This window comes from Diadema setosum, chromosome 6 (genome assembly GCF_964275005.1).
Source record: "Diadema setosum chromosome 6, eeDiaSeto1, whole genome shotgun sequence".
NCBI lineage: Eukaryota > Metazoa > Echinodermata > Echinoidea > Diadematoida > Diadematidae > Diadema > Diadema setosum.
Genome location: NC_092690.1, coordinates 14,955,250 through 15,027,338, shown reverse-complemented (window position 1 = coordinate 15,027,338; position 72,089 = coordinate 14,955,250). Strand labels below are relative to the sequence as shown.

The 72,089-nt window shown below is 38.0% G+C and overlaps 2 protein-coding genes across 2 annotated transcripts; both read right to left on the bottom strand.

Moving 5' to 3' along the window:
* Positions 1 to 14,003: 14,003 nt before the first annotated feature.
* Positions 14,004 to 53,889, bottom strand: LOC140229437 (PR domain zinc finger protein 10-like). Its single transcript, XM_072309688.1, has 9 exons — positions 53,784 to 53,889; positions 34,618 to 34,790; positions 32,307 to 32,448; positions 25,891 to 26,082; positions 25,300 to 25,491; positions 24,428 to 24,574; positions 23,053 to 23,156; positions 22,213 to 22,465; positions 14,004 to 18,161 (listed from the first exon to the last, which is right to left on the bottom strand). Exons 2-9 carry the CDS (start codon positions 34,753 to 34,755, stop codon positions 15,094 to 15,096), a joined length of 4,236 nt encoding a protein of 1,411 aa, XP_072165789.1. The 5' UTR covers positions 34,756 to 34,790; positions 53,784 to 53,889; the 3' UTR covers positions 14,004 to 15,093.
* A 9,037-nt stretch (positions 53,890 to 62,926) lies between these two features.
* LOC140229439 (uncharacterized) lies at positions 62,927 to 64,447 on the bottom strand. Its single transcript, XM_072309690.1, has one exon. It carries the CDS (start codon positions 64,329 to 64,331, stop codon positions 63,357 to 63,359), a length of 975 nt encoding a protein of 324 aa, XP_072165791.1. The 5' UTR covers positions 64,332 to 64,447; the 3' UTR covers positions 62,927 to 63,356.
* Between the last annotated feature and the right edge of the window lie 7,642 nt (positions 64,448 to 72,089).

Genomic DNA, 72,089 nt, shown 5'->3' with positions numbered 1-72,089 from the left:
CACCTACACAGTGTTCAAAAATTCATTCTGCCCCCCTCCCCCGCAGAAAAGTGGTGTTTTGATGTGCTCGTCACTTAATTTATGAAGAGTATTTTTGATAATTTTCTCCTTCGTAGGCGTTTGTAAAGATATTGAGAAATTTATTTAAAATGTATTTTCCATGATGTTTTGATGAAGTAATAGAACTGATGTCACAGAGGTTATTTGTAAAATATTTGGAGTGATTACTAAAGAGGATGAATTTAAAATGGAATACTAACATGTATTTTAAAGGTCCTGTTTACCGTTGAGAACAGTGATTTAAAAAGTAATGTTCAAGATATCACTTTTGATGCATGTGTAGGTCATTCCACATCCCACCATATAAAACGTTTTCAATAAAGCATGAAAAATAAGGAGAGATCACTATTTTTCTCACTAAACCATAACTGTAGACGGTTTAATCTGGAAACATTTATATTATAACTATTGTACACATTTTGTATATCTAAAAATACATAACATCGATGATAATGGTTCAAATATTTACATTGGTTGTTTCTATCCCTAACGCACATTTAAGAACTACTTTGAAGCACCAATGCTGGGTTTTTGTTTCATATGCAAAAGGTAAATGATGCCTTTACGTTAGAATATGAAATTTTGCATACATGTACTTTCTTTTCTATTCTCTTGTATAGGAAGTCGCTGGAAACGTCATAGATTGCCTGATTTTCTTGATCGATTATAATTTGTTGAAAATTAGAATGATACCTTTCTTAAGAAAGTTTTCCTCAATCTTTAACCAATAATATTTTCTTATTTGCCACTTGAGGTTTTTTTTTTTTTTTTTTTTTTTTTTAAGAAGTTATCTTTAGTTTGGACTTCCCCTTACTTTAGGTTTCAAATACAGACCTGTAAATTCATCTATTTCAACGTTTGACGTTGTATCTCAGATCAGCAAAAGTTGTCGATTTCTACAGCCTGGATGCATTAGGATGCGTGCAGAAAATGCACAGAAATTGGTTAGGAAAAACATATATCACTAATACTAAAGTAGTCATATGAACGGTTGAATTGGCAGAAAGGGATGGAACAAACTTATGAACATCCCAGCTAGCAGACGGAGGTCAAAAAGACGTCTCAATTTGGTCGCAACTACATGGTCAAAGTTGTCGCAAGTCTGAAAATGACCAGAAAATGACGTAATTTCAACGTCTCTTTGAAACTAATTTATCACGTCATGTCATGGACCTCTTGATGTGTTACGTCAGTTTTGCGACGTATTTATTACCTAATATTGGTGACATATTGATGACATAAAATTTACGTCAATTTTGCGACGTAATTTTTACGTCATAAACGTATTAATGACGCAATCTACGTTGGTTTGCAACGTATTCATAGCGTTATTTAAATGACGTCTTAATACCGTAATATATACTTTGTTTTACAACGCATTTATGACGTCATATCAGCGACGTATTATAGTGAAATTTTCTTCAGTTTTGCGACGTATTTATGACGTCAAATTAGCGACGAACTAAAGACGTAAAATTCAAGTCAATTTTGTGACGTATTATTCATGTCGTATTTACGACGCACTAAGTGAAGTAAAATTTACGTTGCTTTGCGATGCATTTATCACGTCATATTAATGACGTATTATAACTTGAAATTTAGGCTACATTGTTTTGGGACGTATTTATGACGTTATATTAGCGACATATGAACGTTATGTTCACGTCAGTTTTGCGACGTCCTTGTGACGTCATATAATTAGGCCTACGAATTATAGAGTGTTATAGTTATATCAGTTTGCTTTGCAATGTGTTTAACGTTAAATTTACGTTGTTTTGCGACGTGTCTATAACGTTGCATTAGCGACGTATTAACGTTATGTCCACGTCAATTTTGCGACGTCTTTATGACGTCATTTTATTAGGCCTACGAATAGTTTTATAGAGTTATATTGGTTTGCTTTGCAACGTATTCATCACGTCATATTAATGACGCATTATAACGTTAAATTTACGTTGTTTTGCGACGTATTATGACGTTATATTAACGACATATGAACGTTATGTTCACGTCAGTTTTGCGACGTCTTCATGACGTCATATAATTAGGCCTACGAATTATAGTTTTGTAGAGTTATGCCAGTTTGTTTTGCAACGTATTTATCACGTCATATCAATGACGTATCATGACGTTAAATTTACGTTGTTTTGCGACGTATTTATGACGTTTAGCGACATATTAACGTTATGTTTAAGGCCTACTAATTACAGAGTTATATCAGTTTGCTTTGTGACATACTGTCGTCAGAATGACGACATTATCACGTCATTACTGTCGTCAGAAAGACGTCGAAACTGTCAACAATAAGACGAATTTTTGTTCAAATGGAAGATATAAAGATGACGTCATTATTTAGACTTCAGAAAGGCGCAATAATTGTCGTTTGTTTAACGTAAATAAGGAAAGAAAGCAGACATCATTTAGGCGTCTTAAACTGACGCCAGAAAGTCGTATTTCTGCTGAAATGGATGACGTCTAAAAGACGACATATTTGTGACGTCTTTCTGACGTCTGGGTGGTTATACAAAGACGTCATAAAGACGTGTAAATTACTAATTTAAAGACGAGACTGACGTCAAAAAAATCTTTTAGACGAAAATAAACAAAGATACTGGACGTCATATTAACGTTTCAAACTGACGTCAATATGTATTTTTGCTCAAATGGAAGTTGTCCAAAAGACGTCATTGGTGGTCATATAAGAGTCTTCTTAATGACGTGTAAATAATTCTAAAGACAAGATGTACGTCAGAACGTCATGAGCACGTCGTTTACACGTCAATTCATGACTTTTTAACGTATATTGGAAAAGAAAACAAGGAATACATCTGAAAGACGCCTTTTCTTCAAGAGCAAGGGAAATGGACGTCATTTTGACGTCATTTTGAAGTCGTGGCAAGTTGGTTTATCAGTATTTCAGTTTAAGATCTAATAAAGCGCTTGTGAGCACCTCAAGGTACAAATCATGATAAAAATCTAACCTACCCTACTCCTGCAAATGTCCTAAGCCTTATATCTACGTCTACCACCTATTCATATATAGTTGCTAGCATTGTTGTATCACGTTTAAGGGGAAAAATTTGTAATGCTTTATGACATGGTTGCTAAACTAGGTCACAGCAGGCTCAATCTTGAAATATATAAATATGTGTTCATAAAACACGCTGAAGTTTGAATAACAAACATTTTTTTAACAATAGAGTGCTTCTGACACTTTTATGATTATAACCAGAATGTTTACTTTTTCAGACGTGAACAACGACCAGCTGTGACCTCGCTTTCATTTTCTTTCAGAATAACTCTTGATTACGATTTTTACGTTAGCATACACGAAACTTTGCAAGTAACGATATACTGCACACCTACCACACCCACACAAACACATAGACACACAAACACACAACACACATTGCACGCACTCGCACATACACACAAAGACACACACAGTGCATGGAAGGTTTTCAGGCGCCCGCCGTCGAGTTTTCGGTGCAAACACACACACACACACACACACATTGCAACATTGCTGATAGATTCCGTACTTTTGTCCAGGCTTGGTATGGAGCTATATAGGACACCATAATATGATGGCTAACATCGTTTAAACGTATATCAGTTTCCTATAAATGCATATTATAAAAACGCGTAAGTATCATCTGTGACTCTGCACAGATGCTTAAATTTGGCTTATATCGGGTAGATTAATTTTCTTTTGGTTATCCTTCACCATTAGAATAAATGAAATTAATTTGTGCCAAATAACAACACATTATAACACGATCGTTTCAAATCGCTTCCACAAATGTGTGTTTATACTCATAAACTCATGAACCCACCTGGGAATCTGATACCAGTTTATGCTAGGTGATTGTTTCTATATCTAATATATTATATCGATCATGAAGTTTCATAAAAAGTTACGAGTATAACAAGAACTCGAGTTTTGGAGCGCGCTCGGTAACCAGCTAACACGTGTGAATGCGGCTAGTGTTCTTATAAACAAACAAACAAACAAACAAATCAGTGTTTTAATATTCAATCATTTATCTTCATTATTTCATTGAATCGACTTACAATAAGGGTGCTAGGCCATGTGGGCATTGAAGGGAGGGATCGAGTAGGAATATATTGATAGTCGCAATGCTTATTATAGACTGATGATAATGATGAAGCTGAAAATATGCAAGAGATTTCGTGAAGTTGTTGATGGATTGGTGACATGAAAAAAAAAAAACAAGTATTGATAAGTGCAATATGGTGGAGGAAGATTGCTTGTGGTAATTTGTATACGATGGTAATACGAGTAGCAATTATGGTGATGATGATGATGATAAGATGATATCCAGTTGTGAAAAAATAAATGATAGTAATTTTTTTTTGTTTTTTTTTTCCCTCACTGGGATATTTATTATTCTCTTTTGTAATACATCATATTTCAAATAACATCATACTTTTTCGAATTCAATACAATATAATATACATCAAGAAAAAAGGTGTCTAAAGAGACATCATTTTTTCTGAAACACTTGCAACTTGTGATTATTTCTTGCAATAAATTTCTCTTTATCATAATATTCCCTTATACTATATTTACATAAATCAAAATGAGGTATTATTTTTCTTATTTTGTGTTTATGGTCGATCCCACAGAACTCTTTTCTGTGATCGATATCTCAGTTTTATAATCTAATTGAAGCAATGACGGTAGTGATGATTGCTTGATATTAAAGGAAACCAAATCCCAAAAGAGCAATATGGATTGAGTGAACGCAGCAACATTAGTGAAAGTTTGAGGAAAATCCGACAATCGATGCAAAAATTATTCATTTTTATAGTTTTTATGTTGTAATCACTGGATAAGGAGACTACTAGAGTCCATGACGTCATGTGTGGACAACAATGTAAAGAAAACACGAAGAGAATTCCACAAAGAAATCATTTTTCATGAAAATTACACATTCCATCAACTTAATTGATACTGACATAAGTTCATATCATCCCCCCTACTTTCTGAAAGCGGTTTTTATAGTATCCCCTTATCCAGTTGTACCAACATCAAAACGTTAAAAATGCATAACTTTTGCATCTTTTACAATTGTGCGATTTTCCTTTAACTGTCACTGATGTGTTTTACTAATGTTGCTGCTTTCACTCAATCCACATTTTGGGTTTGGGTTTCCTTCACTGATGGTCGTTTTGGTAGAGGTAACGAGGCACTTGATGAGGAGAACTATAGGGTTGGCAATGATAAAGTAAACATCAAAAAATATAGACCTATCATCTATATTGATAGATCAATTCAAACCGTACGTGATATTAGAATGAAAATGAGTTGCTGTTTGCTTTATAAATGCTGTTTCAAAATGCCTTTATAAAGCTGATTGAATTAATATATTAATATAGAGATTTTATCGATCGAAATCGATGATTACTCTCCCCCAGCTTCTCTTCCCTCCCCATCTTCATCTTGGATGTTAGTGCATGAGAATTTAATCATATATTACTCTTGATCTACATGAACCTGAACTAAAAAGGAGCCTACTACGCCTTTCTGAATCATTTTTTTTAAGCACAATCGTCGTGAGGTTGGAGAAGACCCAAATTAACCAAGTAGTGTATTCATGTTACCCAATTAGACCTAATGCCCACTTCGAATCTGATTCTGCGTGGCTTAATAAACATGATCAATGTTAACAACAGCAATTGCTGCAGTTGTACGCCTATATAGGCCTATATAATACTTATATCATAATTCATTCCAAGCTTAGATTTCCAATTTACTTTTGCAAGATATTGATGAAAACTTCGAGTTTGCATCTTAACAACAATTTGTACTCTATGACTGAATTTCTCTTTTCTAATGTTTTCATCGAGACGCTCAGCGCTTAGAAACATTGTAATAAGCGCTTTATAAATGATATTCATTATTATCATTAACAACGCAAGTCTTGCGAGACAAAGGAAAAGTGTCAGCAGACGGCGAACAAAACCACAGGAATACCAGTAGTGTAAGCAGACGGCAAAGCAGAACGCGATGCCGATGGCGAAGTGGAAACACACACACACACAAACACACACACACACACACGCGCACACACACACACACACACACACACAAAGCCGTTGTTATGACAGTTCACAAGGCGGCGTGCCATTCTCACATTCTAATCTGATTCTGTGGTTAGCAGACGACCATGGTACTGTATACAAAAAAGCAACACGAGTATCGCAACCAACTAGTACACTGATAGTCTTTGCTCAAGTGCCACAATTGGCAATTTCGACGCGTTAGGGTTACGGAAAAAAAAATCGCATCCGGGGGGTAGTTACCCGGTGGGTAGTTATCCGGTGGGTACTTGTCCTAGGGGAAATTGCCCTGGGGTGTGATTGCCCTAAGATGGTAGTTGTCTTGGGGGGGGGGGGGGGGGTAGTTGCCCTAGGGGGTAATTGCCCTGGAGGGTGATTGCCCTAGGAAGGTAGTTGTCCGGGGGGGGGGGGGGAGGGGGTAGTTGCCCTAGGGGGGAATAGCCCTTGGGGGTAGTTATCCTTGTGGTAGTTATCCGGAGGGTGGTTGCCCAGGGGGTAAGTGCCTGGATACGCTAGGTAGATACAGGGAAGAACTATGCAGGCCTACTGACTGGGCATGTTGATAACTTTCAGTGACCAAAGATATTAGTTTATCATGCATATTTCAGTACATTGATGAATAAAGTGCTATTTGAAAAGAAGTGAATACAGAGAACAAGAACAAAAGAAATGACCACTCAAACAACCAACTGGTATATGTAATATCTTTCCTGTCTCTTCTAACCCTATAAAGCCCAAGGGGGGGGGGGGGGCACATTGTGCTCCCTACCATATTTTCATTTGCCACTCCTACATCCTTTATCAGATTTCAACCAAATTTGGTGACTTTTCCTGAAATCTTATTGCGAACATTTTGATATATAATTTAGCTATGTCCGATATTGTTGGTTGCCATGGCAACCAAAAACTGGTAACCATGTCAGTCAGATTTTGCATGTTTTTCTGTTTCAATTTCAGTTAACAACATAATAATGGATGAAATGGGGGTTTTCTTGGCTGTAATTTGCTGAAAGGCCAAATGTGAAATATTAATGGTCATTGATTACCTTGAAATGGTATTCTTATCATCTCCTTTATTTTTATATGACATTGGCCTCAAACAATAGATATAATAGAAATAATCGAAAATACAGCATTTTCCAAAGAGCACCCTTTTATTTTGTGTCATTTTCACACAGGCTTTGCCTGTAAAATCATTTGTTTACCATATTTTCAATTTACAAACTCAAAATTCCAATATCATGGAAATATGAAATGTGACACCAGTATATGTACCTATCTCAGGCAATACATCATAGGTCTTATATATTTCTTTATATTGTAATAAATAGCGCCCCACCTGTTGACCTTGAGAAATTTCAACCGTAACATATAGTGGAAGTTGACTTGCTTCTCCTTTTTGTCAAATATGAAAATAATTGACATCAAATAAAAACATATATGCTTGGGATAAGAAATACAAAGAAAAAACATGATTTTTAGCATATTTCCTATGTATTTCTTTATATTTTGGTAAATAGCGCCCTCAATGGGTGACCTTGAGAAACTTCGAATGTTTCGTCATGTAGAGTATGAGTTGCTCTACTCATGTGCCAAATATGATGGTAATATGTCATATAATAAAGAAGTTATATAGGGGGGGGGGAGGGCGCAATTTCCCCTCCCCCCCCCCCCTTGGGCCTCGGAGGGGTCAAAATAGCTTGGGCTTATGGGAAATGTTGACTCAATGTCTTGGATAAAGCAATAATAGTGGAAGATATGCAAGAATTGGTTCATGTGACATCATGTTATGAATTTCATCTTTCATACACAGTGAGAAAGAAATGTATATATATATATATATATATATATATAAATATTGTATATATATATATATATATTGTATATATATATATATATATATATATATATATATATATAATTGATTCAATGGCATATAGTAGTCATGTTATATTGCCCAAGTGTGAAACTTGCTGCAATGGAGCATCAACACAGCATCTCTTCTGTGCACATGTGTACATGCCAATGATTTCTTTACAAGATGAATGAAGGAGGAATGGAGGTCAATACACAGTTATCCATTGGTCTGCTGCCAAATAAACAATTGTTTACAGGTCACATGGTTATTTATGTGCAACTTTCACTCAATTAGGCCTATATATTTCATAATGTACATATATCATCAACAAAAATGAGGTACATGTAGGTGTTGTATTCTAGAGCTGTATTCAAATTTACATAGTTTTTTGTTGTGAAGCGTGTTACTCCATTGATTGAGGATTGAGGTTGAGTGAGACTGTCTTCAGAGTTGATTCAATCAGGCTGTGTTAGTGTGTTTACCTGGTGATCACATTAATTACTGCATCTTTGGTGGGGTTTTGAAATGAAGTGGTTCAAATTATCAGAATTTAAATAAACTAGCATCAAAACTTTACCAGACTTATCATAAACACACATACACACACACACAAACAAACAAACAAAAGTTTGAAGTTAACATCTAACTCTTCGGACCACAAAAGAGGCTTCTGCGGGATTTGCGTATAAATGTATTTTGCCTGATTTATGTACAGTGTATTATATTTGGCCTTTAAATGATAGAGAGCACACAGTGATGGGGCTGTTGTAGTTACACTGTACTAGCCTCAAAAGGAAAACAAAAAAGGGCATTCTAAATTGATCACCTCAAAACAAAATGTGCTATAGCAGGGCTCCACACTAACTTTTATTTTTGGTGGCCAAAAAGGAAAATATCCGACCTATTTTGGTGGCCAGATCTGGGGGGCGTTTCATCAACGAGTTCGTCGGAGGTTTTCACCGACAAATTTGCTATCAGCCAATCAGACGCAAGGATTTCAGTAGCTTTTAACAGTTGTCAGTGTAAATCACTGACAAAAAGTTTCATGAAACGGTCCCCAGGCCACCAAATTCTTCATTTCTGAATTTTTGGTGGCCAAACGTGCGTTTTTGGTGGCCCTGGGCCACCGGTAGTGTCGAACCCTGGCTATAGACATGTGTTTAACACGAAAATAACATGTTGTTAAGAACATCATAAAAAATAGCCCTCAGTACAGAATGTGAAAAACATTCTAATTACATGAAGTACATGTACATTATTTTCCGAGTTTATGTTAAAAAATAATAGAAAGTCACTTGTTGCAAAGTTTAAATGACACTTTGATACATCATGTATATCATTTGTCCTATGAGTTTTGTCATGCCCATATTTAGAATCAGGTAACGTTTGTTGCTACATGTATATACAAATAAACAAGGTTTGTTAATCCGAAAATGAAACAAGGTTTGTTATAACGAAGGTTTGTCATTCGAAAAAACATACACGTAACTAGATGTCCCTCAATCCAAAAATGGAAAAGAGTTTGTTAATCCAAACATTTGTGGCATCATTCGAAAGGTTTGTAACTCTGAAAATGAAATATGGTTTGTTATTCTGAAGGTTCATTAATTCAAAAATGAAATAAAGTTTGTTATCCGGTTCATTACGTTCATTAGTACTAAAATGAAAAGAATTAGCCGCATATCACTGGAATCCACTCACTTAAGATAATACACTTCATGTATACTAACATAACAGTTTAAAAACTAATGAAAGAAAGTCCTAAACTTAAAATAAAGGGAATCTTTTGATGAAACATGAATTTCAGAATGAGCAAAGTGTATCTGTCATTCTTGTATGTTAGTTTTATTAGAACAATGTGTACACTCTGAAACAAGCACATGTATATACAATTTATTTGTACAAAATGAACAATCACAAAATAACTGTACATTAATACACTGTACATGTACCTTCATTTCCTACGGACAACAAATATCAAATTTGGTGTACAATTGTATTACCATTCTCCATAAAATATCTTTTTACATTTGCAAAACCAAACTACACTGTTTGCAAAAAAAAAAATCAAAAAATGATAATAGTACTATTATGTTGTAGAAACTGGTTGTTTGCTTTAAAAAAACAACAACAAACAAACAAAACCCATAAGTAACACATGACACATATTTTGTTGTTTTTCTATATATCCATGCCAGGTACCATTATATTGTTCATATGTATTATCATTACTATTCTAACATACACTCTAATAGTGTGGTGAAATGTTATTTCTCAACAGTCTTTACAGTGCAGACAATAGTCAAACCACTCTTTATGTATGCTTTATGTTATGTACGTACAAATACATTCTTTACGTACTCTTCCAGCACACAGTTACATATCAGTCTATATACAGCATGATAGTCACAATCAAGTATGACAGTTGGCCTTTTACTGACTAAAACATTTATAATTGCTTTAAATTACACTACTGTATATTCTGATTCTGATTTTATTCATGAATTTCTTTTTCATACATAAATGAAATAAAAAGTCAATGAACAAATTGAGCACAGTATAAATTGAATCTGACAGTTAAAACAAATAAATGATTTATTCAAATACATGTGTATTTAACTTTTTCACCTGACACAATTCAAAATGAAAATAAACTATTTTGTGCATACATATGTGCAAACATAAGCTACAGTATATCTCTTGCTCAAAGACAAATTAGGCAATTTTTGATGTACAGAAATTCAGGAGACCACCATCATAAGCAAACGCTTGATGTGGACAATGGCCTCAGAAATGATTGTCTAAACAATACAACATTGTGAGAGTATAACATCACCACTCACTGAGTGACAATAAGGAGAAAGGGAGGGAAGAATGAGGGGGAAAAGTGCAGTGGTGCATTGTGCAAGATGTGAGGTGTTTGCGTGGAAAAGAGTTGTGAATATGTGTTAATATTCATGTTTGTTGTGTATATAGTATCAGTTCGGAGCCCTTACTTTAACTATGGAAATGATAAAAATAAAACAGATAAATAGCAACATGCTCTTACATTCAGATACATATTGAGTTAACAACATATCTTTAAGCTCTCTTTTAAATAAATGAATAGATCTACATTGTTTAAGGTCAACTGGTAAAAAATTCCAAACATCAGGGCAATGATGTTTTAAGAATTTTTGTGCTATAACAATTCTTGGGTTTTCAAGATGATAATCAGATGAACGGCGAGTTGGGTAAGAATGAATATTGAAATTAGGAATTAGGAAATCATTGAACACCGAGGGAAGTTGGTTGAACGTGTATTTGTGCATAAAATTGCCGTTTGAGAAGTATGAATCTCAATAATCTTCAATGTTTTTAATTGAGAAAACAACGGATAAGAGGGAGATAAGTAGTGGGAGTTTGTAATCAACCGCATATCTCGTTTTTGTAAAAGTAATATTGAGTTTGTTTTAGTTGTACCACAATTTCCCCATATAATATTACAATACTTGTACATAATATAAGGTAATATCTAAGCATTATACAATTGTAAGCAAAGATTTCTGAGAAACCAAGTTTCTCAGGTGGTCTAAAATTCCGATGCCTCTAGAAACTGAAGTTTGAACATTGTGTAAATGATCATTCCAAGACAAATTTGAATCAATGGTAATACCTAAGAATTTACAATTGGCTGTCCGTCAATATAAATACAATCATCGGTACAATATTCAAAGAATTATGAAACTTATTCACTTATCATCTGTTTTTTTACAAAACCATTCTAAAATACATTTCAATAAGCATAAGTATCTTGATATAAATTCTAACTTCAAGGTATGAGTAATATACGAGTTATAATTTCTCTGAAGCATTACAAAATCTATTGGTTCTCAAGCAAGGATTTTGATAATCATTTGAAAGTAAGTCACAATCATATTAGGAAAACACCCTGATAATACAAACGTAGACATCACAATTCAAAAGAAAATTTAAAAAAACAATGAATTGAAGACAGAAGAATTAGAACACTGCTTTGGCTCCGTCTGGTTTGAAGTAAAACCTGCGAAACTTTCCATCACTAATAAATGATTGAGAGCGGTATATATTCTGAACACTTGGACATGAACTTCTTCAAGTGGCAGGAGTAAAGCATATAAAACAATACATTGTATTACAATACTTGTGATGCATTTGCTATGTTGTTCATCTGTTAAGGCCCCAACAACTGAAATATCTTTGGGGAAGAATTTCATCACACATGTTTAATTTCTTTACGAGAAGAGCTTAAGATTGCTTAATTTGACAAGGGTAGTTAAATTTCACTTGAATCTTTTCTTTTTTCTTCTGGACTAGATGAACATTAATGCTAGACTTAGTGATGTGTGAAGACATCCTGCCAGATGCACAATACAGGCAGCATACACTCTATGGTTGCCATGTGGACAAACTGTCCAAAGGCTGCGTTCACATAGAAGTATTCGGTATTCGGTATTCAGCATTCTCTATTCGCTATTCGAGCACCGAATACACCATCACCCGCACCGTCAACTCACCATCCCATGTAGTGAGGATTTCTTCCTCCTACATCGCAGCAAATCTTATTAACAATTTCTAAACTGCATCAGAATGTCAGTCTACATGCTTATGTTTGCTAACGGGCAAATCCAGACCAAAATTGTCATTATTTCATAAACGAGAGACGGTATACGCTGCAAGAAAATCGAACAAGCTCGATTCCCACTTTGCTATACTTTTCGCAGGTATTCGGTACTTTCGAATAGTGCCCTCTTATGTGAACCGGTGTGAAGAAATCCTATCGTTCGATTCAAGCTATTCGCGTGCCCTCGAAAAACGAGCCAGAATACCCAAATAGTATACTTCTATGTGAACGCAGCCTAATGTGTAGACAGCGAGCATCATGCTTATTTGCTTATAAATTTCTTTTGATTAACATTGACATGTATAGGCAGCCTTTGGCAATCCACCAAACAAACAAAAAATGTATGAAGTCAACCTCCCTCAAGTTGAAAAATTGCTTAAGTCACAGAAAAATCCATCCCAAATGGATGTAAACATACATTGTATGTTAATTCCATTGTGCATTTGCAAGTCAAAATTCATGTAAGTTGAAGGATTTTCTCTGGTCCCTTTGGATTCAACTTAGGTAAGGTTGACTGTACGAACAGGTATGTATTAATCTATGTTAATGAATACCATCACCATTTTCCCACACAAAAGGAATATCCTTCCTAATGATGCCCTTGCAATGTATCAAATATTGTTGTACAAATCATGTACATGTACAGTCAGAGCTGTCTATAGCGGCCAACCAAGGGAGATGAAACGAGTGGCCGTTATAGACAGGTGGCAACTATAGACAGGTTATCCAACTTTTGTGTGCATTGCCTACATGTACATGCAGTATCGTCGTTGCATTAAGTACTTACATGTACACGTACAACTGTATGTGTACACGTATACGTAAGCACACGTTTTGTGCATTGGACAATGCTAGTGTTTATCAAGTAGTTGCACAGTAGGATATGTACAGTTGTGAAGAAAGCTTTAAACTAGTGCATTGTTATGACTGAATGAGTGATAAATGCAGTGGTGGCAATCACTGACTGTTGCCCATGAATGACTGGCACAGCCACAAAGCAGAAAAACATGCTAAATTATCGGCTCTGCTACGGTTCCATGTGGGTCTGTGGCCACTATAGACAGGTTAAAATCTACAGCGGGAAACAAAATTCATGGCCGCTGGCCGAGTTAGATAGGTGGCCGCTATACACAGGGTCTTTAACAGGGCTTTTCTCTCTAGGGAATTTTTCAGTGGCTGCATACGGCAGGTGGCTGCTAAAGCACAACTGACTGTAAATAAAATCAAATGACAGCATGAAATCCTTTCATTTGACGGTTCCAGTTACAGTGTACCATGAAAATGATGAGCATTAAAATAAAATTACTTTCTCCTTTTCTCTGTATTTGCCTATATAGACAGAATACATCACTATAAGTGGACTGATCATACAACCAGAAACAGGACACACCTGCTAAATTATTTAGTAGACCTGCTGTCGCACACAAATCCAAGCTGTTTCTTACAAATGAAATAAACATGTATATCCTTCTGATGGTTTAAGAGTTTCTAATAGTGAGGCTGACAATGAAGAAGTGAGAAAATGTCACTATGTTGTCCACCCAAACCTCTTGTAATGAGCTTGCTTTCGAGGTACCGCTCTTAACGAGGAGAATTCAGTGGTCTCGATTGAGTCTTTGTTGCTAGCTATGGACTAAAAACATGACTTCTTCTTTTTTTTTCTTTTTTTTTTTTACAAAAACCAATGGGAGTGTTGTGAGGTGGTCGCAAAGTTTCTATTGCAACTTGCAAAATACAACCCTTTTGAGGTACTGCACTTCAGAGGTGAATTCAGTGGTCCCAATTGGGTCTTTCTTACTAACTACATGTATATTATTTTCTTTTTAATGCCTGTGAACAAACCAATGGGAGTGTTGTGAGGTGGCCACACCAGATTCTATTGCAATTTGCATGTGTGGTTGCCAGCAATATTTAGTATGTGGTGAAATAATATGTAAAAAATCAAAATTTTATTAATTCCTGCTATTTGATGAAATTTTGCCCATTTTATTCATCTTGTATTTTTATGTATACAAGCAAGCAAACAAGCAAAAGTCAAAATGTGAATAAAAGAGTGTGGAAATTTCACTCATGTGTGAAGGATAACCTCCTTTAAGTACTGGCAATACACGTTTGATAGAAAGTAAACACAGTGCACTCCCGTTATAACAAACATGGTTATAACAAAATTCTGGTTACAACAAAATAAAAATTCAGGCTGCAACACTATTGGCTCTATGTTTGTTATTGTTTATTTGTTTGGTTATAAGGAAATTTATATATAAAAAAAAGAAAACTGCCAGTCCCGAGGACTTCGTTAATAATGGGAGTCCACTGTATCACTCTGGCCCCCATCACATGATTCCAGGATTGTTTGTCACTCTTTGTCTTCCAATTCTCCAATCTACATGGCACTCCTGCTTATACTAGTACATATCAGGTAGAGGTCAAAACAGTTCAAACTTGACTACCGAAATGTCTGATTGTAATTGTTAAAATTTCTGGCGAAGAATAACTGTTGGGTCTGAGTCTGTCCTTGCTGATTCTGGACCTGGATCTCCACGTGACTGGGTTGGACTTGAACTGTTTGCTGGGACTGGCCTGTTGCCTGGCCTTGTACCTGTGGTTGAGCTTGGATAATTGCAGAGGAGATAGGGACAACATTCTGGGCTGTTGATTGCAACTGGAGAAGCTGAGTGGCCTGCTGGAATTGGGTAGGGGACTGCCGCAGGTGACTGACATCAATGGTTGGTGGTCCTGCTTCCACCTGTGTTCCATCAGAGGTGCTTGGTTGACTTGAAGAGACAGTTGTGGCAACCTGTCCCACTGGCTGGCTGATTCCTAGGGCTGCCTGGCTGACAGCAAGGGCTGCCTGTGTCACTGTCAGCTGTGGAATTTGAGCCTGGGACACCACCACCTGGGAATTCTGGATCTGAGACACTGGGACAGAGATGGTTTGGGGCTGGCCAGCAATTTGAAAGGTCTGTTGGCCTAGAAGCCCAGGATGGGACTGTGCTGTGTGAATGATCCTCTGAGCCAAGTTCTGATAGTCAGTGTTTGGAGTTTGACGAAACTCATTGATGGTTTGGGAGAGTTCAGACATAGCCTGGGTCAAAAGGTCTGCTGCTTGGACAGCTTCAGTTTGAACAACTGGCACCTGGCTAGTTTCAATGTACCTTATGGTTGGTTGATTGTCATTGCGCTCAGTGTTAACGTTAGTAACATCTTGCTGGCCAGGTTGAGCAACAACAACTTGCAAGCTGGGCTGACCTGAGAGTCCTGTGAGGTGCTGGATGATGGGTTGCAAGGTGGTGGTTCCGTCAGGATTAACAGTAGCTATCTGGATGTTCTGCAGATCACTGGCCTGAATCTGAGTTGGGTTCTGAGCCATAGCATCCTGGACTGCTTGCTGGATGTTTTCAGGTACCTGGGCCACCACAGTAATTGAACCAGGAAGATGTCCTTCTGCCTGTATTTGTTGTGGCTCTTGGACAACAGTCAACTGCTGGGAATTGGTCATCATGGCTGCCTGTTGTACTGGCTCCATGTGCTTTTTGCGCACATGATCCATCATTTTGGCCTTAGTGCTGTACTGCCTTGGGCAATGTGCACATGCAAAATAGTGTGTTGTTGTTGTACCAGCAGGTGCAGTGTGTGGATTACCAAAAGGACTGTTAGGATCCCCCTTAGTCTTTCGCAAACTAGGAGGAACAGCGCCCCCTGGGTGATTCTTCAAGATATGAATTTTCCTTTTACTGCTACTTTTGTACACTTTTTCACAATAGGCACAAAAGTAGTTCCTATTGGGTTTGACAATTGGAAGATTGAGTTCAGGAACAGTGTCTGGGGCTATTTCTGGGTGACGTTTTGCAAGATGATTTACCAGCATCCCACGACGCTTAAATCCCAGAGAACAAATCCGACACTTGAATGTAAAAGCATTAACATCTGATGGGGAAATCTTGGGTTTGAATGGAGCCTTTTTCGGTTTCCCAGCTAAGAGCTTGTTCTTTGCTTCTCTCTCTGGGTTGTGCATCCTGGCCATGTGTTCCTTCAATTTGTCTTTTCTCTTGAACTGTTTACCACAGTTAGCACAAAGGAAATCCTTCTTGTCTGAATGACGCAACATGTGCAATTTCAGCTTGTCAGGCCGTGGGAATACCTTGTCACAATGTGGACAAGGAAATTCTTTGGTGGAATGGAAACTGCGAATATGTTTGCGTACATGCGTGTACTCAGTGAAAGTCTTCATACAATGAGGACATGAGAAGTAACCATTGAAGGCATGAGTCTGTACATGCTGCTTGAGGTGCTCATTGCGATCAAAGTCTTCTTCGCAGAATGGACATGTGTAATACTTCTGTCCACTGTGTGTCTTCATGTGAACTGACAAAGCTGAGTTATTCAGGAAGCATTTGTTGCAAAACTCACACTGTATCGTTTTCTTGTTTTCACGCCTGTGAAGTTCCATGTGTCGTTCATATCGCACCTTAATTCGAAATACTTTGAAGCATTCCCTGCACCGATATGAAGGTCTGGTACGAGAGCGAAGCACAAAATCTGCATTTGATCCTTGCCTTCTGCCATGGTCAGTGGCATGAAGAGCAAGCTCCTTCTTTGATGGAAACACCTCTGTGCATGTAGGGCATGTAAAGACACCTTTCACATCATCTTCACCTCTATCCCCACCTTCCTCATCACCACCAGCTGTTGGCTGATCAGTCCCATCCATGGCAGCATCACCTTGCCCACTCACTTGAGCACTGCCTGACCCAGAAGCAGCTTCTGTAAGTGGGGTGACCAGACTTATTTCAACCCCGCCTTCTGGCTCAACTCCTTGACTTGTAGTGCCTGATTCTACCTCCATGTCTACTTTAGCATTGTCTTGCTTGTCCATCTCCTCTTCATCCTCTTCTTCATCTTCCTCCTCATCCTCCTCGACCTCTCCATCCTCCATCTCACCTTCATCATCTCCCATTTCCTCAGGATTCTCATCATAGTGGAGACTGACATGGAGTTTTAACATACGCTCACTTTCAAACTCCAGGTCACAGTGGTCACAAGCATATGTGGAAGTGCCATCTGCGGGCTGTGCCTGGCCAGTTCTGCGCCGCCTGAGAGGTGGCAGTGGACCAGAAAACTCACCCCTCTCTTTGTGCCGTCTCATGTGCCTTGTACGATTGTATATGTGCGCAAAAGACTTATTGCATACATCACAGGTAAAATTCTTTTCTCCAGAGTGCATCACCAAGTGGCGCTGCAAGCTGTAGAAGCGAGGGAAACGCTTATTGCAGTAATCACAGTTGTATTCCTCCTTTTGGCCTGATCGCATGTGTTCTAACTTGGCCTGTGCCAGTTTGCGTTGTCGCTGACGGTAACCTTCAGGGTATTTCCGTGGTCTGCCCCGTTTATTTCTTGTGCGGCTTTTGACAGTGGGACCATCATGAGATGAAAGGTGCTTCTGCAACAGTTCTGATGTCCTAAACTTTCGAGTGCACTCAAAGCAGGGCCATGTATTCTCTTTCTCTTGCATTTCTAGAAAACAATATGAGAACAAGATCCAGCTAATCAATTACAACAATTGCAAAGGATAACACAAGTTATAATGTGCCACAGCAAGAAAATAGAATGTGTACTCAAATGAATTACATGTACAGTAGATAGGTGATCAATCTTAATTACTTTGCCTGGAAATGGGAGAACCATTCAAAGCCTCGAGTTACCAACTACACAGAGTAATGGAAAAGCCACTGCTTTTAGTTCTTTCTAATTCAAGAAAATGTCATACAGTAAACCTCGCTTAAGTCGACACAATAGAAAAGTCCAGATTTTTGCCTTTGTTATTCCTTGAAAATTTCCTCGTATTAGTCAACATTTATAAGTCGACAACTCACGTAAGTCAACATGATTTTCAGTGCCAACTGAGCTGAAATACGTGTCAATTTCCTCGTCTAAGTCGACATAATTTTTCACTCAAATTCTTATCGCAGTTCTCTGAAAAAGAATTGTTTTCCCGCTCCGATTCACAGCATTTCTTCTCGCTAATGCGCTAGTGTACGGCACGGTAGCGTTCACGCCATGCATCCATAACTGTCTTGTATGCCTGAATAGAAAGGGTATACACTCATTTACACTGGAGTACTACACGAAGTACACGTAGTAACGTAGTTTGTGTCTGTATGTATCATGTGGTGCAGGTCAGCGTGATGCAACCTATGGTGCAAACGTCAAATCAAATGCAGGTGTATCAAATCACACTCAACTTTGCATTTAAATGCAATTGCGTTGCTGAAGACTTGCATTTGATAATCATATGAAACTAGAAAATAATTGTACAAACCTGAAACTCAATTGCATTAAAACACAACTCTAAAAATCAAATGCAAGTCCATCAAATCACACGGAACGCTGAAAAGACTTGCATTTGATAATCGTATGAAACTAGAAAATTGTAGGAAACTAAAATTCAACTGCGTTAAATCACAACTCTAAAAAACCAATGTAAGTCCATCAAATCACACGCAATGCTGTATTTAAATGCAAAAGCGTTGCAGAACAGACTTGCGGTTTCCGTACGGTTTTCTATGCAATTGCAAAACAATTGCGTTGCTGAAGACTTGCGTTTGATAATCATATGAAACTAGAAAATAATTGCATAAACCTGAAACTCAATTGCGTTAAAACGCAACACTTAAAATCAAATGCAAGTCCATCAAATCACATCACGCAACCCTTTCTTTAGATGCAAGAGCATTGCAGAAAAGACTTGCGGATTTCGCACAAAACTAGAAACTGCATTTAAACGCATAGATCTCTAAAAATTTTTTATAGTGTTGAAAAGACTTGCATTATTTTTTATTTCGTACGCAAAATTAAAAATTAAACGCAACTCTGAAAATCAAATGCAAGTCCATCAAGTCACACGGAACGCTGAAAAGACTTGCATTTGATAATCATACGAAACGAGAAAATTTTAGGAAACTAAAATTCAACTACGTTTAAACGCAACTGTAAAAAACCAAATGTAAGTTCATCAAATCACACGCAACGCTGTATTGAAACGCAAGAGCATTGCAGAAAAGACTTGCGGTTTTCGTACGAAACTAGAAACTGCTTTTAAACGCATCACTAAAAATCTACGGAAGTGCGTTATTTTTTATTTCGTGCGCAAAATTAAAAATTAAACGCAACTCTGAAAATCAAATGCAAGTCCATCAAATCACATCACGCAACCCTTTATTTAAATGCAAGAGCATTGCAGATAAGACTTGTGGATTCCATACAAAACTAGAAACTGCGTTTAAACGCATCTCTAAAAATCTACATAAGTGCGTTTATAGTGTTGAAAAGACTTGCATTATTTTTTATTTCTACGCAAATTTAACATATCAAACTGAACTTTCGCCATGACCGAACTTAGTCTGCATTAGCAGGGGAAAGACATCGCAACATTTACACGTTTGAAACTACCGAAACGCATGCTGCTTCACGAAATGTCAATAAAAAAATGGTAACAAATACAGTTCACGATGCCGAAGATTTAAATCTCAGTCCAAAGTTAAATTAGTCCGACAATGGAAAATTTTAATTTTTTTTTTTTTTTTAACGAAGGTTAGCAAATCTGAAAAATAATTAAGATGTTGCTTTCGGATTAACAAACTTTTCTTCTTTCTTTCTTTTATTTTCAGACGGACCCGCGCCGTACAGAGCAGTTATGTTGCAAATCGGAGGGCGAGAACAATTCATTTTCAGAGTAAGGCATTAGAAATTTAAGTAAAACAAATATGGCAACTTAGGGAAGGAAAATCATACATATTTCAACTCAGCACTGAAAAATCACGTCGACAGAATCATACGAATTCACACACATATCTCTGCAGCAACGCACTTGAATTTAAATTGCAAAGTTGCGTGCGATTTTGGGAATTTGCGTTTTATTTTTCAAATCAAGTTAGAAACGTAACAGTGTCTTGAAACCTACTGCTCAATTGAGCACTGCAAGTTCACCTTACACCAAATCTTGCAATCTAATACCTAAGAAGAACACAGCAAACTTGGGGCTTTGGGATCTTGGGTTGGGGGGGGGAGGGGGAGGGCATGGTGTCCAGTTGTATTTTCTATCACACTAGTGAACATACCTGCCAAGTTTGTAGACAATTTAACAGTGCATTTTCAAAAGAGGATCAAATTGTGAAAATCAGTTCAAAATTTGGTAGTGGCCTCACAGGGCAAACCCTGGATTTGCTATGAACAAACTTGAAATTACCATTCACTATTGTATTTACTCAAAGCAAAAGGCCCCCATGTGTATAAATAGATATTCTTTTACCCTAGTGATAATACCTGTCAAGGATCTGAGATGAATGAAGTTATGACTGCACTCACAAGTATAAAAACTTATAACATTTTAGCTCAACCATTTCTGATAATATAGAAGAATTTTAAAGATTCTCTGATTTGTAGGTTCTAAGCTCCCTTAGGGCCCGCAATGTAGGGCATGGTGCCCATTTGCACAATTCTATCATCGTAGCTATAATATCTGCCAGGGTAAGTGAAAATGTGACTATGCACTTTCAAGAAGGAAGATGAAAATATGAAAATTGGCCCCCAATGTGATCCCCCATTCATATGGACTTTCTAATATGGATTGTACAACTCAACTGCAAAGTTATATTATATTTTTGATTTTCTTTGCTAATGGGTACTAACTTTTGTAGTTTGGACAAATCAAGCTCCTGGTCACACCCCTGTTTACACAACAGGTAAGTCTTTACCAAAAGGACTGTTAGGATCCCCCTTAGTCTTTCGCAAACTAGGAGGAACAGCGCCCCCTGGGTGATTCTTCAAGATATGAATTTTCCTTTTGCTGCTACTTTTGTACACCTTTTCACAATAGGCACAAAAGTAGTTCCTACTGGGTTTGACAATTGGAAGATTGAGTTCAGGAACAGTGTCTGGGGCTATTTCTGGGTGACGTTTTGCAAGATGATTTACCAGCATCACAGGGCAAACCCTGGATTTGCTATGAACAAACTTGAAATTACCATTCACTATTGTATTTACTCAAAGCAAAAGGCCCCCATGTGTATAAATAGATATTCTTTTACCCTAGTGATAATACCTGTCAAGGATCTGAGATGAATGAAGTTATGACTGCACTCACAAGTATAAAAACTTATAACATTTTAGCTCAACCATTTCTGATAATATAGAAGAATTTTAAAGATTCTCTGATTTGTAGGTTCTAAGCTCCCTTAGGGCCCGCAATGTAGGGCATGGTGCCCATTTGCACAATTCTATCATCGTAGCTATAATATCTGCCAGGGTAAGTGAAAATGTGACTATGCACTTTCAAGAAGGAAGATGAAAATATGAAAATTGGCCCCCAATGTGATCCCCCATTCATATGGACTTTCTAATATGGATTGTACAACTCAACTGCAAAGTTATATTATATTTTTGATTTTCTTTGCTAATGGGTACTAACTTTTGTAGTTTGGACAAATCAAGCTCCTGGTCACACCCCTGTTTACACAACAGGTAAGTCTTTACGTAACATGCAAGTGAACAGGACATTGAACCTTACCTGCTGCCTCTTCAGGTGTGATTTCCAGAATGTGTTCTCCAATGGTCTCTGCATAGGCTTTAGCATACCACACTCGCAGCTCAGTGCGAGGAGGAATGTTCTTGATGGTAGCAAAGTAGATCTCATTGTTGTTCATCTGAAATGCTATCAGGTTCTGCTCCGTATAGCAAGTTGCAGGCCGTATGAAACTCATCCAGTTTGATTCGTACTCATCAGAGCAGTCAATGTACATGAGGTCTGAGCCTTGTTTAATCTGAAGAAAATCATATTTGTTCACAGGAAGTAAGAATTCACATAGTTTGTCTCTGTTTAAAATACAGTTTTCTTTGTTTTCCTTTGTTTAACAAGATGCAATTACAGATATAAAGAGAATGTTCCCAAATCTATAATTCCTTGAAATTTGAATATCACAGGCAATGAACCTATCTATCATATCTGATGCTGTGTCTTTGAGCTTGCCAGGAATTAACTTTGAGCAACCTAAGAGAATATGTGTACACATCAAAAAATAATATTTTACACATATTTGGCTTGTGCGCACAAACACTCACATACACATGTATATATTTTTATATATCTAAATATATTTATAGTCACATATTTGTGACCTTTATCGTAACTCATGTCAAGTATAGTTGTGCAACCACGCGAGATGAAACTCATTTGGTAGGTCAAATAAAATCTTATATAGGATTTTATTATCAATGAATTATACAAGAGAATGTGAAAGTTGTTTTCTGGTCAAATATCATGGAATTTAAAAACCTGTCTGGCCCTAATATATCACTCATCAGCCCACAAACATTACTATTTGTGTAGTGCATAGAAAGTTGGTCTTACCTGCCACTTCAGATGTCCAGATGGTAAGTTTTGCCTTGACACAGTCCTCCCCTCAAGTGGTCCAAACTGAGTTCTCTTTGCAATTGTTCGTTTTGCAAACACACCTACAGAAAGTATACAAAAAGTTAGATGATAATAATAATAATAATGAAAATAATAATAATAATAATACATACATAATAAGGGCATAATAAGCAAAGTGCATAATAAGCACATGCTTCTCTCTGCGCTGTACAATTCAAATATAAAATACAAATAAATAACTAAAAAGTATAACAATCAAAAAAATAGATACAATAATCAACAAAAGGGGTAATGAATATTCATCTTAATCAAGGAAGATGGAAAAGGTGGGTTTTAAGAATGGATTTGAAATTTGCAAAATTCGGTGCACGCTGAATGTTTTGTGGGAGATAAATGAAATCTATTGGTCACTAAGACAGAGGGATTAGAGGGATTACTTATATCAAAGAGAATAACTAGAAAAACACAGACCTCTGACAAGCAGCTCATTTCCACCCACAAAAGAATATATGCTAAAAATGGTCCTATTTCCCAATGACAAAGAATCCTTTCTAGTACAGTGTCTTTATTTCTGCCTTAGCTCCTTGCTGCACCTCAAGCATATGCTCAGTACATGCATGCGCACCTCAAATATGCGCAGCTCGAATTCCCTCACTGTTGGCCCTTAGAATCCTTTAAAAAATTATTTTAAAAAATTCCTTGAACCAGATGGTGATTCAGATCAATGCCAAAATTTTATCATCTGTTCCTGTGTCACTATCAACTTTTCATGAAAACTTTGTGCAAATCCATTCATAACTTTTTGAGTTACTCTGCAAACAGACAGACAGAGAACAAATGAACAAATGCTTACAAATACATAACCTCCTTGGGGGAGGTAATATTAGCTCTAACAATAGTGATCAGTAAAGATATTGATAATTGGATGAAGGCAGCAACAATTTTGGTAATGAAAACAATTCTGAAGGGGCTCAGCATTAGTGATATCCTTTCTAATGCCAAATTTCTTTGAGAAGGAAGCCACGTACAAAATTACACACAATACAAGTGGTTAAAAATGAGAACATGGGTGTAACTTCTTGCTTATCTTAAGACAAAAGGATGTATTCAAGCACAATATTTACAAGATCTGCATTTTTAATGTTGTAACAAATTATGTATCATAATTATGCGACAATGGAAAATATCAATCTCTAAGATATGTCAATGATGTTTTGCAATCAAATGCTATTGCAATTAGTGACTTAACTGCATCAGTTTTCAATTGCAATAAATTATCAAACCCAAGGATAGCTTGATTAATCTGACACAGAACTAGTTAATCTCTAAATAAGTTGGGCTGCCTACATACCTATTTGATCATTTTCCACTTTGAATATCTGGAGAACAAGAGGTAGACTGGCCCTGGCCCTAGAGATGATGGGTTTGTCTGCAATACGCTGGATGGCTCCCTGGCGTAGGAACTCCTCCTCATCCACTGGGTCTCTGTCATCAGTGGCTGGCATGTCATGTTTAGAGAGAAAATGTTAGCAGTGGACTGCTTTCAGACATCCCAAAAAGATTGATGCCTGTGCACACACAGATAGTAGATTTTTCTTTTGCTTGGTCTAGTGTTAGAATAGATTTTCAGGACCTGAAACTTGTTGAAAGTTTATTTGGTTGCTTTCTTGGCTTGCTTGTCTTTTTGTTTGTCATTACTTTTACATTAATCTTTGTTTTTCGAACACAGGGTTTTATTCTTGCTCATAAGATCAGTTTGGACACGCTGTCATTCACATGTCTCTTTAATTGATTTGAACATCACATTCCCCTTTTCGCAAAGGATAAAAACACACATACTACATCTCACACCTCAGGTTAAACTGTGCATTGCAGTGCACTGTATTTCATGACTGAATGTGCTGTTAAAAATGGTGAAATGTACACTGGTACCATAAGATCAGGTGAAGAAGACATGTTTTGTTATTTCCAAATGTTGTCATCAATGGTGAGCTTTACATGACTACAATGCTAGTATACACCAGGTATATATTTGATATAAACTTTCACATGATGGTATGAACTGAAACTCTAGGTGATTTTGACACTGCTTGAGCAGCCTTACAGCACATAACAATCTTACATTTTTAATGTGATGATTTTAACTGGCATGAAAATAAAAGTAGTAACGTTAACAAATGCATGGCATGGGTCTCTGTTTGGTTAAGAGTGATTGAATCTCACCTATGATGGCATCCTCCTCTTCTTCATCTTGTGAGTCTGCCAAAAGCTGGTGTAGACCTCTAGAGGCACGTCGCTCTGGACGGACATTCCTTGACACTTCTCTGGAGTGGTTAAGCCCTGAAGGCCCCGCTACATCCTCTGGTCTCATGGTTTCCATAGGTGGCATGTTAACCATAGATGGATTCACATCAGCTGTATATGTTTAGTAAGAAGCAAACAACTAAAATTACATTTTCTTTTGTTAATAACAAACACAGAAAAAGGCATGGACATGTACGACGTACAGTAGATATATAAAGAGCCAAATTTTCATGCACACACCTACACAGAACATGCTTGTCAGATAGCCATCTGTAATGCATTAGGATGTTCTTGACACTGGTCAGGCAATTCTAAGTGTTATATCAATACTACAATTACATTCTTGTTCCCTTGGCATTACAGCCTAATCTTCCACACACACAACCACAATCACTTCTACAAAATCCTTTATATCAGATAATGACATATACGAGTGATAGTAAGTTGAAAGTGATGGTGATAGAATAGAGAGATTTGACATGAAATTGATAGTGCCAGACAGATACTCACTTGTAATAATCTGAGTGGGTGGATGAAGGTTAACAGTCAGCTGGTTGGATGGTACCCCCAACAGCTCCTGCTGGTCTCCCAGTTCAGATTGGTCTTCTGAAGGCTCTGTTGCTATGGCAATGATATGACTTCCAGGATTGGAAAGGCTGGAGTCTGGCAAAATGGTGACAGCCACAGGGACTGCCTCATTGTCTAGGAAAGAGAAACAAATATGTTTGTCATAGAGTCTGGTGACAAGAAGTTATGCCAGGAATACCACAAATAAATACATATAATAAAGAGTACAGTAAACCTCGCCTAAGTCGACATTGCATAAGTCGGCAACTCGCTTAAGTTGTCATGATAAAAAAGTCCCAATTTTTGCCTTTGTTATTCCTTGAAAATTTCCTTGTCTTAGTCGACATTTATAAGTCGACATCTCACGTAAGTCAAAATGACTTTCAGTGCCAATTGAGCTGAAATATATGTTAATTTCCTCGTCTAAGTCAACATGATTTTTCGCTCAAATTGTTATCGCCATTCTCTGAAAAAAAAAATTTTCCCGCTCTGATTCGCAGCATTGCTACTCCCTAATTCGCTAGTGTGCGACGCGATACCATTTGTGGCGTGCATCCATTGTTTTGTACGCCTGAATCTAAAGGGCACACCCTCATTTACAATCAAGTACTACACGTAGTACCCAAGGTAGATCACTTTCTTCCTTTTCTCCCTCTCTCTATCCGAGTGTTGTATCTGTGTGTATCATTTGGTGCAGGCATTTCAGTGTGATGCAATCTACGGAGCAAAACATAGAGCTAAAGCTCCATGGTCCAATGAGGGTGCGGTGGGAAATTGTTCTTGAACAATTTTTTTTTTCTCGCTTTTTGTCTCACTTAAAATCACATGCATTGTACTGTAGGATGAACACTTGCCTTCTAAGCTAAATCAAAAAGATATTTTATGTGATGACAGTCAGAAATGTATACAATTTTGTCAAATGTACTTATATCACAACTTTGGGCACGCTCATCATTTGTTCACGCATCTTACAGATATGTTTGTTACGGGTGATTTTGTTTATCTGAAAATGTAATAAGGTTCGATCATTATTCTTAAAACACACAAATTTGTATATCTAGGTCCTAGTAGATATTCATTATCTGAACATGAGATGTGCCTTTTCATTAATCCTAATATTCTAACATTAATTATTCCAAAGTGGGATTAGAAACCTGTGCCTGTTTCTGGAAACTTCGCGTTTTAAATGCAATAAAAAAAAAAATCAGGTGCAGATGCATCACATTACACGCAACTTTGCATTTAAATGCATGTGCGTTGCTGAAAAGACTTGCGTTGATAATCAGAAACTAGAACATTGCATGGAACTGAAACTCAATTGCATTTAAGCGCAACTGGTGACAAGCACAATCAGGGTATGCAATTATGACTTTCTCACTTTAAAAAATTGTAACTTTCAAAAGAATGCATCAACTGACTTCAAAATTCACATGCAGCATGCTGAGACGTCAATAATCACATGTGGTAATACAATAGCTAATTTCTTCTCATTTTCTGTTAATTATTAAAGATTAATTACCAAAAAGTCACCAAAAACCCATGTAATGCATCAAAAAAAGCGTTTTACAACTTATGTAAAATCAAGATTTGAGGTCCGAATTTTACGTCTACCCCTATGTGTTTGGTATCAAATTAATGGATGTTTTCCTGGTATTGCTTGCATGCAATAAAAAACAGTGGTCCTTTCTGCTGGAGAAAGTTATGAGGTCTAAAGTCCCATCATGGTAGGAGTGTAATGCTGGCATATTTTTGTGACATTGTGACCTTCTAACCCATGCTGTACAGCTATACATACAAACGGAGAAACAGCTTATTTTTCTGCTTTTTTTTTACTGAAGATACACTACAATATGGTGTGCTGTTTGCCAATAAATGTTCATCCAGTTTTGAGTTTTGAGCCATTTTCAAATACTGAGGAAAATGCTGTAAGTGCAGCCGTTTTTTTTTTTTTTTTATTATTATTTTCAGTGAGGTATATCCTAATTTGACTACTTAAAGGGTGTGTACAGTTCTGGTCGAGGTGAGGATTTAGCTTTTAACGTTTTGCGAGATATTCAGAAACCACTCTATGAGATGTCAAAGAGCATGCAGTTCTAAGGGGTATCAAAAGTTTATTTGATGAAATTCGGTTTTGAAATGGCTGAGATACCCAAAAACAACGTGAAACAAAGAGATACTATTAATAAAGTTGTGGCATGTCGCCTTTTATTATTAGCACTTTTTTGGATATCTCAGCCATTTGAAAACAAATTTTCATCAAATAAACGTTGAATCCATCTTAAAATTACATGCTCTTTCATATTTCATAAGAGGCTTTTCATTATCTCACTTAGGAATGTTCAAAACATGAATCCCCACCTCAACCAGTACTGTACAGTGCCTTTGAAAGAATCTTTTTCCCTTAATGAATATCCTTGGTTTTTCAGCCATGAATTGTACACATGTTAATGTAGTTATCTATTGTGTGAAAATTTTAGCAAATTTGAGCAATAAGAACTTATTTTTTTAAATTTTTTTTTTTACAAATTGCTGAAGAAAGATAAGACTGATCCACGCCCATGTTCTACTGCATGAAGGTCATATGATAAGTGTTCAGTGTTCTTATTTCAATGCTTTTTTTAATTCTTAAAATTATCACAAGCAAAAACATAGTATTTAGGCTTAATATGTCATTGTTTGAGTGTCACAGCTTGGCTATCAACTCAAGTCATCATGAATCTCATATTCATTCTTCTATCTGTATTTACAAATATGAGAATGGATCCAAACATTATGCGTACATTCAAGGTCAAACTGGACAGATAACTTTTTGATGAAAAATATCATATCTTCTAAAATAGCAGCCCTAATTTCATAAAACTTTGTAATAACGGCCAGTACATGTCTGTTACCTATTCCTGAAAGTTTCACCTTTTCACTCTTTGGCAAAAGTGAAATATTCTAAAATATATAAAAGTGGTTTTATATAAATTCAAAGTAATGTCTACAAAATTGATCATCCATTCTGAATAGTGAAAAATATGACATTAATTCATATTTTGATATGTCATGGCTTTGTGCTAGTGGTGAATGGAAGGGGTATTTATCAGGAATATCTAAAAGCAATTTCAGATGAAAACAACATTCTCCTTTTTTTAATGAATTTTTCCAATATATTAGTCATTTCAATGTAATTTGACACCCCTAATTAAAATGCTAATTTATGCATAGTTCAATGCAAAATTTTGACTCTTTCTTTACATGAAATGAAAATTTGAACACTCAGCTACAACAAACAGCAAAAAAAGCATTTTCACCAAGTTTTCGCATTTTCCCCCTGTTAGGCATTTGCATACCCTGATTGTGCTATTGACCAACTCTAAAAATCAAATGCAAGTTCATTAAATCACACGCAATGCTGAAAGACTTGCGTTTGATAATCACACAAAACTAAAACTCAACTGTGTTTACACGCAACTCTAAAAATCAAACGCAAGTTCATCAACTCACATGCAACTTTGCAGTTAAACGCAAGTGCGGTACTGAAAAGACTTGCGTTTGATACTTGGTAATCACACTAAACTATAGAAAATTGTTCAAAACTAAAACTCAACTGCGTTTAAACACAACTCTAAATATTAAACGCAAGTTCATCAAATCTCACGCAACTTTGCATTTAAACGTAAGTGCGGTACTGAAAAGACTTGCGTTTGATAATCATATGAAACTAGAAAATTGTACGAAACTGGAACTCAACTGCATTTAAACACAACTCTAAAAATCAAATGCAAGTTCATCAAAACACAGGCAATGCCGTATTTAAACGCAAGAGCGAAACTAGAAACTGCGTCTTGACGTCAAACGCACCTCTACAAATCAACGCAAGTGTGTTGTTGAAAAGACTTTTTTTTGGTATGCAAACTTAAAATATCAAAAGGAACTATTGCCATGACCGAACTTACTAGCAGGGGAGAGACATCTACACGTTTCAAACTAACGAAACGCTTGCAGCTTCATGAAATATCAATAAAAAATAGTAACAAATAATTGTTACAATTCGCTATGCCAAAGGTTTGAATCTCAGTCCACAGTTTAATTAGTCTGACAATGGAAAGAGCTTTGTTTTTTATGAAGGTTTATTAGTTAATCCGAAAATAAAATGTTGTTTTCGGATTAACAAACTTTCCTTTTTTTCCAGACGGGACCGCGCCGTACAGAGTGGTACTGTGCAAATCAGAGCCCGAGAACAATTCTTTTTCAGAGTATGGCAATAGAAATTTAAGCAAGACAAAACAAATTGCGACTTAGGAAAGGAAAATCATACATATCTCAACTCAGTCGGCACTGAAAAATCATGGCGACAGAATATATACGAAATCACATGCAAATATTTGCAGCAACGCACTTGAATTTAAACTGCAAAGTTGCATGCAATTTGGGAAATTTGCATTTGATTTTTCAAATAAAGTTTAAACGTAAAGTTTCTAGAAACGGGCCAAGGTTTCCGATCCCGCTCTCTCAAAATCCCTCTAGAGATTGGGCAATTGAGATGTCGTTACCTCAGTATCCGGGCGAGATTTATGCATGAACTAAAATAGGATCATTGCTAAGATACAGTAGGCATATTTCGACGGCAAAAGGAGTGATATTTGGATTGTGATCGGCATCACGACCCAAATCTTACTCTGTACAGGGGAAATTAATTTTCATTTATAAGTCGACAAAATGTTGACTTATGCGTAAGTCGACGCGTTTTGCTCAGTCCCGATTATGTTGACTTAGGCGAGGTTGACTGTACTTTTAATCTTAAAATTGAAGCATACATGTGACTGTCATGTGTTAAGTATGTGTAACTAAATAGCAGCCTGCTGGTTTGGTAAATGATGGAAAATATAACATTTCCAACCATTCTCATTCATGCACATAAGTGGTTTTAAGATGGCGTCAACTTGCTACCAAATTTTGCAATTACCTGATAAAGGAACTATGCAGTGCAAATGCATGTTGCTTTCAATTGATTCATAATTCGAATGCCCTGACATAACTAATATGGCCAGAAGAACAATATGTGCCATCTATCTTATGATTATTTTTTTTTCCCCTTCCAATTATTTGGTACAGCTAAAAGCCTTCCAAACAAAGATTGTCAGTGACATCATCTGTCAATCACTGGTTAAGTACCGATGTATGCCGAAACAGTCAAACCTGCCTTAGCGGCCATCTGTCTATAGCGACCACCTGCCATATGTGGCCAATGAAAATTCTCCCCGAGAGAAAAACCCTGTTAAAGACTGTGTATAGCGGCCACTTGTCTAACACTGTCAGCAACCACAAATTTTGTTTCCCATGGTAGATTTTAACCTGTCTATAGCAGCCACAGACCCACATGGAGCTGTAGCTGAGCCGATAATTCAGCTTTACCAGTCTGAGTACTCAAAGGCATGAAAAATCTCACACACTTTCAAGAAAATAGTATTTCTTGGTTGACAAATCTTTTCATTTTCATTGTTTTGTTATCTAGAATAATCTGTAATAGCCAAAAGGGATGTTTTTAATGTAAGGAAAAACCGACCAAAAAAACAAAAAACAAAACAATTATTTGGACAACACTCCTTTTAAAACCCATACAATGTACACACAAATATCACTGGAATCTGACACTTTTCTGTGCCATTGGTCACGGATAGACAAAGTACTATAATATCTATGCAACTAAATACCCCTAGATTTTTTTTTTGTGTGTGTGTGTTAATATAGGCCCTATGATGTGAAAGAAAAGTCATGATGAAACTTTAGCGTGCGATCTCTTTGGGTGTGTTCGAGCACTCTCCTGAGGTGAACTGTACAATACCGTACCTGCGCCAGAGGAGCGCTCAAAAGCTCCTAAAGTGTAGGCCTACTGTACTGCACTGTACCGAGCAAAAAATGGATCACTTCCCGATGTGTTCCAAAAGGGTACCAAAAGGGTACCAAAAGAAAACCAGAAGTTCACATGTGAGAATGCGCCTAACATGAACATATGTCATAATGCAAAGAGTTCATTCTCTTTGTTCAGGACATCTGTAAGTAGTTCAAGCACGACAGGTGAATGACCCTCTTGCTACAAAATACATAACCTCCTCTAAAAATAACTCACGAGGTACGCTTTCTCAACAGAGCACTCGAACGCTCCAGATTTGGCACAGTTCAGTATGGTACGCTTTAGTTCAGTTCGCTTGGTTCGCTTTAGAGAGCTAGCATGCATCCTTTGTGTTAAAAAAAAAAAAAAATCATGAAAAATATTAAGGTTGCCTATTTCAGCACCTCAACCCCCCCCCCCCCAACGTTGGCAAAGTAAGGATAATCCATACAAGGTACATGCTAGAGAATGTTGCACTTACCTGCGTGGATGGTTTGACCAGATCTGCTGCTAGAAGCTGCTTCATTAGTTACTTCACAGCTCAGCCCTTGGACAGTTGATTCTGCCTCATTGTCTGCTCCATGCACGGAGTTGTCACTGTCTGAACCATGATCTGTTGAAGCCTGAGAAACAGATGGCATATTTTTAGGACCCTGTGCTTTGCATCAATGGTGCATAATTAATTACTAGTACATAAAGGGATGCTTATGGCTTCATTTCTCTAGTTCTGTGCCCCTAATTACAAGTCTGACAAATAAAAGTACCTGACGAGAGTTTTAAGTTTAGGCAGCTCTGCAGAAATTGCATGTGTATTTTTTGCAAAGATATATACAGTAAAAATATTATACTGATATGCACTTGGGCTCCACCCACTTTGGCTAATATCCACATAGGCAATATCACATTTAGTCTAATTACTATTTTGGCAAAGTTTCATTATTCTTATAACCAGTTGGGCTACTTATTAATTGGTCTACTGATCGGTTAGTCCAGTGATCATGTAGTCTAATGCACGAATGGTCTAATTGGTCTATAGCACACTTTGTCTTAATTGTGTTCACTCTGTATAATTTAGTCATTTGTTGTCTACCATTTACATCCAAGTCCTGGTGTTGGTACAGTGTTGTCAGGTTCAACAAAATGAAATTATTCAGACTGTCAAATTGTTGTTTCTGAAGAAAATTTTCATAGACCCGGGGATTAATTTCATTGGAACATGTTTCACAACCACATAAAAAACCCCACAAAAGACAAAAAACAAAAAAACAAAAAAAAAACATGGAAAGTAATTAATTCTGAAACAATGACGCATTGCACAAAATGCTTACCCTGGTATATGTTTCATTTCTAAGTATTTATAACATTAGTAGTTGGCAACAATTACACATACTGCAATAGTACTAATAGCGCTGCAAGCTCTTTGGGCTTATATCAGAAAACCTTTGTATTCTGGGGATGGTGCGTCGCTCAATACCCTTGCTTATTTAAAGTCGTCTGTTGAGAATGATAAGGGCGTTAAGTTGCCACAAAACCTATAGTGTTCAAGACCACTTAACGCCCTTCTCATTCTCAACAGACGAAGTATTCCCTCTGCTTTAGTGTACCTTCAATTTATAGACACTATTACTTCATGTCTTTTTTTTTTCTCAAGCTCTCTTTACTTAGTATACAATATTTCTCCTGATTGTAGGCCTACTAAATAATGTGTGTTACATATAAATAATTTATGCAATTATGCTGACACTTCGTTAAATTTTGTTCTACTGCATTGACAATGAAATGACATAAAACTGAACTGAAATGAACCCGTTCTGTAGATGAAACAAGAGTAGCCCTATTAGTAATTAGATCAAAGTAGAATTAGACTAAATGAAATTTGAATGAACTGGTAATTATAGACCAAATGATATTAGATAAAATGTGGGAAAAAAAAGAAGACAAAATGGCAATTAGACCAACTGGTCATTAAAAGAAATGACAATTTGTCAGTCTGGGCATTAGACCAAGTGCAGACTGGACCAATGGGCATTAGACAAAATAGATAGTGGACCATATAAGTTTAGCCATAGTGGTGTTAGACAAACTGGGAAGTAGACCACCTGTTATTAGACCAAGCGGCAATAAACCATCAATTGGGTTTGCACCCTACTCTTCAGGTAATATGCAATCTTTTATGTGTTCAGGTTGTGACTCTCTCTCACTTTGACTATCCCGCTCGTTTTTTCTTCTCTTTTCTTTTCTTCTTGAGGAAAAGGAGTCTTTTGTGTCTTACTATACAACAGACAGCATCGAAACACACAAAATTGCTCAGCTAGACTCACTGGAACTCACACCCAAGCCACTTGATTGCAAGGCAGACATACTTCTGACTGCCCCTACAATACATCATGCATTGACATGACACAGTATTCACGTACACACAAAAACAAACAAACAAACAAACATGTATTCTACTTTCATCATCTCCTCTTTGAAGGGAAACTTCCAAGTGAAAGCTTGTTTGAAAACAATGATTTTTAAGACAATTTTGGTTTTAGCCGGAATGTTGGTACTTAAATTTCTGAAATGTACTTAGTTGATCGTCTGGTAAAATATGATTCAACATCAATCTCACAGTAATTCTGACTGAAAGTAACTTTCATAAACACTGCATAATAGTAAAAGATTAAAATCTAGATCATAAAAGGGAAACAGCATTAAGGGGATTGTGTGTATGTTAGTGTGTAGATAACTTGTACATGTATCACAGGTACTGGTTTATTCAAAAGGTTGAAAGTAAGCATTGCTCTTACCCCAAGGATATTGTTGGAGCTGGATACACCATCATGCTGCATGGGGCTAAGGACTGGCTGTTGGACATGGTTCTGGTCTTGCTGTTGGTTTTCTCCAGCATGTGGCGGCCATACAAGCTCTCTCCCATCAGCCTCCATCTTCTGAAGACCACTGCAGAATTCTCAGGCTTTACCTAAAAACACATTATTTCAGTCATTTTCACTTAATAAAACATGAATACATAAAAATGTGACTATGATATGAACAACTATGACATGACAATGTGGCAGAAAAAAAAATAAGTGAAGGGATTAATGAGGGAGTAATGGGCCTTATTTTAAAAGTAACCCTGGGAAAGTAAATGTAGTGTTTTGTTTTTTCTTTCTTTATAGACCCTAAACTATTTAATCAACATAAAATACTGACACAAAATGTTGAAAAGGTGTCAGTAGGCATGGCGCAGTGTTGCTGCAAAGTTAGGCAAGAATCATTGCTTTATATAACCTACAATGATATGGTTATTCCCTCATGTTATTTTAATGCAGGGTAGTCATTTTCAGGACTACCACATGGTGAACCACAAACCCAATATCTGTTTAATGCAGTCTTTTGCATATTATGTGAAAATTCTATCTGATTTGAGGATTTAAAATGCAGTGACTATCAACACCAATGTTAGCAGGTAGATGCATTATTGCTCTTGTACATCACACCTAAAATTCATCAATTCGAAAAAATTCTCATGAGGATTACAACCATTAAACTGAATGTTTAAATATTACTACATTGAGTATGGCATTCAGTTGCATCCTGAAAATGACAAATCATTCCCTCATGAACTATTTCAGCACATTATTTATAACAGTGAGTGATGATCTCATCAATAGGAGCCTATACCACTCTCCCATTCATCTGTAGGACCTACCCTTGTAAAAAAGTACCATTAAGTACCATGGTATTACTATGGTATTACCATGGTATTACCATAATAACCATGGTAAATTCATTTGTACCATAGTACTACCATAGTACTACCACAGAAGTACCGTACGGAATAGGAAAGTACTATTTGAAAATATAGAAGTACCATAATGTACCATAGTACTACCATGAATGTACCATAGATGTTACGGTATTACAATGAAATTACAATATTTATTATATGGTTGATGTTATACTGAACAGAGTGCCATCCTCACACGTGATACTTTCATGGTTCTCCATAGTACTTTCATGGTTCTCTGTGATACTTTCATAGTACTCCATGGTACTCTTGGACATTTTCATTGCACTTTGTGGTACTTTCACAGTTCTCTATGGTACTTTCATGGTACCTTATGGTACTTGTTTGATTGGCATAAACTATGGTACTGCTACCATAATCTTGCAAAGTTGACTTGCCCCAAGAAAGTCAAAAACATTGAAAATGATAATTTCCTCTTTAATAATCTAATCACTTAAGCTTGGCCTTTCATAGCATTGGAATATTGTTACAAGTGATTCTGTAGTTTGCAAAAACTATGAATTAGGCATTAAACAGCCTAAAGATTTCCACATTTTTCCTCATTTTTTTTATTACATTTTACTTGCCTATGGGTAAGTGAATTTCTTCATTTTAATTTGTTCACTTGCCCGACATAAGATTTTACTAGCCCCGGGAAAGTGTGCAAGTGATTGTGTCAGGCCCTGTTTTACTTCAAATAGTTGAAATGCGCGCAACTCGAAGGATTTCTTCAAGTCCCTTTCGATTCAAATGACTTAGGCAAGGTTTACTGTACTTTATCAACTGGGTTGGATGCGTGAAATCAAGTTTTCCCCTTTGAGTGAAATGAATGAGTACAAGACCCACTAGAGTCTTGTTATTTGTTGCTTAGATACAGTTGCATAATTGAAATGCACTTTTCTTAATATGTATGTGTGTGTGTAATTTTAAGGCCAGGATTACGGGAATTACCATGAGTATTGTAACTTTGTGTGCTAAATGAAACACCAGTATTATGTGCCAACTGCAGTGCCACCAAAGTATTCACTGTGTTCTATTTGTCATGAAATCATTCAAAATATCAAATCTTGTTTTTCTGCAGTTGTATTACAACGTTAAAGTAAGTCTTTATTAAAAACAGAAAATTACTTCTTTTTTTTTGGTTTGTGGATTATTTTGCAGATTCCTAAGGACTGTTGCTGTCTGTGTTGATTTTGAAACGGCTCATGGTGTGATGTTGGTGAAACCATCATATCTTATCGTACAGTGCTTTCATCCACCTCATTCGCCAATCCCGCAATTTACATTAAGAAAAGAATTATTAAGTTCGAAATGCCAGTTTTCCTCAAAGAATCCTAATGAGTGGACCTGCATGAGGTTGATGAATGCATGATTTAAGGTTGTAGTAGCTCAACATTTGTCTACTAGTATCTAAATGATAATGCATGAAGAGGATATGCATACAGTGCATATTTTTTGTTGTAGTTGTAATATACAGTGTGATATGCAGTGTGCATATATACACTGCTGTAGGTTTTTTCTAACACACACATACACAGTTACAAGTGTACATATAGTCCAAGAGTATTAGTTTTAACCTGGACATTTTTGGTAACAAGCTGATTTTTTCAGGATAAGTCCAGAAAAATGTCTAGAATAACATACTAAAAGTCCTCATAAATCCTCCTTGAGCGTTTTCCGCAATCCAAGATGGCGTCCAAAATGGCCGACATTTCCAGAAATTCTTGTAACTTTTCAACCAGAGAACCCAAATACAAAATTTAAATGTCTAAATATATGTTTTAAATCATGAAGAACTCAATAAAATACAGATCAAGAGATTTTGATGCACGCAAGTACCGAAATCCAAGATGGCGTCCAAAATGGCCGCCATTTTCTGAAATTCTTATAGCTTTTCAGTCAGGTAACCCAAATACGAAATTTAAATGTCTAAATATATGTTTTGAAGCATGAAGAACTCATTGAAACACATATCAAGAGATTTTGATGCACGCAAGTACCGTAATCCAAGATGGCGTCCAAAATGGCTGCCATTTTCTGAAATTCTTATAACTTTTCAGCCAGGTAGCCTAAATACAAAATTTAAATGTCTAGATATATGTTCTGAAGGATGAAGAACTCAATAAAGAACGAATTAAGAGTTGTTGAAGCTCACAAGTACCGTAATCCAAGATGGCGTCCAAAATGGCCGCCATTTTCTGATTTTTTTTTTTCATAATTTTGCAAGTAGATGTCAACTATACACACTTGGAATGTCGAAATATACGTTTTGAGTCTCAAGGAACCAAATTCAGAGATTTTGAAACACAAATAAAGCACTTGAGCATTTCCAGAAATCCAAAGTGGTGTCCAAAATGGCTGCCATTTCCTGTTTTTCTCATAACCCTGCAACTACGTAATTGCGATACGCACTTAAATGTATAAATATATATTTTAAGACATAAGGAACCCAACGAAATACTTATTTAGAGATCATGAAGCACATAAGTACAAATGAAACCACGTGAGTTCTTCCCGAAAACCAAATGTTGCCCAAAATGGCCGCCGTTTGTTCATCAAAATTTGCTGTTTTTAGCCTGTTTCAAGAGACAAAGAAATTCAACATAATGTTCGAGATTCAACAACTCAGAAGGTCCAATGGAATCTTTCCCTTAAATGTGCACAAAACGGGTATAGGTTGGGTTGGATGCATCCCCCCCCCCCCTTCTCCGTGGGGAAGGTGGTGGCCTGTACAATCATTATTTTCCAAATATTCAACCTGAAGTATTTGCACTTTGTCATTCAGTTGCAATCATAAAGATGCTAAACGTCCCTCGCTCGGCCCCTTTTTATAGACTTTGTACACTTTTGAGATTAACAAATTTCCGAATCTGTCATTAAAAAGTGTGCACTAGATCTTCCACTTACAAAATGCAAAAGTTAGTTCCCTCATATTGAAGGGTAATTTGCCCTAACTCTTCAACTGCTCACTTCCCCCAATATATATTAAATTCCCCTTTTGATTAACAATTCCCAAATATTCCATCAAATGTGTGTAAATGATATAATTAATTCATTTCTATTCAAGTGTAAAAGCTCCCTCTTTTCGATGGGGGATGGGGATAATGAGACTATCATTATCTACTCTTCGAGAATGGATAATTTTCTCCATATAACACCAAGGGTGCATTAGGCCGTTTAATGACGATCATCGAAACGCAAAACTCCCTCCAGTCGAAAGTGACCCCCCCCCCATCATCTACTAGTTCATTGCCTTGAATATACTAGTCTTTATTCTACTTACACTTTTTAATAGAAACAAAAATCTAGTATTTCATCAACAGAGCGCACCATAAAACTCGTAACCTGAAAAAAACAACAAATCTCCATTTTGTGGGAAGGTGCATCACCTCATACGCCTCCCCCGCATATTTCCATAAGTATTATTTTCTTACTTTTAGGACAAAAACAAATCTCAGATATTTCACCAAAGAGTGCGCTAAATCTCTGAATTTCAAATTGGAAAATACAAAAATTTCTGAGGTATGGGAAGGAGTATTCTCCTTTCACACTTCTCCCTCCCCGACACTTTCCTGAATATATATTTTTCCTCACGTTTTCAAATAGAAAACAAATATCGGGTATTTCATCAAATGGATGCAACAGCTCTGTGAAAATACGAAAATTTCCCTCGTGTGGGAGCAGGCAACCCTATAACCGCGCACTTCCATGATTGTATATCTTTTTGTTCCTTTTTTGATGGAAACAAAAATCTAATATTTCACCAATAGGGTGCATCAGGATGTCTGAATATCAGGTCTGAAAATGCAAAATCTCCCTCATTTTTTTTTTTTTGGGGGGGGGGAGGGGGAGGGGACCCCCCCCCCCACACCCTTCCCTAATCATATTGCCCATTTCCCTGAATACTACTTTATATCCAATTTCCTACTCTTTGATGGAAATAATTCAATATCTTACCAAACGCTTGCACTATGTATTTCACTTTCGAGTAAAAAAAAAAAAAAAGAAAGAAAAAAAGTCCCTCGTGTGGTGGAGAAGTATCCCCCCTCCATGCTCAAATAACTTTACTTTTCAAAGAATTGTTTTTACTTCTCAAGTGATAACTGACAGTTTCAACTGGAACTCACCTCATGATAGACATCAAATGCATTGGTAATAAAAAGGGGCTAGCACTAAATTTTCATCTCATGTGCTTAAGGTGACGAAAATAGACCATGTGGTAAACGGATATTGCCTTCTAGTAGGCTTTCTGTTTAGCAACAAATCTGTTGGTGAAACATTTCTCTCGTAACAAGGACACACTCCTTGACGTTAACATGCAAATGCTTTTATTTGTATACTTTACACATAAGAACTATATTTTAAATAAAATTTTTCTTATAAAATATATTGACATTTATTTACATAATTGTGAGATAAAATTGGGACATTTTGCACCCCATTTTCCATATAAGGAAGAGCTCGAGCGTTAAAATCAGCACATTCGTGTGTCTAAATCTCTTAATATGTATTTTATTGAGTTATTCATGTTTCGAAACGTGTAAAGACATTTATATTTTGTATTGGGTTCTCTAGTTGAAAGGTTATGAAAATTTCAGGAAATGGCGGCCATTTTGGTTGCCATATTGGATTACGGTACTTGTGTGCGTCAACATCTCTTAATATGTATTTTATTGAGTTCTTCATCCTTCAAAACATATATCTAGACACTTAAATTTTGTATTTAGGCTACCTGGCTGAAAAGCTATAACAATTTCAGAAAATGGCAGCCATTTTGGACGCCATCTTGGATTTCGGTACTTGCGTGCAACAGAGTCTCTTGATATGTGTTTCAATGAGTTCTTCATGCTTCAAAACATATATTTAGACATATAAATTTCGTATTTGGGTTACCTGACTGAAAAGCTATAAGAATTTCAGAAAATGGCGGCCATTTTGGACGCCATCTTGGATTTCGGTACTTGCGTGCATCAACATCTCTTGATATGTGTTTTGTTGAGTTCTTCATGCTTCAAAACATATATTTAGACATTTAAATTTTGTATTTGGGTTCTCTGGTTGAAAAGTTACAAGAATTTCTGGAAATGGCGGCCATTTTGGACGCCATCTTGGATTGCGGAAAACGCTCAAGGAGGATTCATGAGGACTTTTAGTATGTTATTCTAGACATTTTCGTGGACCTATCCTGAAAAAATCAGCTTGTTACCAAAAATGTCCAGGTTTAGGCCTTTTTTGACGTAATGCTCTTGGACTAATAGCTTTTCAACATCTACTGTAGATGGTTGCTTATTTGTGTGTATACATTGTACAGGCATTGCAGGCTAGACGTACCCTGGATGCCCAGGTCACTTCCTGTCTGCAATGTCATGTGATGTCTGGTTTTTATGCAAATGAGGTAATAATGAATAATTATCTTTATGACAGCCAATCATTTTAAGTTACGTAATATATTCAGTATTCTTTAGCCAATCAAAATAGTTTTGCCTTTGTGGCCATTGAGAGCTGCGCTTGCAGGGTAAGTTTGCAGGCGCTATGCGCTAGGCCCCAAAATTTAGTCAGTCCTGCTGCAACTTTCATAGAGTGATCACCAGTGTGTCTCTATTCTGCTTAGATCTGACACGTGCTTGTGACTCGGGCACACGATACTGTCAGTGATGAGTTTTTATTGACTTTGAGATTACTAGTAGCTACTTCACTGTAGGTCACCTACTCGATCGGTCTACGTAGACCTCAGTATGCTTTGTGTTCTGCACAGTTGCCTATATACTGATTCTGATGGTGGATTCATATTTTGGACTGAGCATTATTTTTGGATAATTCCAACCCCGGAATAGCAGGCACTCTGTGACGCTAGATTACTGCTAGAATCTACCAAGGTTTTTTATCAGTCGTACATCGCCCTAGCCTACGCACTGCGTAGACTTCTGATTGGACATTGACAGTAGTATGCAGTATCACATCAGGCTAGGCTATCTCCGTGGCGTAGGGAGCTAACCTCGCATTGGTCCCTACACTGACGTCTGAACCTGCCATCATTGCAGTACTCGTGCACAGCAGGGTCCCTTCTTGGTTTCAAGCTGTTTCTTTCGACGACGCGGGCGCCCAGCACGGCAGTGAACATCAGTGAACAGTGAATACCACCCTCCTAGTTTCATCGTCAGCGGCCAGAGTTTTCTTCCAAGATTCTACGGATGATTTCTAGCGCCTGTGGCTATCTAACTGTCGACGGGACTGCTACCGACATATCGACTACCGCGCTAGTGCTGGACTATCCTAGCAGGTAGCTTTTATTATTAGGTCTTAGATTTATACTTGGTACAACCATGTACTACAATCCATGTTTGTAAACAGCGGCGGCCTCCCGCTATATAAACAGTGCCTGTAGTTAAGCTGTAGGTTACCCAAAAAGTAACAGTCCCTGCTGGTTAACGTGCGTACTGTAGTGTAGGGCCTACAGTCTGTATACTGGTATAGGATAGGTTATCTAACGTTAGTCTATACTGTTTTAGTCTCAGTTTTGTCGGCCATTGTGATTAGAACATATGTACGTTAATGTTACAGTTTAAGCGGCGGCCTTCCGCTATATAAACAGTGCCACAGCTGTATACTTGTCAACCAGTTTTAAGGTTAAGCGGCGGCCTTCCGCTATATAAACAGAGCCACAGCTTACTTGTCAACCACAATTTAAAAACTCTGTAGACACGCTGTGTTTTCTCTGGATTTATTTTTGATGGCTGATGCCTCATAAATAAAAATGGTTTAAGCCAAATATCTTGAACAGTATACCGACCAGTACCAAAGCCTTCGTTTGCGTGGTGTAACATTTAGTGTAAAGCCTAGAAATCTACCTGTGAATCCCGTGATCAAAAGTGTGGGGTGAATGGGCATGTGGAGTCCTTGGATTTTAGTTGTTGTTTGTTTGTTTTTTTTTACTTTGAGCTGCACTGAGAAAACATTCATGTGAATGGTGTGTGTGTGTGTGAATTTATTGAAGTCAGTGATCAATACTTTTGGTTACGTTTCATCTGACATCACACACTCATTTAATACTTGCTAGGTATCTCATAGTACATCGAAATACAACAGCACCAAACCCCCTAAATCATATTACTTCATATTGATCTCCACAAGGTCATGCAGACGTGCAATGGCATAGATTATTGCTTATAATGAGCATTTCATTCAAGCTACCACAATTAGCCATGCAAAGCATATATGATAAGATATGAGGTGAGTGGGTTGAACTTAAAGTATTATTTTGTGCTAGTACAGTTATATACTAGTGTAGTTCTGTGGATGATGTGATACTATGTGATACTTGAAGTACTGTGGTACTAGCATGGAAGGACCGTGGTACCACCATGGAAGGACCGTGGTACCACCATGGAAGAACCGTGGTACTACCGTCTGGATGTACCGTGGTAGTACCGTGGATATACCGTGGTACTACCGTGGTAGTACCGTGGGATGTACCGTGGAAGTACCGTGGAAGTACCGTGGTAGTACCGTGGATGTACCGTGGATGTACCGTGGTACTACCGTGGTAGTACCGTGGAAGTACCGCGGTACTACCGTGGTACTACCATGGATGTACCGTGGTAGTACCGTGGTACTACCGTGGTACTACCGTGGTACTACCGTGGTACTACCGTGGAAGTGCTACCATGAAAGAATGGTACTCATGGCATGGAAGTACCATGGTAATGAATGGTACTACCGTGGTACAACCATGGTAATACTATGGTATTACCATGGTATTTTTACCATGGTAAATCCATGGTAAATGTACTGCCTTCATCTGTCAATTTACCATCCTATGGTAATACTATGGTATTACCATTGTAAAAGTACTATGGTAAAACCATGGTACTTTTTTATAAGGGTACTGGTACATTAAAAAAAAAAGGTAATGTTGTTGGCTGATAAGTTACCAGCCCTTTGACATATGAAATGCTTGCTGCATGTTTGAAAAACAAAAACAAAAACAGGTCCTACATATATGTAGACCTGTGTGAGGAGGCTTATCGCACAAGGAGGCCTACCAGTACTTCTTTCTCATTTCTCATATCACAGAGATCAAAAGGACCACACACTGATAACACTTGCATGTAGATCAATGGGAGACTCTTTCAAGAATATCATCATTTCATTTAACTATATAAAATGAGGCTTAATATCTCGAAAGGGTGTGGTGTGGAGTGCTCAACGCACCCGTTCGAGACAAGCCCCAACCCCTCCCCCCACCCCCCTTTGTCTCGAAAGGGTGCATTGGGCCAGAGAATGTTCGATGAACGCACCCATTCGAGACAACGGGGGGAGGGGGGGGGGGGGGTCTAGTCTCGAACGGGTGCGTTGAGCTAGTCTTAGAGGCCAGACTTTGTCCCCGTCATATTTCGTGAGGGGACTATGAAACAGGCTCTTTGCTCTGTACGCAGACAAATGTGTGGCAATTTCTTACACACACACACACAAATGCTACTTCTAATCGATTTTGATTGTTTTATCTGATAGGGCTTGCTGGGAGCTTCTAAACTTGACACATAATTCTGAAATTCATTAGGCCTTAAAATTTCTCCAAAAACATGAAAATGCTACTTTTAAAGACACGTACAGTGGATTTTCATTCTATTTGTTTTATCTGATAAGGGATTGTAGGAGCTATCAAATATCTACACAGAATTCTGAATTAATTATGTTACGGGTAATTTATGCTCGTCTCGAAAGGGTGCATTGAGCGCTCCCCTCCGCTCCACTCCGTGCCACACCCTTTCGAGATAAAGCCATAAAATGATGATACATGTGTGATGTACATCATGTATGTGTGGTTACTATACTCACACCAATGCTCAAATGAAAATGTGAATTCGATCCGTCTCTATTAGATTCTGTTCTTGATGAAACTTGTGAAACATCTTTACAATCTTCGACTGATATTGCTATTTGAAAGTCCTAAATTTCATTACTACCAGGTAGATTCCATCCTTGTTTCATCTCAATCACTTGCTTGTTGGCTAGGTTATACTGTATGTCTATATCACTTAATCCCCTGGAGCGCACATCAGTACTCTCTAGGTCCAGTTTACCTTTGGGAGCAGTGATTTTAAAAATGTTCAAGATATCACATTTGATGCATTATACGTGTAGGTCTGTGGTATCATAAAACATCCTACCATATTAATTTTTTTTTTTTCGCAATAAAGCCCAAAATACAAGGAGATATCAGTATTTTTCTCAATAAACCACAACTGTAGACGGTTTAGTCTTGAAGCATTCTTATTATAACTATTGTTCACATTTTGTGTATTTAACAATACTGAACATCGATTAATTGGATTCAGATTTTTACTGTGGCTGTTTCTATCCCCAACTCACATCTTAGAACTACAAGAAGTGTATTCACTAATGCTGGGTTTTTGTTTCATCTGCAAATGGTAAATTATGCCTTTAAACTGTTTCATTGTTGTTTTTGTTTGTTTCATTTTTTTATTTTTTTTTTTTTTTTACATGGGGGGGGGGGGGAGGGGGAGGGTGGTAATAGAATTATTTTCTGTTCCTGCAGGTTGGGACCAATAGAACTGTTTCACTCCTAACTAGGGCCTACAGACATTATACCATGTCTCATGCCTACAGTACAAGTCTCACACCCTAGTGATCCATCTCACACTCTGCCCAGCAATTATTTTCTCAAGCCTCACAGAAAAGGGGAGAAAAAAAACAAACAATGATAAACATTGAATGGAAAGCCCGCTATGATAACGTAAATGCTTTTGTTTTCTTTTTGCTGGCCACACGATACCATGGCTCTATCTTTCAATTTAGAGCTATTTACAATTCTAAATATAGGCTCTACTATAATCTAAGAGTCTCCAAAAATTGTGGAAACTATAGGCCTGGTAGCCACATTTGTCATATTCTTGACTTTAAAGGGGATGGCTAGTACCACGTAACTGATCAGTGGGAATCAGTGGGAATGCTGGGGGATGATTGTTCCAATTCTTGTGGGATTAATTTAAGAGTATCTATTGTTGTGTGAAAATTATTTGCTTCAGAATGGTCTCATATTCAAGTAATGTGCAGTTTAATGGTTCCAGGCTAGCATATCCATGCCTGTACGGAAATACATAATGTACTCTTAAATGAATCCCACAAAAATTGGAACATGATCGATCATCCCCATCATTCCCACTGATCAGTTACTAGCCATCCCCTTTTAATATCCCCCCTTTGTAGTGATGTAGGTCTGAATTTGTAAGACTACAGCAACCTTGTACATTGTGATCAATGCAGTATGTGCTTATTAATGTATTGCCATCACTTATGTAGTAATGCATGCAGTGTGTAGACACACACACCATGACCACTCAGTTGCAAGCAGACTGCAGACATGAGCAGATGTGTAGCACAATGCTACAGAATAAACAGCTATGCCACAGCATGAGTAACTCAACATTACTTCTGTATTGGTCAGCGATCTGTATGTCCAAGAGTTGGAGATTAGAACAAGATCTCTACATGGTGGCAACAAGTGGGATCTCAACTAACAAACATGGCTGATCAAATGCCCAGGATGGATTGGGAAGGCCCAAATGTAGCAGAGAACTTTAGACTGTTCAAACAAAGGCTGCAACTGTACTTTCAAGTGAAACACACTCCTGAAAGGGACAGAGTGCCCACATTGCTGTTATCAGTCGGCGAGCAAGGTTTGAAACGCTTCAATTGCTGGAATTTATCCGAACAGCAGCAAGCTGACATCAACACCATACTTGGTAAGTTTGAGGAGCAACTTGAGCCACAAGAGAACTTTCGTGTGTGTAGACTGAAATTATCGAAATTGAAGCAAAATCTGAACGAAAAGCTGGATGACTTTGTGAATAGATGCAGAGTTGTTGCGTCGAAGTGTGACTTTGCTGAGCCTGAAATGAATGAGCGCTTGATTGAACTGATTATTAACAGCACGCCAATCCCAGAATATCAAAAAGAGCTATTGACTAAGAGCAAGCAGTTCACATTGCACCAGGCATTACAGCTTGGGCGCACGTATGAGGCATCACAAGCGCATATTCAAGCATTGCAGTCACTGGAAGCTGAAGCCTCTTCAACGCTGACAGCAGCAAACATTGCGTCGATGGGCCTGAAACACAAGCAGGTTCAGAGGGAAACAGTCCCAGCTACCACATGCAAGAACTGTGGAGGTAGCCACATTAAAGACAAACAACACTGTCCAGCGGCACACATCACCTGTTATAGCTGTGGAAAAGTGGGGCATTACGCCAAAATGTGCCTGTCGTCAAAGAAACCTACCGCAAACAAAGTGAAATTCAGAGGCAATTACAAGCGTAGTTCATCACGTGGTGGAGCTAACAACGTGCGTCGTGATGATCGTCGAGATGATCGCCGTGGACAAGCAGTACATAACATGAGTGAATATGATGAATTTGCTTCTGCTCAGGATACTCGACAGCTTGATGACAAGACGTTTGACGTGATCAACAAACCAAAGACGAATTCAAATGCATCTAAGCGAGATGAAGTCGTCACAAGCTTGAACATTAGACTCCACAACCGCCCTGGAGTTTGCTGCACACTAAACGGTAAAGTTGACACTGGCGCACAAGTCAACACCTTGCCACTACGAACCTTCAGCAGGATGTTTCCTGAGAAAATGACAGCTGCAGGAACACCAGATTTAGGATGCCTCACCACATGCACATCAAATTTGACGGCCTACAATGGCACCCCAATCAAACAGTATGGAACAACAACAATTCCATGCCAACATGCGAATGGACCGTGGGTGGAGACAACATTTTATGTCGTAGAATCAGACGGACCTGTGATTTTCGGCCTGCACACCTCACTGCACTTTGGCCTTATCACGCTCCACTGCCCAGTGAGCATTGATATGCCTGTAGCAGATGTCAACTCATTGAAAACAGCCTACCCAGAGCAATTTGACCGTATAGGAGAATTCGAAGGAGAGCAACATTTAGTCGTCGACCCTAACATCCCAAGCCATAAAGATGCTCCGAGAAAGATGCCTATCGCACTAGCAGACAAGGTCAAGCATGAACTCGACAGAATGGTGGCACAAAGTGTAATCAGAAAGATCACCGAGCCAACAGAGTGGGTCAACTCCTTGACGTATGTGACGAAGAAAGATGGGTCAATCCGGATATGCCTTGATCCACGACACCTAAACAAGGCGCTGATCAGACCGAACTATCCTCACGCAACATTAGAGGAGCTGAACCACAAATTCCACGGAGCACAGACATTCTCAAAACTTGATGCGAAGTCAGGGTACTGGTCGGTGAAGTTGGACGTTGAAAGTCAAAAACTGACGACCTTTCAAACACCATTCGGACGATATGCATTCATGAGACTACCATTTGGACTCAACGTAAGCCAAGACATCTTCCAGCTTGAGATGGACCGTGTCCTAGAAGGATGTCCTGGTACTGTGTGTATTGCAGACGACATTGTGGTATACGGAGCCACTGAAGCAGAACATGATCGCAACCTGCTACACCTCATGAACGCAGCCAAGAAGCATGGCCTGACATTCAACTCGTCGAAGTGCAACATCAAGCAAAATAGGGTCACCTTCTTTGGTAATGTGTACACCAAGGATGGCATCAAACCAGACCCGGAAAAGGTCTCTGATCTTCAGTCCGTGCCAGCACCGACGTGCAAGACTGAACTCCAGCACTTCTTAGGCATGATGACGTATCTGTCGCCGTTCATCAAGGACTTCAGCACCAAGTCAGCCGAGCTAAGAGACCTGCTGAAGAAGAACGCAGACTTTCTGTGGGAAGTTCACCACCAACGAGCCTTCGAGAGCCTGAAGGATGAAGTATCAACGACTTCAGTTCTGCAGTATTATGATACCCAAGCCCCAGTATATCTGCAGTGTGATGCTAGTATGCGTGGTCTAGGGGCAGCACTCCTACAACGCGATGATCAACAGCACCTACGACCAATTGCCTTTGCAAGCAAGACACTCTCACCAACTGAGCAAAGGTACTCCTGTATTGAGAGAGAGCTGCTAGCCATAGTGTTCGGTGTGGAAAGGTTTCATACTTACCTGTATGGACGAGGATTCCACATCATAACAGATCACAAGCCCTTGATCCAAGTGACACAGAAACCACTAACAGTGGCACCAGCACGTCTCCAACGAATGCTTATTCGTCTTCAGGGCTACAACTTTGATGTAACATACCAACGAGGACAGGACAACACCCTCGCAGATGGGCTCTCACGTATGCCAAACGAACAGAACGCAGAAACCATCAACCTAGATGTGCGGGTGGACCTGGTTCAATTCTCCACAGAGAGAGCAGACGAGCTGAAACAAGCAACACGACAGGATCCAATCCTAAGCAGCCTGATGGAAGTGATCATCACTGGATGGCCGAACACCATCCAGGACCTGCCAACGGACCTGAGACCGTACTGGAACATCCGTAATGATCTCACCGTGGGAGACGGCCTTATCTTCAAGGACAACCGCGTGCTTATTCCCAAGCACATGCAGCCATACATCTTAGCGAAACTGCACATCAGTCACCTAGGTCAGCAGAAGACTAAATTACTCGCGAGAAACAGTGTGTATTGGGTCAACATCAACAGGGACATTGATAAACTGGTCCAGTCATGTGAAAAGTGTCAGTATCATCAAGCATCGCAGACATCTGAGCCTCTGATGCAGCATGAAATCCCCTCCAAGCCATGGGAAATCGTGGCGACTGATTTGTTTGAGTTCAACAACACCCAGTACCTTATCGTAGCAGACTACTACAGCAAATTTCCTATCATCAGGACACTACCTGAACCAGCCCCAAGCAGTGCGGTTGTAACAAAGATGAAAGGAATATTCTCAGAACATGGCGTTCCACGTGTGGTAGTGAGCGATAATGGACCACACTATGCCAGCCACCAGTTCCAGGAGTTTGCCAGGACGTGGAATTTCAACCACAACACATCTTCTCCACGACGCCCCCAAGGAAATGGCTTCATCGAAAGGCAGATACGAACAGTGAAAAACATGATGAAAAAAACAACCAATCTGCCTCTAGCCCTCCTACACTGGAGAATGACGCCGATCAACGAAAACCTGCCTAGCCCAGCAGAGCTGCTAATGGGTCGCAAGCTCCAATGTGACCTTCCTACCAGAGCTGTGAACAGTAACCCCAATGCTGACAACATACGGCAGCATCTCCAGCAACGCCAGAAAGAGCAGAAACAGCAGTTCGATCAGCATGCCAGGCCAGTGGGACTCCCACCGCTGTACAATGGTCAACCAGTGAGGGTACAGCATCCAGTAAACAAATGCTGGGAGCCAGCAACAGTGCATTCCAGAGCAGAAGAACCACGCTCATACGTCCTCCAGAGTCCCAACGGAAGATTATTCAGACGTAACAGGCAGCATATCAGGCCAGACTACACTAACCAGACTGATAGCAGGCCTGTGACCATAAGCAGATCCAGCGCAGAAGCAAGTACCCCGTTGCCTGGCAACCAGATCCCTGCGAGTGCAGCTCGCAGTCCGAGGAGACAACGTCAACCAGAAGTTGGCCATGCAGCATCATCTCATCGCCATGGTGCAACCAGCCCAGCAGCTGTGACCCCAGGAGCTGACAAACCATCGTCATGGCAACAGCAAACCCGCCCACAGCGTGAAACCCGTCTACCAGCCAGGTTCAAGGATTACAAAATGTAAAATTCACGCGAGGATCTAAGCTAGGTGATCCATATTATGATGTAACCATGTCATGATTGGAAATGGTGATCTATGCAGGATTCAGAAATCAAAGCATTATGTGTAACATGGTGTTTCCACATGTGTTAAGTCACACATGGATTCCTGAGTAGTTTTTTCTTTTTTTATGAAGATGTGCAGAAGTGAGTCGATATGCATCACCCAAATTGTTAACACAGGAATTTTATTTTCAGACATGTTCCAAATGAATAAGAAAGTTTTTTCGTGAAAGAAACAATAATTGTGAGGAGTCTGGGAAATGTTTTCGCATAATATGGTCGCATGATTAGAGTTGAGGGATCATTATTTGGATAGAAAGCCAATTGCGTTTGATATGTGCATATGTACACAAATGAGTCTTTATAGATCAATCTAACATTTGACATGATGTGTATGTTACATGATTATGTGACATGTACGTGACATACATGTATTGAGCGTATTTGACATGGTACCATAATATGTGAATGACGAAGGAGCATGAAATATGCTTCATCTGTATTGAGCACGTCACATCATTCATCCGCCAGCAATCCTGGAGCGGACTTCGCGACAACACATTCAATACAGCACTATTCCACGAAGGCCAGCCAGTTGAGGGTGGATGACACCAGCTATAGAATAGGGAACCTAGGTGGTAAAGACCTAGGATGAGGGTGTATGTTCTGGAACCTCTCCCCTCTTATTTGAGCTGTTATGATGATGAACTGCAAAGACTCACAGTTATGAATCTTATGAGACTCAATGAACAATGAAAAGAGTTTCAGAGATTTTGTTGATTTTTTTGTTTTTTTGTGTGTGTTGAAAAAAAAAAAGACAAAGATGTGTTCATGGTCTTTTGCAAAATAGTGATGAATGTTCTTTTTTATCTGGTCAACATGCAGATATGTACTCTGTGTATACGGCAGATGCATGCATGTTTGCTTGGTTTTGAAACGTTTATTGTTATACTTACCAGTTTTGTATGAATGGTAAGCATTACGCCCCTTTATAAAGACACTATGATGGCAACAGTTTGATTAAAAAAAAAAAATGGGTATGATATAAAGTAACAGTAAATCAGAGAGATAGCTCATGATTAATTTGTATTGTGTTATTCCTTTTGGTACACGGATACTTCTGTCGTAGATTATCTTGAATTATTAGGAAAGGCAGAGGCCTACAAAGTGTAACAACACAGCCTTTTACATTGGTTTGCAAATTTTTGGAGTTTTATGCAAGTATTGTGTATATGGTGAATGGGGGACAAGAATTGGATAGCATTACTGATATGGTACAAACTGAAACACATCAAGTAGCGGTTTCACAGACATAATGTGTATATTGTACCGGTATATCAATATAGACAAGTGCACATTTCGTTCAATCAGTTATGATTTTGTAGTTTTGTGGAGTTGAGCGACAGTGTGTAAGAAGTTTTGAAGGTTAATGTGAGTACAGTTTTAATAGGGCATGTTTGTATTGATTGAACTGACAGTGTAACAAGACAAGTTGAATTTAAACATGGCTCATAATAAGCCAAGCCAAGTTGCATGCGTTGGCTACTGTTATGTTAGTTGAGGTTGGAAAGTTTCCATAGAATTTTGAATTATACAAAGGGTTATCGACAATATGAGGCATGGCAACAACAAAACTCATTACCCACGTGCGACAGTATGAACATGGTGAAGCAGTTGTACTGTAATAACGGATACAAAGAAAAGTTTTTTAGATCAGTAGACAATGATCAATCAATGCTACTTCTTTGGTGGAAAGGGAGATGTAGTGATGTAGGTCTGAATTTGTAAGACTACAGCAACCTTGTACATTGTGATCAATGCAGTATGTGCTTATTAATGTATTGCCATCACTTATGTAGTAATGCATGCAGTGTGTAGACACACACACCATGACCACTCAGTTGCAAGCAGACTGCAGACATGAGCAGATGTGTAGCACAATGCTACAGAATAAACAGCTATGCCACAGCATGAGTAACTCAACATTACTTCTGTATTGGTCAGCGATCTGTATGTCCAAGAGTTGGAGATTAGAACAAGATCTCTACACCCTTGTTTGAAATCTGTTGGGTAAAAATGCTTACAATGAATGATCTTTCAGGACCATCTTCCCATAACAAATTGAATGGGGATTACACAGTGTACCATAGTCTTGATGCAATTAAAGTTGCGTGATTAAACACTATATGCATCCCAAATTGCACAATTTTTAATCCCAAAATGCAAAAAGGTCTAGAACCATGGCAGGGCTGCCAACACTGGAAACTAGTTGAGGAGTGAGACTTCCATAGGCCAATGCTATAATTTAGGAGTCAAAATGAGTGAGATCAATAGAAATGCATGCAAAAAATGAAATAAATTGTTAGAGTGAGAAAGGACCAAAATGCGTGAGTCTCACGCTCAATGCGTGAGAGTTAATTGGCAGCCCTGCCATGGGAGCCCCCCCCCCCCCCCCACGCTTCGCTCACTGCAGATACTCACTCCTGTTGTTGACAGAAATAATGCGCATGCTCCTATATAGTTAAGTGCATGCATTAGCACTGCAGTTTATTTGTGGTAAAATCTGGATACTTGCAGCTAGCCCAGAAACAAAGGCCTACCAGTGGTGCTTATGAATAATTTGCCCCTCTCCACCCCCCACCATACATCAGTCAACACCTTCATACAGTTTTAATGACTATAGTGATTTATTTTTTTTTTACTTCTATTTTTTTTTTAAGCAACACAACATCTTCAATTCATTCTTGTTGGGGTCTGTCTGTGTAGCAGCATGGTCAGTATAAAAAAAAAAAAAATGGGATTGTAACTCATAATAATTAATACCTTGAGTGGCTATTTGTATAGTGCACAAGCCCCGGCCCACCTTTTGGTGCTCATCAGCTAGTGGCACTTCAGAAAAAAGGAAAGAAAATATAGGGCTTACATGTAGGCCTCTAAACATGATATCTAGGGAAGAATAAACATTGTACTTTGAGGCAGCCCCAAATTATGCTAAATTGCCATTAAAAGAAAGAGGAAAAAACAAGAATTTTTCCAGCAATTGGGCTGGCAAAATAAATAAATAAATAAATTGAATAAAAATAATAATAATAACAATAATAATAATAAAAGCTCACAGTCTTTTGGGCTCCCATAAACATCTCGACAAATCGGCCGACTAGGAAAATTTTTTTTTTAATGTAAAAAAAAAAAAAAAAAAAACTTCACATTTTCTTGGCTCCCAATTATCTCGCCAAATCGGCTGAAAAGCAAGCAAACAAACAAAGCGTATCACCCTAATACACACACCTTACATAGATCCAGTTTCTGTGCAATTATGCTAGAAATATGCTAAAAAGAGCCAAATTATACTAGATGCTGAAGCGGCATGATTATGCCAAATCTGGCAACGTTGCTGCTGCTGTGGGATGCCCCTGCACGTACCTGCACCTGCAGACAAGAAACGACGGGTCTGCTGCTCCTTGTGCGTGGAGCGGAGCTGGCAGAGTGCTAGTGCTAGTACTGTAGTAGATTAGGGGGGATGAAGTTTGACAACCTTGCGCTGTTGGTGGAAAAACTTTGGAGAGGTTTCCACACTATCTTGACTTGCTTGCTAAAACTTTGACCCGCACCCCTGCCATTCGAATGGATATTATCCGGGGCGGTCCATTTTAGCACCCCTATGATCTAGTCGCAGCCCTTCAACAGCCTAATCAAGCGCTACACGATTATGGAAACCAACAACTGCTACCACTGTGCGGAATAGGGGGCTTTCTCTCGTGATGATGCGCTGACCCGCCATGGCCCTTGTAAAACGCTATCGCTTTGGACACTACATGGTCGAAGTAAACCAAACATTGAGGGGCAAGACGAAAACATCTTAGCTCTTTAAAGAAATTGCAATATTCAAATAATTGTCATCACAATTACATCGAGACTGTTTCTGCAAAAAAATGAGAATCTACATCAACAACGGCCCATGACATGAACCAATAACATAACAACATTGAGCGATTTTCGCGCACGTTCAAGCTCGCCATTTTGAAATAAACAAAACTCCCCCACAGCGAAAAATGATATGTCTAAAAAGGCACAAACTGGCAGGTATTTACGAAGTACTGAAGCTTTGTGCTTAAAGAGATTGATCATATAATACTTTAATAACAATCTTTATAGTAATATATCCTAAACGAGGCTGATATTTGCTAAAATTAACGTGCAGACAAAGCTGCGACACGGGTCGAAAAATATATTTTGGGAGGGTCAGTACATTTTACCTGAGCGTTATATTACGTGCCCGATACGACTTTTTCTCTTCAGTCACAGCACAAATGGTTATAAAAAGACAGTGATACAATGGTATTAAATCACTCCTATCCAGTGACAGGCCACACAAACCGAGTCATTACACAAGATATCATGAATTTCGTAATATTCTGCTTACCCGTCACCTCTCTCTTGGGCAGTTGCGCCAGATATGCAGTTGTTCGGCTCTCTGTGATACCGCTTAGATTATTGGTTGTATCATGCCACAATAGCTCGCGTTTATCTTGCAAATTTATTCATAAAAGAAGGAATTAATGTGGAGTAACTTTACTACTGCTAGCTTTGACAACAATATTCGTCTCAAAAATACTAATATCAGACGCTATTCTACATGCGAATTCGTATAATTTCATTGTATTCATCAAAATCGGCATGGAATCACGCTGATATCAGGTCCCATTATTCAGCCAATCACAATGCAGGTTTCTCAGAGATGACATCGGTTGGGTTGCTCCAAACTGCTCATGAATATTAATAGGGAATATTCTTCACAGCGCGGAAGACACCTTGTCAAGTGTGAAGTGGGTGCTTCGTAAAAAAAGTGTAGTAGACTTGTCGTTTTTTAATGAGTTATCTTTAGAGAATAAAAGTTGTGATTTAACGATTTCACAGCCATGGAGGGCTTTTCTCTTTTTCCTTTTTTTTAAACGTTTCTGACGACTTCGATTGCATTCTGATAAGGAATAAGAATAACCAATGTATAATAGGCCCTATTGTAAATTCTTGGACTCTCTTTCACCTGCACACAAATCATTTCATTTAGTTTTCAATGTATTACACCTGTCGTATACTAGCTTCACTCCCATTGCCTTGTTCAATGTCATTTCTGCAAATGGTCATTACAGTAATACACGTATATACAAGTTTATGAAATTCTAGAAAGTTTCCCATATTTTCTTTGTTCTTGCATTTTGGTCAATCCCAGACATGTACAATTTCTACACATTGTTATATGTGGGTCTCTGGACCTTGTGTGTGATCTATGTACCTTACACAGACGCTTCAAGCACATTAGATGGACAAAATTATTAGTAGATACTATACACTGTACAGTGTATACCACATTACTTCAGACCATCAATGGCGACAGTTATACAGTGTACATGTGAATGACAGCTCTCCAGGGCTTTATGTACCAATATGCTATCACTCAGATTGTGCAATATATGTATATACATGTAGTCGAGATCGAGACTTTCACAAATAGTAGGTACTTCAGTGTCCAGCTCTAGGTTATTTGCTCACACCAATGGTTGAAAATTGAAATAATGAGGTGGGGTATGACAATCTTTGTCAGGTATGTAAAAACAAACAAAACATTCCCTGTCTCTTCGTGCTCTCTCTCAAAGTTGCGGATAGAGTCAACTTATTCAGCTTTTTTATGTACATGTACATGTATTGTATTTGAAATTTGGCACATGTGACTGATGTGATGTGCAAGTGATGTGTACATTTTACCTTTTGTGAAATTTGAATTATTAGTTGTATGGTAACAGTTTTTTTTTTCTGTCTCAGTGTCAAGAAGTCTGTTGCCATGTTGACAGCATACTTCTCATTTTTCTTTACATTTTTAATAAAGCAACCTTATTATGGCTTGGGCTGGTACCCTCACTGATTTGTTTTGAGATTTGTCACATGTGCATGACTGCCGTAACGTTTTTAATAGGACTAAAAGGCATCATTGTGCCTGTATTTTTTGTTTTGTTTCACTTTTTAGCTTTGCCAAGAAAGTTAGATTTGTTTGTTATCATGTCTATATATAATTGCTCATTCAGAGTACTGAAATAATCTGTCTTTATGATTGTTTACACATAAATGTGCAATTCAGCCTTTGGCTGCCACCTACACTTTTTTAATAAAATCTGTTCAATCAAAAAAGTCAACCTTGCTTTAGAGTGACTCCCGTTATACCGAAGTCCTTGGGACTGGCAGCTTTCTTCCGTTATATCACAATTTTGTTATAACCGAACAAAAAAAAAAAAAAAAACAAAACAAAACAAATAAAAACAAAGAGTGGATGATGTTGCAGCCCAATTTTTACTTTGTTGTAACCAGAATTTTCTTGTAACCGTGTTTGCTATAACTGGAGTGCACTGTAATCGCCTAAGTCGTAAATCTTTTCAAGTCCTCTTCTCTTCACATTCTATCGATTTTAATCCCCCATAAGTCAAATTTTCTCTAAGTAGAAGCTCTTTCTTCAGTCCAAATACTGTAGATTCAACTTAGGCAAGGTTAACGGTACTAACTTTATGCATACTCCATATCTTGTACTACACTCACACAAACACACATGCACACACACATGCTGCATACAAAACAGTCGCATCAAAATGCTGCCCTGAGAGCAATCAGGGAGCCATGGAGTAAGGGGACACATGTGTACAAGTACCTGTATTACATGTATTTCAATATTGGAAGTACAGTACAAGTACCGGTACATGTAATTCCCAGAGAGCTTCAAACCTCTTGCCCGGAATTGAAGAAATATAAAGTTCCTAATAAATGCAGCCTCCTGTGGAAAATTACAGGCTACAGAAGTCGTTCTTCCACCTCCCTGATCACAAGGAGACTTGGCAGCTCTGTACACCACAAAGAAATACAATACACAAAGTACTCATCAGTCAGTGGGATATTATTTAAAAAGCATAATTTATTATGAAAGTACAAAGTCTGTTGTATGGTATAGTTTGCATCATGTAGAAAACATGCAGGGTCAAATACAATAACTAGATGTACAATTACAAACTGTACATTTATACCTGAATAATCTAGTAGTTACACAGTACATGTATTGTTCAATTTCAGAAAAACAGCTATGTCACACACACTATAAAAATACTTACATCGTATTTGAAGTAGAAAGGCTGCCTTAACTTCAGGCTGGAAGATTGTAATTGATAGTTTGCAGTGTTGGTGTATTCCTTTTTTTTTTTTACACACATTCCTAAAAATATTCATTCATATAAATGGCTAAACATACAAATTCACTGTTGTGCATACATTAGAATGGCAATAAATACTTGGGTCTAAGACCCTTTATATGATACATCTACGTAACAACAAAAAATAACTTTCTCAAATCTCAATATTCATCAGTAAATTCTATCATTGTGTAACAGTGCACAATGTAATGACACATATATTATTTGAGGTAAACAGATATGACAATCAGCAAGAAACATCTACATTGGGATAAGCACATTTCTAGATGGCCCATATAGGGGGGTAAATTATCTTTTGTAAGCTACCATTACTGTCTATGTCTCCAGCGGCAATCACATACAATTAGGACTCATTTCTAGCTAGAAACAGCAGCAATTCCCACATAGTATCTCACATAGAAAGGCAATTCATATTCAGAGAAAATGAGGGTACACAACAGATTTTGAAGAAGGCCAATTCAATTGACTGAAAATACAGTCTTGTGCCTACATACATTAGCAGTCTCTCAGACTCTACATGAGACTGCCGCTGCCAAAATGTGTGGCAACTTAACAGACCAAGAAACCTGTAAAACCACGCAGGAGAACTCTCACTAAGGTAAAAATTGACTGAACAATCACATCATTCTAAAGATTGTAACAAGACCAGCCTCCTGCATAATGACAATGTACTCTAATATTTTGCATTGGCCCTAACACAATGTATAAGAAAATACAGGCATACGAAATAGCAGTTGTCTAACATTCAGTATATATATCTATAAACAAATATTGACTGGCAACTCATGCACTTAACAGGCACTGTTTCTTCACAGTTCTGTGGAAAAAACAAAACAAAAACAGACCCACTATTATATCTAGGAATCTACTAAGTCAGTCAAAAGAAATTGATACAAAATTTCACATTGGCACACACATAAACGCACTATTTTTCATATTCCAAAATACTGGGCTTCAAAACGGATACTGACACTAATTATGAGGAATGAAGACTTAATACTTTGAATGCATTCATGTAGATCATTTCAAAATATCATATAGTCTATACATGAATGATAAGCAGAGTTCAACTGAAGGTAAAACAATATGCCATCTAATCCTCTGATCATCACATCATGAGTTTTACTATCTTGCTTTCAGGCACTTTCCAGATGCTTTAAGTCATGAAAACTACAAGGTTTGTAACTTTATTAATCTTGTAAATATTTTGATTCTGTATGATTGATTTGTTGATTTGATCAATAAAGACTTTAAAGGAAAAAAAAAATCAAAACACAAACATAAGGCAAATATTTACAAAACAGCCTGGTATATTTTGAAAACTGTAAATTTGTCATTACATGTATCACTAAAGTCGCACCACTTATACAAATGAATTTACATTTGTGTGCCCAACTTCTGTATCAACAAGGCACTCAACTTATTCTTTTCAGTAGAAACAATGATAACATTTTCCCCATGAGGAAGACTGCATACACTGTATTTGATAAGACTTTCATTAAAGCAAAACAGCTACAGACTATGTGAAAAGTATTTAATTGTTAGAAAAAAAAATACATGTACTCACACTTTCAGCACTTGCAGTTTCAGCGCTGACATTCTGCAATGCATTTTTGTGCTTTCTGATTTTAACATGCTCAGCTGATAGAAGAGGCAACAAGGTAAAGTCTTGACTCATGCAAAATATCATTCAAATTTTTACCATACATTTATAACAAATAAAATTCACGAATAAATAAAAAATGTTCCATTCTACAAGATCTCATATTTGTATAGAAAAAAAAAATGGATGCAACGGTCAGTTCCATGCAGGCCTAGGATAGTTAGAGTGAGCCTGTATTGTCACAGCAGAAGGCCTATGGTTTAATGAGCATAATTTTAAATCAATTTTGTAAAAACTTTGAAAACTTATAAAAATAAATGTACATCAATGGTTTCTTTATAAAATTTCATGCAAAATCTCAACAAGTTCTAATATCTTTGGATTCTGAATATAAAACAGCAGAGGAATTGTTTGGATCTTGCATTTAACCTCTTGCTACACATTATGTAATGAGAAAGGTACGGTAAATGAGCAGACAGCAAACACTTTTTATAATACTGCTCTAGGTATACACATCTAAGTCACAATTAAATCTTTTGTAGGCATTAATACTTTATATCATATCAAAACCTCATAGATTTTCAATGATCTCCTGTGAAAATTGAAATGACTAAAAAATAAAAAACAAAAGAATACATCCCTGCGATGCAGCTTCCCACTGGTGGACAGGGAGTCTTTTATCCCCCTTTTTTTTAACAGCCTTTATCACAAAATGAAAAAAAAAAAAACAACAACACTTGGCTCTAGGTCATGCCTAGATGGAAGGCAGTCCTTACAAAAAAAAAAAAACCAAAAAACCCCCCCCCCCCCAAAAAAAAAAAAAAAAAAAAAAACTCCTTGGGTCCACAGTGCCTCAATTATATCACACAAATTTAGAAGTTGCTTAGAATTTGATATTTTTCGAAATAATCTCTATCAGCATACAGTGACAGAACTAAAACGGTATCACAAAGGAACAGTTCAAGTATTGCAGTGGTACAGTGTAGGACTGAAACACCAATATCACTTACAAGAACAATATTCAGAGAACCATGGCATGAATCAGGTGTTTGGCACGTAAGAAGCTGAGACACTTTGCAATACTTCTTAATAAATATAGTTTTCATTTGTACAATACTGCTTTTTAAATGTGCCTCATCAGTAGACAAGTGCAGGAAAATTGTATTGTTGGCTCGAAGCTGAATAATTACATGGCATGGAAGCAAACTGTGAGGTTAACACATCATATTGAAATTCATGGACCTAAAACAGATGAGCACCAAATGAGGTAGAGAAGGAAAATACATAATGAAACACTCCATCTGCAGCTGCCTTAATAGATATGGCTGAATTGTATCATTGTTGCAGTGTAGCAAGAGCCAAATCTCATGAGTCTCTCAAATTAACTCGCTATATCATATGAGCAGTGCCATTGACATGCCGGTTAGAAAAAAACTGTTTCACACATCTTCTCGCAATAACAAAATCTCATTAAATCAGTATTCGCTACAATAGTTTTGCCTGTAGTACAATGGGAATCAACAGAACCTTTCAGTTCTATATCTAACAAGGCAAGTGCCAAAATGTGTCTCGCCCATTCACGTAAAAGAAATTAATGTTTTTCTAACTCCTGGAAGTTCATTGACCCCGCCTATGACATTTGATCTTGTGGTGACCTTCAACTCCCCAAGGGACACTTACGTGTACCATCCAAGTTTAGTCACAAACGGATATATGGATCGGAAGTTATGAGCCATAATTGAAACAAATCGTAAAAACGTAACATTGGTCCCTAAAAGTTTGTTGACCACTCCCTGTGACCTTTGACCCTGTGAGGAACTTCAACTCCCTAAGGAGCATTTACCATTCAAGTTTGGTCACAAACGGACATAGGGATCAAAAGTTATGAGCCATAATCGAAACGTGCCGTAAAAACTTAACATTGGGCCCTAAAAGTTTGTTTACCCTTGTCTATGACCTTTGACCTTGTGACGACCTTTAACTCCCCAAGGGACATCTACCATCCAAGTTTGGTCACAAACGGACATAAAGATCAAAAGTTCTGAGCCATAATCAGACGCTGCAGGCAATCCCTTAGTCTCCTGTAGAAAACTTAACATTGGGCCCTAAAAGTTTGTCGACTCCTGTCTGTGAACTTTGACCTTGTGATGGCCTTCAACTCCCCAAGGGATATCTACCATCCAAGTTTAATCGCACATAGATATGTGGATCAAAAGTTTTAAGCTATAATCAAAAAACAAGTTTTGAGCCATTATCAAAATGTGCCGTAAAAAATTTGTTGACCACTGTGACCTTTAACCTTGTGGTGACCTTCAACTCCCCAAGGGACATCTACCATCCTAGTCACAAACGGACATACATGTATACATCTAAAGTTATGAGCCATAATCGAAATGTGCCGTAAAAGCTTAACATTGGGCCCTAAAGTTTGACCCCTGCCTGTGACCTTTGACCTTGAGGTGACCTTCATGTTTGGTAAAATGTGTAACTTTGTATAACTACTCTTCCCTCCAAGTTTGATTGAACATGAAGTCCTCAGTAGAGAGTTATTCAGGTTTTTGTAGCGTTACGGACAGACGACGGACGGACAACAGACGGACAGACGCTGCAGGCAATCCCTTAGTCTCCCCTCACCTCCGGTGGGCTCGACAAAAATTCAACTGTATGTGGTCCCACACTCGAGGGAAAATAGGCTTGATTAACTGCCCCCCCCCCCCCCCCCACTGTTTAGTGACTGCAGGCTCCTTCTAGACCTAACTGAGGCTATACTAATAGCTTTAGATTTGTATAGATCTCTTCATGCATGGCTTACTTTGTATTTCTTAACCTGGTTCAAATTAGAAATGGATTTCCTGCACTAAAATACTTTACCACTAGAGTTTATTGCAATCCTCAAACACTTGGTAAATCTGCAGAAAACAAACACAAAAACTTATGCATGACTTTAACCCATTGAGGATGGGCTGATTTTGCTACAACACGCAGGTGTCTACACCAGCCCAAGTATACTCGGGACTCGTCTTCAACGGGTTAATGCAAAGGTACCAGTACAGAAAGAAAGCCTGGAGTGTAGGGTGAAGACACTACATATTTCATTCAATGTTATTTCTTACCGAGTCCCACATCCTCCAGCTTCACATATCTTCACACAAATAGTCATAAATATATCAAACTATATACTGAACACTTTTTTCTTCTTTTATAAAACAAACAAACATGAGCACACATAACAACAAACCTGATCTCCTGGTCTGTCAATAGATTTGGCCAGGGCTGGAATCATCATGACATACACTATTCAGACATTCGATGAGACACAGTAGGGCCTACACCGTATACCGGTACTGTAAAACCAGAAATGTTCGCACGTACAATGTATTCTAATTTTGTGATTTTCGCGACAGCCAAAATTCCTGTGATTAAAATGCATGTGATTAATATGCATTGAATGCCAGTGGCAATTCGCAAAAAAGACTGCGCTCTTATTCCTGGAAATTTCATGTTGCGAAAGAATCTTGCTTTACAGTACCTATAACAAATATAATGGGAAAAATATGTCACACATGTATAGAATGCAAATGAACATCATCAGCACAGTACTTTGAAATATCAAAGAAAAATATTCAAAGAAAAATACTGATATGCTCAACATTAACATTAATGAAATACCCAACTGGAGTCGACTTTGATAAGTGTACGAGTTATTTGTGGTTTTTAAATGTTCCCTGGTGGGCACAAACTGAAAAGACATTCCTTTCACATGACATTCACCTTGATAAACAAGGGGTCAAATAATGAATGAAAAATAACAAACTTCTGGCATTATTTCAATTCATGAGTATAAAAACTGACAAAAGTATAAAGTATACCAAGAGTCAAACAGAACTGTGATCACAGCTGGGACCCGCAGCATATCACATCAGAATTATTAAGAAGTACTCATTCTCAGATTTTGAAGTAATTTCCAGTTATTGGCTGTGCATGCAGTTCAGACAGATAACAATTCCTATTGGCCATACACAGTTGGTTTTGTTATCTGTACTGGAGTTAAACTATTTTTCAAGACCTGTTAGTACCTGTACAACAAACCCAGTGCTTCAGGATAAAGAGTCCATCACGTTTTATAGGTGGATTTTCAGGGAAAAGTTAAGTGATTGGATCCCAGCGGTTAACTACAGCCTGTATGCACCCTTTGCCTCCCTTGTGTCGCTTCATGTGGTGGCTCTGCTTGAAAGCCTTGCCACAGACATCACACCTGTAAGGGCGGAGGCCAAGGTGCCATCGTTCATGCTTACGCCGTCCATTCTTAGAGGCAAGGAGCTTGGGACAGTGCTGACACTTGTAGCGCGGACCCTCAGGTGTCATAACAACTTCTTCGGCACGGGATGACTTGGTCATGTTAGTCAAGAAAATGTTGTGTTTTGATTTCATGTGGACCTCCAGAGGGTGGGGGTGGATGAAACTCTTGGGACAATGGGTACAGGAGAAGGGTTGCATCCCAGTATGCAGGCGCATGTGAATAGCCAAGTTCTGCTTGCTTTTGTAGAACTGGCCACACACTTCACACTGTACAGGACTTGCCTGGTTATAGCCATCTTTAGACTGCAAATTGCTTTGAGTTACACTACTAGTACAAGAAAAGTCAAGTGGTCTTAGATTTTCATCTGATACAGAACTCTCTATGATGTCACCCTCATTTGAATCAGAACGATAATGTGCCATGAGCTCTGTCATATCAAAGACTTCACCATCCTCAACATCTGATATCTCCTGTATGGGGCTCACACACTGCGCACTGCCATTAACCCCCATTTGCTTTTCGGGCTCAAGTTCACTTTCTGCCAAAGTGCTGCTTGCTAGACATTCTCTCTTTTCTTGACATCCTTCATTGGTGTGATCTGTTCTATTTGCATACTTCTCGACTACTTGAGTGCCTTTAGGTTCATCTGGAAATACACTCTCAGTTTTGTTGCCAGCTGTGGCTATTCTGCTACATGTATATTCTACACTCTGTGTATGTCCTGGTATGGCACGGGATGTTGAGTTTTCTCCATCACTTGATTGTTCCTTGGATATTGCTTTCAGCTTCTCTGTGCTTATGAGTCCTAGAGCACTTGGCATGTCCAACAGTTGAGGTGTGTTAGTCACTGGCAATGTAGCCAAGTTGTCATTTGCATCCAAAAGTTCTTGTTGGTAAGTCGTTGCTTTCTTTGCAGGGTTCACCAAATGCAATGGGGTTAAGGGTGCAACGGCTGCATGTGATCCTTGATTTTCCTTGCATGGCACACTCACTAGCTGAGATCTTAACAAACCTTGCGACGGCTTACATTTTGTCGACCGTTGGTGCTTCTTCAAATGCTGACGCTGTTTGAATGTACTTCCACAGTTGTTGCATCGGTGTGGTCTCAGTCCGAGATGCCACCTCTCATGTTTTCTTCGCCCTGATCTTGACATCAACAATTTTTTACAGTAATGACACTGATATCTGATTCCTTCCTTTGTAACAATCACAATTTCCTCTTTGGTCGCTGGTTTGGGACTTGGTGTGAACAAACCATGCTTTGACAGCATATGAGCTTTGCGATGATGTGACTGACGGAAAGTAAAGCCACATATGGTGCAGGAATATGGACGCTCACCAGTGTGAATGCGAGTGTGAATCACTAAGTTACGATTTGTCTTGCAAGCTTTCCCACAAATCTGACAAACAAACATTGTGCTGTTCTTCTTTATAGTTTTTTTCTTCATAAGCAGGCCTGTGAGTTTGGACAGGTCCAATGGATTCTCTTCAGGAAGAGCATTGACAATCTGAAATTTTTCACCATGGCGAAGGGTAAGATCTACAATTTTGGAGGTGTCGGTTGAAAAACTTCCAGATGATGTGCCACGCTTGTCAACAGCAGCAGAGGCAGGTCTTGCATTTGATGACGGGGAAACACTTGTCTGTTTATCTTCTTCCCGAGGATTTTCTGATGTGCTACATTCAAATTGTTCTGACTTTATCTTTCTCGGCATCAAGGGTGCTGGTGTTTGTGATTTAAGGCATTCAGAACCAGGATTACATGTCTCTTCATAAGAGGGAGGCTTGGCTTTGGGTTCATCTACACCTGTAATCCTATTCTTCTCACACTTTTTTGACTTCCAATGAGTGATCAAATTCCACCTCTGTCTGAAAGCAACACCGCACACTTCACAAGAGTACGGTCTGATGCCAAAGTGCCAGCGCTCATGTCTTTTTCTGTTACTCCTACAGGTGAAAGTCTTTGGACACATGGAACACCTGAACCTCAACCCAACTGCTGTCTTAATGACGTCACCATAAGGTCTTTTGCAATTTGCTTCGGTCAGGTGATTATGCACTGTCTTAAGATGGTGCTTAAGACTTGCTCCTGAGTGAAATACAAGACGACAAAAATAGCAGTCAAACTGTTTGAGTTCATCATGTGTTAGAAGGTGATTGTTGAGGTACAAGTCATTTTTGAATACCTTTTGGCAGTGTGGGCATATTGCTTGTTTATGATGATCTTCAGAGGTAAATTCTTCGACTTTAACAGTGTGGTTGGCTACTGTGTTTGAGACATCTGTCATTGGTAAGCCTGCTTCATTCACAGCAGTGGGTCCAGTGTTTGATTGAACTGGTTGCTTCTCCACGTTTCGAACTCCATCATCGATAAGCTCCTGACATGAAAGGCCTTTCAGTAACTTTTCATTCATAAACATTGTGATGAAACGGTATTGACAAGAGCACTCTGGACCATAACATCCACAAAAGCTACAAAGCAACTTAGATTGAGAGAGCACATCTGAGCATTCATGTCCGAACAACTGTTCCATCCTTTCAATGATACAATAGCAATCACAGCAACGGAAATATCCATCATTCTTGTTTTGCAAAATGCGAAGTCTCTTGCAACGCACTGGTGTTCCTACAGCTTTATGCAACTTTGTACAATGTCCTCTGGCATCTCCCACCTGGCTTCCATGGACAGACTTTGTTGCTCTGATTCCCACTGGCACTGGCCTTGGGCCACAGTTCTCTGCTGGCTTTGACATCTGGACTAAATCATTATCACAATTAGCATCTTTCACTGAAGGTGCTTTCTTCAGGTGTTGCTGACACTTGATTTTAATGCTGCTTGTCATCCCCTTCTCCTCATCCTGGTCCTTTCTTTTAGATTTCTTTGGTTTATCCTTTCTACTAGATGACATCCTCTGCTGGCAGCTTGCCCTTATGATGGCTGCATCAGCAGGATGGGCAAGTCTTTCATGGTTCTCCTTGGCAGCCAACCGCATGAAAGATTTACCACATGTGCTGCAGGCATAGGTGGTTTGCATATTTGGCAGCATCTTTGCAAGGCTTCAAATGTTACCAGTAAATGGCAAAAGTCACGTAGGAATGGTGTGGGTGAAAGGTCAAGGTGAGAGATCAGCGTGAACTTTGCTCACAGAGAGGATCGGAACTGAGACTACAGCAGGTGCCTGTAGAATAGAATCAAACAAGTGGAAGTATGAAGAAAAGCATTATTGGATTACATTATATTTCATATCTATGAAAACATACAAGTAAATGTATATGTTTGCATTCACAATGTACAATTGGATGTGTCTGTGTGTGTGGGTATGACAACATTAAGTATATACACTAGTCTCTCTACACAGTTGAATGTGCTGTTTGAACCTTTTCTCTGCTAAATAAACTCATTGGTTGAGGATAACGTATTGGAATTTCTGTCCTAACATACTAGCAGATAACACGCACATCTAATACAGTAGAGGTTGTATTTAGTTGGCATTGTTCAAGTTGACAATTAAAGTGGATTGACACAATAAAAAAGTCATTACTCTTTTTGCTGATATCATTAATGAAATCTTTGTGCAAGTTGACATTAACACAGCAACAAATGGCATACATGTGTATATCATATGTTAACATAATTTCTTGGTCCCAACAGAAGAAATCCTGTGTTTAATAGTAGCCTCACAAAAGGCCACAATTTTTTGCTTTTGAAACCATGGCTATGAATGACACAATGAAAATACTCGATCATCCGCAATGTAGTTTATTTAATTCTCTGCGATGTTGACTTACAATTATGTATGTCCACAAATCAGCATGATGATTGATGCAGATACTGTATACTGCAAAACAAGGAATGTTTGCGAGCATTTTAATTTCGCAAATTTTGCAAGAGCCAAGATTTAAAAAAAATTAAAATGCATGCATAAGTTCTTACCTACACTATATGCATTGACTGCCAGCGGCAATTCCCAAAAATTTTATGCCGCAAAAAAAGGTTGTTGGCTCAAATTCATGAAAATTTCATGCTGTGAATATGTCGTGTTTTACAGTATGCCAAATATTTTGTGAGGTTTTTATTTTTGCAAATTTTGAGACTCAAGTGCTATTTGGGAATTGAAAGACACGCAGAAATAAACTATTGAATTGAATTGAAATAATTCAATAATTAAATAAATAATTCAATAATTCAATAAATAATTCAATAATTAAATAAACTATTGAATTGAATTTAATTGAAATAATGACTCTGATCCCGATATGATTGTGATGCACACTTTACATTTCTCTGTTCAGTACAGTACTCCAAAAGTGCCAATTTAACCACTCGCTAAATTGTCTGGAAGTCCAGATTCGCAGAAATTTAGACTCACTACCCATGTGTATGATCACTTCAAATGCATGTGTCTCATGCCCCTTGACATGCACTACGTCAGTTGTGGTCAGCTGTTTCTATTTTGACTGTTCAAAACCTACAGTCATCCGTAATTACGGGGAAATACAATTTTATATTTTCATTCTTTGTCTTCTTTGACACCAGAAACAGAAACGAGGACTATCTACCAATTGTTGTAATTATTGACCAGGACAGACAGTTTTTGAAGTCATTCAATTACACTGTAAGTAGTCAGATGGAGATTTTTTCCCTATGTCTCACCAAAACTTCCTCATGTGAATGTCCTTTTGTTTTTGCCACTTGCAATGCATGCATTTGCCATGCACTTCTGCTATACAAAAATATTCTGTATGCAGTATTACTTTTTAAATTTGTGTCTCTCAAAGAAATAATGCACTTTATGTAATATCAATGCCATCTTGGCAGATCTGTTTTTGAAATTGAGCACTTTATGAAAATCATAGCACTTTATTGATATCACTTAAATCAAGTTTGAAACCCACTGAGAAAATAAGGATCCAGTTTATGCATTGTCACATGTTTGAACAGCTTTCATGGTGACCCTTGACCTGGTACAAGATGGCTCAATGAGGGCAGCACCATTTAAACCTCTTGGTATTTTCTTCTGATACCTACAAAAGAACTCTGCACAAAATTTAGAGAAAAGCTTCAATAATTCAATTCAATTCAACTTAGGTCGAAGAGTGCACACACACCCATAATTCACCGCTTGTCAAGTTGAAACACTAATCCATGAGAGCACTGTCATTACAACTGTCAACAACAAAAAAAGTATGCATCTACTTTGTCCCATGACACATCTCACAGACACTCCAACCCACTCTCCTGCCTGAACCCTTTGGGAAATGGAAGACTCCTATTGTGCACAAAGCCCAACGTTCCTCATGGCCAGGGTCCTGGTTGTACGCTGTAGATGCTCTCTGGTGATATTTATATAAACATATATGACATAAGTATTGTTGGGATGGAGAATATAAAATCTGAAGTGGGGGGGGGGGGAGGAATATCTGAAGTGGGAGACATACAGCTGGGGCGGGAAGAAATTCAAACTCAAGCAAGAGAGTGGGAGATTTTTAGAAAATAGTCTCAAAGCTGGAGATCTGCAGTGAAAGACGGAAGTGTTGGAGTTTCTGACCTTTAAGCAGCAAATTTGAGAGAAGTTTGTCAAGAAATGTGGCCAATACAGTGCACAAAAGGAGTCTGATGAAGAGGCAACATAACATTTCTTTATCCACCAAGTATCCACTAAAGATTTCCATCTATCTGATGTTTGGATCCCCATGTTAATCAGGTACTTACACTGTAAACGTTGTATAAGGTGTGCATGATGAGGCCTTATGCTGTTACCACCTTTTAGACATGGGCTGAAGTCCTACAAAATAAAATGAATTATAGTGTACAAATATTATTTCATACCTATTTGTAAACAAGGCTCAACATTCATGGTGGCCCCTCTGGATCCGAGTACTGTACATTGTATACACCAAATATTTCGTGAGGTTTTTATTTTTGCAAATTTCATGCCTCAGGTGCTATTCGCAAAATTAAAGACACGCGAAAATATTGACTCTGATCAAGCTATGAATGTGATCAGGGCTCCACACTAACTTTTATTTTTGGTGGCCCAAAGGCAAACATCCGACCTTTTTTTGGTGGTCCGATCAGGCCACCAAATTCTTCATTTCTGAAATATTGGTGGCCCGACGTGCGTTTTTGGTGGCCCTGGGCCACCGTTAGTGTCGAGCCCTGGTGATGTATGCGTATACATGTACATTTCTTCATTCAGTACAGGAATCCACGATCGCGAATTTAACCACTCGCAAAATCGTCGGGAAGTTCAGATTTGAGAAAATTTAGACTCGCTAAATATATGGCGTATACAATGTATTTTCACTTGAGCCAAACAGCAATACATACATGTATTAGAAAACCTTGGAGGAGCTAAAATAATTCAGAAGGCATTCTTATCGACCCTCTCTCTGGCTCAACTGAAAGCATTTTTCCATTTATAATTCGTTACAATTCTGTAAGCATGCAGTCCTCCTCAGCCAAAGTGTACATGAAACACTTTGTCATACCGGCCAATTTTTGCATTATTAACACGATTAATGGTATGATTTTAATGTTCTATCATATGATTACAATTGTTCATTCTTTTTCCTTTGAGAAGATATCATATTTCTTTAATGGGCCACCAAAACACACAGACACACACAAACCAAACAAAATAAAATAACACAAATTTGGCCAAAACAAGACAGTGACACCAAACAGACATATATATTTTTTTGTTAAGTTTGTGTGGAGCCTTGCTGCATATAACACATCATTATGAATCATTTATAATTCAAAGTGTGAGGGTATATCAATCCTTTCTTTGTTCGATCTTTCTTTTTATAAAAGTGTTGAATAAAGAATACTATTCTTTGCTTTTTTATACTCAGCTCTGTAAATATCACAATCAATTCCATCTCTCAGATCAAAGAATACATGTAGGCTTCTGCCATCTAATAAACTTGAATAATTCATTATTAAGGAAGATTAATAAACATATGAATTCAGTGAATAAAAAAAATGGTAGTATCCATCACTGAAGCGTGAAAAAAAAATGGACAGTCTGTTCAAGAGTTATGATTTTTAAAGTTTTACTTGGATCCATGTGCCCTCATAGCTGGACCTATAGGGAGATTGTAGCTACAGCAATTTATGATGTCACCGCAGACCCTTTTAGAGCAGCAATACTAACAAAAATATATGGACAATAATTTAATATTTCATTTTTTATTTTATTCATATTTCAATGGTAAATAAATAGAAATACCTCCTTAAAAAATGAAACTGATTTAAATAGATGTGTTGTACAGTTGCATTGGCATGAAAGTACAGTTACTACACTTCATATTTTGTCACCTCTACATTTTGTCAGTTTGTCTCTTGAGCGTGAGAAATTTACCATTGAAATATGAATAAAATAAAAATATTCAAACAATACTTTCCCCATTAATTCAGGCAGAAAGACAGATGTACTATATATTGGCTGATTTAGAATAAGCAAGTTAAGATACCAATACAACTCCACTCCGATGGAGAGACACAACTACCAGTTCCTTCACATACTACATTGGTAATTACATGGCAACATACAATGCAACACGATAACCACAGGGTATATAGGGTTGGACCTACTACTAATCGACCGCCTAATGTTTATTTGCTTGATAAGAATATTTAACACTGAAATTCACGTAAAAAACTTGACCTACGTGATTGAGAAAATCCAGCTCTATCAAATGCCGTTGTTCCCTTTTCGATTCGAAGTTTCAGTGCAAAAATATCGCCGACGAACTTGCGTGGCCTCATTTCAGCTCCCCGCGGTAAATCGCGTTTTTAGGATCGACCGCTGATTTTGCATTGACAATGCACGTAAACCGAGTTGTATTGAACACCGTGTTGTACGAAGCTTTTTAGAAGCCTTTTAGAAACTTCCATAGACATTACATTGTGCTGTCATTACGATTCGGTGAAAATATTCATTCTAAATTTTGTCCTTGATTAAAACCATTAAAGGGAAGATAAACCCCAAGAGCAATGTGGATTGAGTGAAAGCAGCAACATTAGTAGAACACATCAGTGAACGTTTGAAGAAAATCGGACAATCGATGCAAAAGTTATGAATTTTTAAAGTTTTGGTGTTGGTACCGCTGGACGAGGAGACTACTAGAGGTTATGACGTATGAGTGGACAACAATACCAAGAAAATATAAAGAAAATTCTACAAAAATCCATTTTTCATGAAAATTACAAATTCCATCAACTTGATATTGACATATGTTAGGGGTAGCAATTATTCCCCCTGCTTTCTGAAAGAGGTTGGTCCATTGCTCTTTCATAATTCTAGAAAAGGGAATTTTTGTTGAATTTCCTTTATATATTCTTTGTATTGTTGTCCACTCATACGTCATATCCTCTAGTAGTCTCCTCATCCAGCGGTTTCAACACCAAAACTTTAAAAATTCATAACTTTTGCATCGATTGTCCGATTTTCCTCAAACTTTCACTGATGTGTTCTACTAATGTTGCTGCTTTCACTCAATCCACATTGCTTTTTGGGTTTACCTTCCCTTTAATGAACAGTGAATTATCGCGTTTTCCCACACCATCCTAA

Coding starts and splice junctions, on each gene's coding strand:
- LOC140229439 (XM_072309690.1), bottom strand. CDS start 64,331: ATGCCAAGTGCTCTAGGACTCATAAGCACAGAGAAGCTGAAAGCAATA.
- LOC140229437 (XM_072309688.1), bottom strand. CDS start 34,755: ATGGAGGCTGATGGGAGAGAGCTTGTATGGCCGCCACATGCTGGAGAA. Junction 24,575..25,299: donor AGAGGAGGATGCCATCATAG/GTGAGATTCAAT, acceptor ATGACATGCCAG/CCACTGATGACAGAGACCCA. Junction 22,466..23,052: donor CTGGACATCTGAAGTGGCAG/GTAAGACCAACT, acceptor GATTTTCTTCAG/ATTAAACAAGGCTCAGACCT.